The following is a 72089-nucleotide window of genomic DNA, read 5'->3' as shown; positions in this document are numbered from 1 at the left end:
TGTTGGGTCTGTAACCATGAGGAGATACTATATAATGTTGTTGGGTTTGTAACCATGAGGAGATACTATATAATGTTGTTAGGTCTGTAACCATGAGGAGATACTATATAATGTTGTTGTCTATGTAACCGCGAGGAGATACTATATAATGCTGTTGGGTCTGTAACCATGAGGAGATACTATATAATGTTGTTGGGTTTGTAACCATGAGGAGATACTATATAATGTTGTTAGGTCTGTAACCATGAGGAGATACTATGTAATGTTGTTGGGTCTGTAACCATGAGGAGGGGATACTATAAAATGTTGTTGGGTCTGTAACCATGAGGAGATACTATATAATGTTGTTGGGTCTGTAACCATGAGGAGATACCATATAATGTTGTTGGGTCTGTGACCGTGAGGAGATACTATATAATGTTGTTGTCTATGTAACCGCGAGGAGATACTATATAATGCTGTTGGGTCTGTAACCATGAGGAGGAGATACTATATAATGTTGTTGGGTCTGTAACCATGAGGAGATACTATATAATGTTGTTGGGTTTGTAACCATGAGGAGATACTATGTAATGTTGTTGGGTCTGTAACCATGAGGAGGGGATACTATATAATGTTGTTGGGTCTGTAACCATGAGGAGATACTATATAATGTTGTTGGGTCTGTAACCATGAGGAGATACCATATAATGTTGTTGGGTCTGTAACCGTGAGGAGATACTATATAATGCTGTTGTGTCTGTAACCGTGAGGAGATACTATATAATGCTGTTGGGTCTGTAACCATGAGGAGGGGATACTATATAATGTTGTTGGGTCTGTAACCATGAGGAGGAGATACTATATAATGTTGTTGTCTCTGTAACCGTGAGGAGATACTATATAATGTTGTTGGGTCTGTAACCATGAAGAGATACTATATAATGTTGTTGGGTCTGTAACCGTGAGGAGGGGATACTATATAATGTTGTTGGGTCTGTAACCATGAGGAGGGGATACTATATAATGTTGTTGGGTCAGTAACCGTGAGGAGGAGATACTATATATTGCTGTTGGGTCTGTAACCGTGAGGAGTAGATACTATATAATGTTGTTGGGTCTGTAACCGTGAGGAGGAGATACTATATAATGCTGTTGGGTCTGTAACCGTGAGGAGGGGATACTATATAATGCTGTTGGGTCTGTAACCGTGAGGAGGAGATACTATATAATGTTGTTGGGTCTGTAACCGTGAGGAGGAGATACTATATCATGTTGTTGGGTCTGTAACCATGAGGAGATACTATATAATGTTGTTGGGAATGTAACCATGAGGAGATACTATATAATGTTGTTGGGTCTGTAACCATGAGGAGATACTATATAATGCTGTTGGGTCTGTAACCGTGAGGAGGAGATACTATATAATGTTGTTGGGTCTGTAACCATGAGGAGATACTATATAATGTTGTTGGGTCTGTAACCATGAGGAGATACTATATCATGTTGTTGGGTCTGTAACCATGAGGAGATACTATATAATGTTGTTGGGTTTGTAACCATGAGGAGATACTATATAATGTTGTTAGGTCTGTAACCATGAGGAGATACTATATAATGTTGTTGTCTATGTAACCGCGAGGAGATACTATATAATGCTGTTGGGTCTGTAACCATGAGGAGATACTATATAATGTTGTTGGGTTTGTAACCATGAGGAGATACTATATAATGTTGTTAGGTCTGTAACCATGAGGAGATACTATGTAATGTTGTTGGGTCTGTAACCATGAGGAGGGGATACTATAAAATGTTGTTGGGTCTGTAACCATGAGGAGATACTATATAATGTTGTTGGGTCTGTAACCATGAGGAGATACCATATAATGTTGTTGGGTCTGTAACCGTGAGGAGATACTATATAATGTTGTTGTCTATGTAACCGCGAGGAGATACTATATAATGCTGTTGGGTCTGTAACCATGAGGAGGAGATACTATATAATGTTGTTGGGTCTGTAACCATGAGGAGATACAATATAATGTTGTTGGGTTTGTAACCATGAGGAGATACTATATAATGTTGTTAGGTCTGTAACCATGAGGAGATACTATGTAATGTTGTTGGGTCTGTAACCATGAGGAGGGGATACTATATAATGTTGTTGGGTCTGTAACCATGAGGAGATACTATATAATGTTGTTGGGTCTGTAACCATGAGGAGATACCATATAATGTTGTTGGGTCTGTAACCGTGAGGAGATACTATATAATGCTGTTGTGTCTGTAACCGTGAGGAGATACTATATAATGCTGTTGGGTCTGTAACCATGAGGAGGGGATACTATATAATGTTGTTGGGTCTGTAACCATGAGGAGGAGATACTATATAATGTTGTTGTCTCTGTAACCGTGAGGAGATACTATATAATGTTGTTGGGTCTGTAACCATGAGGAGATACTATATAATGTTGTTGGGTTTGTAACCGTGAGGAGGAGATACTATATAATGTTGTTGGGTCTGTAACCATGAGGAGATACTATATAATGTTGTTGGGTCTGTAACCATGAGGAGGGGATACTATATAATGTTGTTGGGTCTGTAACCATGAGGAGGAGATACTATATAATGTTGTTGTCTCTGTAACCGTGAGGAGATACTATATAATGTTGTTGGGTCTGTAACCATGAGGAGATACTATATCATGTTGTTGGGTCTGTAACCATGAGGAGATACTATATAATGTTGATGGGTCTGTAACCATGAGGAGATACTATATAATGTTGTTGGGTCTGTAACCATGAGGAGATACTATATAATGCTGTTGGGTCTGTAACCGTGAGGAGGAGATACTATATAATGTTGTTGGGTCTGTAACCATGAGGAGATACTATATAATGTTGTTGGGTCTGTAACCATGAGGAGATACTATATCATGTTGTTGGGTCTGTAACCATGAGGAGATACTATATAATGTTGTTGGGTTTGTAACCATGAGGAGATACTATATAATGTTGTTAGGTCTGTAACCATGAGGAGATACTATATCATGTTGTTGGGTCTGTAACCATGAGGAGATACTATATAATGTTGTTGGGTCTGTAACCATGAGGAGATACTATATAATGTTGTTGGGTCTGTAACCATGAGGAGATACTATATAATGTTGTTGGGTCTGTAACCATGAGGAGATACTATATAATGCTGTTGGGTCTGTAACCGTGAGGAGGAGATACTATATAATGTTGTTGGGTCTGTAACCATGAGGAGATACTATATCATGTTGTTGGGTCTGTAACCATGAGGAGATACTATATAATGTTGTTGGGTTTGTAACCGTGAGGAGGAGATACTATATAATGTTGTTGGGTCTGTAACCATGAGGAGATACTATATAATGTTGTTGGGTCTGTAACCATGAGGAGGGGATACTATATAATGTTGTTGGGTCTGTAACCATGAGGAGGAGATACTATATAATGTTGTTGTCTCTGTAACCGTGAGGAGATACTATATAATGTTGTTGGGTCTGTAACCATGAGGAGATACTATATCATGTTGTTGGGTCTGTAACCATGAGGAGATACTATATAATGTTGTTGGGTCTGTAACCATGAGGAGATACTATATAATGTTGTTGGGTCTGTAACCATGAGGAGATACTATATAATGCTGTTGGGTCTGTAACCGTGAGGAGGAGATACTATATAATGTTGTTGGGTCTGTAACCATGAGGAGATACTATATAATGTTGTTGGGTCTGTAACCATGAGGAGATACTATATAATGTTGTTGGGTCTGTAACCATGAGGAGATACTATATAATGTTGTTGGGTCTGTAACCATGAGGAGATACTATATCATGTTGTTGGGTCTGTAACCATGAGGAGATACTATATAATGTTGTTGGGTTTGTAACCATGAGGAGATACTATATAATGTTGTTAGGTCTGTAACCATGAGGAGATACTATATAATGTTGTTGTCTATGTAACCGCGAGGAGATACTATATAATGCTGTTGGGTCTGTAACCATGAGGAGATACTATATAATGTTGTTGGGTTTGTAACCATGAGGAGATACTATATAATGTTGTTAGGTCTGTAACCATGAGGAGATACTATGTAATGTTGTTGGGTCTGTAACCATGAGGAGGGGATACTATAAAATGTTGTTGGGTCTGTAACCATGAGGAGATACTATATAATGTTGTTGGGTCTGTAACCATGAGGAGATACCATATAATGTTGTTGGGTCTGTAACCGTGAGGAGATACTATATAATGTTGTTGTCTATGTAACCGCGAGGAGATACTATATAATGCTGTTGGGTCTGTAACCATGAGGAGATACTATGTAATGTTGTTGGGTCTGTAACCATGAGGAGGGGATACTATATAATGTTGTTGGGTCTGTAACCATGAGGAGATACTATATAATGTTGTTGGGTCTGTAACCATGAGGAGATACCATATAATGTTGTTGGGTCTGTAACCGTGAGGAGATACTATATAATGCTGTTGTGTCTGTAACCGTGAGGAGATACTATATAATGCTGTTGGGTCTGTAACCATGAGGAGGGGATACTATATAATGTTGTTGGGTCTGTAACCATGAGGAGGAGATACTATATAATGTTGTTGTCTCTGTAACCGTGAGGAGATACTATATAATGTTGTTGGGTCTGTAACCATGGGGAGATACTATATCATGTTGTTGGGTCTGTAACCATGAGGAGATACTATATAATGTTGTTGGGTCTGTAACCATGAGGAGATACTATATAATGTTGTTGGGTCTGTAACCATGAGGAGATACTATATAATGCTGTTGGGTCTGTAACCGTGAGGAGGAGATACTATATAATGTTGTTGGGTCTGTAACCATGAGGAGATACTATATAATGCTGTTGGGTCTGTAACCGTGAGGAGGAGATACTATATCATGTTGTTGGGTCTGTAACCATGAGGAGATACTATATAATGTTGTTGGGTTTGTAACCGTGAGGAGGAGATACTATATAATGTTGTTGGGTCTGTAACCATGAGGAGATACTATATAATGTTGTTGGGTCTGTAACCATGAGGAGATACTATGTAATGTTGTTGGGTCTGTAACCATGAGGAGGGGATACTATATAATGTTGTTGGGTCTGTAACCGTGAGGAGATACTATATAATGTTGTTGTCTCTGTAACCGTGAGGAGATACTATATAATGTTGTTGGGTCTGAAACCATGAGGAGGGGATACTATATCATGTTGTTGGGTCTGTAACCATGAGGAGATACTATGTAATGTTGTTGGGTCTGTAACCATGAGGAGGGGATACTATATAATGTTGTTGGGTCTGTAACCATGAGGAGGAGATACTATATAATGTTGTTGTCTCTGTAACCGTGAGGAGATACTATATAATGTTGTTGGGTCTGTAACCATGAGGAGATACTATATCATGTTGTTGGGTCTGTAACCATGAGGAGATACTATATAATGTTGTTGGGTCTGTAACCATGAGGAGATACTATATAATGTTGTTGGGTCTGTAACCATGAGGAGATACTATATAATGCTGTTGGGTCTGTAACCGTGAGGAGATACTATATAATGTTGTTGGGTCTGTAACCATGAGGAGATACTATATAATGTTGTTGGGTCTGTAACCATGAGGAGATACTATATAATACTGTTGGGTCTGTAACCATGAGGAGGAGATACTATATAATGTTGTTGGGTCTGTAACCATGAGGAGATACTATATCATGTTGTTGGGTCTGTAACCATGAGGAGATACTATATAATGTTGTTGGGTTTGTAACCGTGAGGAGGAGATACTATATAATGTTGTTGGGTCTGTAACCATGAGGAGATACTATATAATGTTGTTGGGTCTGTAACCATGAGGAGATACTATGTAATGTTGTTGGGTCTGTAACCATGAGGAGGGGATACTATATAATGTTGTTGGGTCTGTAACCGTGAGGAGATACTATATAATGTTGTTGTCTCTGTAACCGTGAGGAGATACTATATAATGTTGTTGGGTCTGTAACCATGAGGAGGGGATACTATATCATGTTGTTGGGTCTGTAACCATGAGGAGATACTATGTAATGTTGTTGGGTCTGTAACCATGAGGAGGGGATACTATATAATGTTGTTGGGTCTGTAACCATGAGGAGGAGATACTATATAATGTTGTTGTCTCTGTAACCGTGAGGAGATACTATATAATGTTGTTGGGTCTGTAACCATGAGGAGATACTATATCATGTTGTTGGGTCTGTAACCATGAGGAGATACTATATAATGTTGTTGGGTCTGTAACCATGAGGAGATACTATATAATGTTGTTGGGTCTGTAACCATGAGGAGATACTATATAATGTTGTTGGGTCTGTAACCATGAGGAGATACTATATCATGTTGTTGGGTCTGTAACCATGAGGAGATACTATATAATGTTGTTGGGTTTGTAACCATGAGGAGATACTATATAATGTTGTTAGGTCTGTAACCATGAGGAGATACTATATCATGTTGTTGGGTCTGTAACCATGAGGAGATACTATATAATGTTGTTGGGTCTGTAACCATGAGGAGATACTATATAATGTTGTTGGGTCTGTAACCATGAGGAGATACCATATAATGTTGTTGGGTCTGTAACCGTGAGGAGATACTATATAATGTTGTTGTCTATGTAACCGCGAGGAGATACTATATAATGCTGTTGGGTCTGTAACCATGAGGAGGAGATACTATATAATGTTGTTGGGTCTGTAACCATGAGGAGATACTATAAAATGTTGTTGGGTTTGTAACCATGAGGAGATACTATATAATGTTGTTAGGTCTGTAACCATGAGGAGATACTATATAATGTTGTTGGGTCTGTAACCATGAGGAGATACTATATAATGTTGTTGGGTCTGTAACCATGTGGAGATACTATATAATGTTGTTGGGTCTGTAACCATGATGAGATACCATATAATGTTGTTGGGTCTGTAACCGTGAGGAGATACTATATAATGTTGTTGTCTATGTAACCGCGAGGAGATACTATATAATGCTGTTGGGTCTGTAACCATGAGGAGGAGATACTATATAATGTTGTTGTCTCTGTAACCGCGAGGAGATACTATATAATGCTGTTGGGTCTGTAACCGTGAGGAGATACTATATAATGTTATTGTCTCTGTAACCGTGAGGAGATACTATATAATGCTGTTGTGTCTGTAACCGTGAGGAGATACTATATAATGCTGTTGGGTCTGTAACCATGAGGAGGAGATACTATATAATGTTGTTGTCTCTGTAACCGTGAGGAGATACTATATAATGTTGTTGGGTCTGTAACCGTGAGGAGGGGATACTATATAATGCTGTTGGGTCTGTAACCGTGAGGAGATACTATGTAATGTTGTTCGGTCTGTAACCGTGAGGAGATACTATGTAATGTTGTTCGGTCTGTAACCGTGAGGAGGGGATACTATATAATGTTGTTGGGTCTGTAACCGTGAGGAGGAGATACTATATAATGTTGTTGGGTCTGTAACCATGAAGAGATACTATATAATGTTGTTGGGTCTGTAACCGTGAGGAGGGGATACTATATAATGTTGTTGGGTCTGTAACCATGAGGAGGGGATACTATATAATGTTGTTGGGTCTGTAACCATGAGGAGGGGATACTATATAATGTTGTTGGGTCAGTAACCGTGAGGAGGAGATACTATATATTGCTGTTGGGTCTGTAACCGTGAGGAGTAGATACTATATAATGTTGTTGGGTCTGTAACCGTGAGGAGGAGATACTATATAATGCTGTTGGGTCTGTAACCGTGAGGAGGGGATACTATATAATGCTGTTGGGTCTGTAACCGTGAGGAGGAGATACTATATAATGTTGTTGGGTCTGTAACCGTGAGGAGGAGATACTATATCATGTTGTTGGGTCTGTAACCATGAGGAGATACTATATAATGTTGTTGGGTCTGTAACCATGAGGAGATACTATATAATGTTGTTGGGTCTGTAACCATGAGGAGATACTATATAATGTTGTTGGGTCTGTAACCATGAGGAGATACTATATAATGCTGTTGGGTCTGTAACCGTGAGGAGGAGATACTATATAATGTTGTTGGGTCTGTAACCATGAGGAGATACTATATAATGTTGTTGGGTCTGTAACCATGAGCGGATACTAAATCATGTTGTTGGGTCTGTAACCATGAGGAGATACTATATAATGTTGTTGGGTTTGTAACCATGAGGAGATACTATATAATGTTGTTAGGTCTGTAACCATGAGGAGATACTATATAATGTTGTTGTCTATGTAACCGCGAGGAGATACTATATAATGCTGTTGGGTCTGTAACCATGAGGAGGAGATACTATATAATGTTGTTGGGTCTGTAACCATGAGGAGATACTATATAATGTTGTTGGGTTTGTAACCATGAGGAGATACTATATAATGTTGTTAGGTCTGTAACCATGAGGAGATACTATGTAATGTTGTTGGGTCTGTAACCATGAGGAGATACTATATAATGTTGTTGGGTCTGTAACCGTGAGGAGATACTATATAATGTTGTTGTCTATGTAACCGCGAGGAGATACTATATAATGCTGTTGGGTCTGTAACCATGAGGAGGAGATACTATATAATGTTGTTGGGTCTGTAACCATGAGGAGATACTATATAATGTTGTTGGGTTTGTAACCATGAGGAGATACTATATAATGTTGTTAGGTCTGTAACCATGAGGAGATACTATGTAATGTTGTTGGGTCTGTAACCATGAGGAGGGGATACTATATAATGTTGTTGGGTCTGTAACCATGAGGAGATACTATATAATGTTGTTGGGTCTGTAACCATGAGGTGATACCATATAATGTTGTTGGGTCTGTAACCGTGAGGAGATACTATATAATGCTGTTGTGTATGTAACCGTGAGGAGATACTATATAATGCTGTTGGGTCTGTAACCATGAGGAGGGGATACTATATAATGTTGTTGGGTCTGTAACCATGAGGAGGAGATACTATATAATGTTGTTGTCTCTTTAACCGTGAGGAGATACTATATAATGTTGTTGGGTCTGTAACCGTGAGGAGATACTATATAATGTTGATGGGTCTGTAACCATGAGGAGTAGTTACTATATAATGTTGTTGTCTCTGTAACCGTGAGGAGGGGATACTATATAATGTTGTTGGGTCTGTAACCATGAAGAGGGGATACTATATAATGTTGTTGGGTCTGTAACCATGAGGAGGGGATACTATATAATGTTGTTGGGTCTGCAACCATGAGGAGGGGATACTATATAATGTTGTTTGGTCTGTAACCATGAGGAGGGGATACTATATAATGTTGTTGATTCTGCAACAATGAGGAGGGAATACTATATAATGTTGTTGTCTCTGTAACCGTGAGGAGATACTATATAATGCTGTTGGGTCTGTAACCTTTGAGGAGATACTATATAATGCTGTTGGGTCTGTAACCATGAGGAGGGGATACTATATAATGTTGTTGGGTCTGTAACCATGAGGAGGAGATACTATATAATGTTGTTGTCTCTGTAACCGTGAGGAGATACTATATAATGTTGTTGGGTCTGTAACCGTGAGGAGGGGATACTATATAATGTTGTTGGGTCTGTAACCATGAGGAGGGGATACTATATAATGTTGTTGGGTCTGCAACCATGAGGAGGGGATACTATATAATGTTGTTGGGTCTGTAACCATGAGGAGGGGATACTATATAATGTTGTTGATTCTGCAACAATTAGGAGGGAATACTATATAATGTTGTTGTCTCTGTAACCGTGAGGAGATACTTTATAATGTTGTTGGGTCTGTAACCATGAGGAGATACTATATAATGTTGTTGAGTCTGTAACCATGAGAAGGAGATACTATATAATGTTGTTGGGTCTGTAACCGTGAGGAGATACTTTATAATGTTGTTGTCTCTGTAACCGTGAGGAGATACTATATAATGTTGTTGGGTCTGTAACCGTGAGGAGGAGATACTATATAATGTTGTTGTCTCTGTAACCGCGAGGAGGGGATACTATATAATGTTGTTGGGTCTGTAACCATGAGGAGGTGATACTATATAATGTTGTTGGGTCTGTAACCATTAGGAGGGGATACTATATAATGTTGTTGGGTCTGTAACCATGAGGAGGGGATACTATATAATGTTGTTGGGTCTGTAACCATGAGGAGGGGATACTATATAATGTTGTTGGGTCTATAACCATGAGGAGGGGATACTATATAATGTTGTTGGGTCTGTAACCATGAGGAGGGGATACTATATAATGTTGTTGTCTCTGTAACCATGAGGAGATACTATATAATGTTGTTGGGTCTGTAACCATGAGGAGATACTATATAATGTTGTTGGGTCTGTAACCATGAGTAGGGGATACTATATAATGCTGTTGGGTCTGTAACCATGAGGAGGAGATACTATATAATGTTGTTGTCTCTGTAACCGTGAGGAGATACTATATAATGTTGTTGGGTCTGTAACCGTGAGGAGGGGATACTATATAATGTTGTTGGGTCTGTAACCATGAGGAGGGGATACTATATAATGTTGTTGGGTCTGTAACCATGAGGAGGGGATACTATATAATGTTGTTGGGTCTGCAACCATGAGGAGGGGATACTATATAATGTTGTTGGGTCTGTAACCATGAGGAGGGGATACTATATAATGTTGTTGTCTCTGTAACCGTGAGGAGATACTTTATAATGTTGTTGGGTCTGTAACCATGAGGAGATACTATATAATGTTGTTGAGTCTGTAACCATGAGAAGGAGATACTATATAATGTTGTTGGGTCTATAACCGTGAGGAGATACTTTATAATGTTGTTGTCTCTGTAACCGTGAGGAGATACTATATAATGTTGTTGTCTCTGTAACCGCGAGGAGGGGATACTATATAATGTTGTTGGGTCTGTAACCATGAGGAGGTGATACTATATAATGTTGTTGGGTCTGTAACCATTAGGAGGGGATACTATATAATGTTGTTGGGTCTGTAACCATGAGGAGGGGATACTATATAATGTTGTTGGGTCTGTAACCATGAGGAGGGGATACTATATAATGTTCTTGGGTCTATAACCATGAGGAGGGGATACTATATAATGTTGTTGGGTCTGTAACCATGAGGAGGGGATACTATATAATGTTGTTGTCTCTGTAACCATGAGGAGATACTATATAATGTTGTTGGGTCTGTAACCATGAGGAGATACTATATAATGTTGTTGGGTCTGTAACCATGAGGAGATACTATATAATGTTGTTGGGATAACCATGAGGAGGGGATACTATATAATGCTGTTGGGTCTGTAACCGTGAGGAGGAGATACTATATAATGTTGTTGGGTCTGTAACCATGAGGAGATACTATATAATGTTGTTGGGTCTGTAACAATGAGGAGATACTATATCATGTTGTTGGGTCTGTAACCATGAGGAGATACTATATAATGTTGTTGGGTCTGTAACCATGAGGAGATACCATATAATGTTGTTGGGTCTGTAACCGTGAGGAGATACTATATAATGTTGTTGTCTATGTAACCGCGAGGAGATACTATATAATGCTGTTGGGTCTGTAACCATGAGGAGGAGATACTATATAATGTTGTTGGGTCTGTAACCATGAGGAGATACTATATAATGTTGTTGGGTTTGTAACCATGAGGAGATACTATATAATGTTGTTAGGTCTGTAACCATGAGGAGATACTATATAATGTTGTTGGGTCTGTAACCATGAGGAGATACTATATAATGTTGTTGGGTCTGTAACCATGAGGAGATACTATATAATGTTGTTGGGTCTGTAACCATGAGGAGATACTATACATAATGTTGTTGGGTCTGTAACCGTGAGGATGCTGTTGGGTCTGTAACCATGAGGAGGAGATACTATATAATGCTGTTGGGTCTGTAACCATGAGGAGGGGATACTATATAATGTTGTTGGGTCTGTAACCATGAGGAGGGGATACTATATAATGTTGTTGATACTATATAATGTTGTTGGGTCTGTAACCATGAGGAGGGGAACTATATAATGTTGTTGATTCTGCAACAATTAGGAGGGAATACTATATAATGTTGTTGTCTCTGTAACCGTGAGGAGATACTTTATAATGTTGTTGGGTCTGTAACCATGAGGAGATACTATATAATGTTGTTGAGTCTGTAACCATGAGAAGGAGATACTATATAATGTTGTTGGGTCTGTAACCGTGAGGAGATACTTTATAATGTTGTTGTCTCTGTAACCGTGAGGAGATACTATATAATGTTGTTGGGTCTGTAACCGTGAAGAGGAGATACTATATAATGTTGTTGTCTCTGTAACCGCGAGGAGGGGATACTATATAATGTTGTTGGGTCTGTAACCATGAGGAGGTGATACTATATAATGTTGTTGGGTCTGTAACCATTAGGAGGGGATACTATATAATGTTGTTGGGTCTGTAACCATGAGGAGGGGATACTATATAATGTTGTTGGGTCTGTAACCATGAGGAGGGGATACTATATAATGTTGTTGGGTCTATAACCATGAGGAGGGGATACTATATAATGTTGTTGGGTCTGTAACCATGAGGAGGGGATACTATATAATGTTGTTGTCTCTGTAACCGCAAGGAGATACTATATAATGTTGTTGGGTCTGTAACCGTGAGGAAGAGATACTATATAATGTTGTTGTCTCTGTAACCGCAAGGAGATACTATATAATGTTGTTGGGTCTGTAACCGTGAGGAGGAGATTCTATATAATGTTGTTGGGTCTGTAACCATGAGGAGGAGATACTATATAATGTTGTTGGGTCTGTAACCGTGAGGAGGGGATACTATATAATGTTGTTGGGTCTGTATCCATGAGGAGGGGATACTATATAATGTTGTTGGGTCTGTAACCATGAGGAGGGGATACTATATAATGTTGTTGGGTCTGTAACCGTGAGGAGGAGATACTATATAATGCTGTTGGGTCTGTAACCGTGAGGAGTAGATACTATATAATGTTGTTGGGTCTGTAACCATGAGGAGATACTATATAATGTTGTTGGGTCTGTAACCATGAGGAGATACTATATAATGTTGTTGGGTCTGTAACCATGAGGAGATACTATATAATGCTGTTGGGTCTGTAACCTTGAGGAGGAGATACTATATAATGTTGTTGGGTCTGTAACCATGAGGAGATACTATATAATGTTGTTGGGTCTGTAACCATGAGGAGATACTATATCATGTTGTTGGGTCTGTAACCATGAGGAGATACTATATAATGTTGTTGGGTTTGTAACCATGAGGAGATACTATATAATGTTGTTAGGTCTGTAACCATGAGGAGATACTATATCATGTTGTTGGGTCTGTAACCATGAGGAGATACTATATAATGTTGTTGGGTCTTTAACCATGAGGAGATACTATATAATGTTGTTGGGTCTGTAACCATGAGGAGATACCATATAATGTTGTTGGGTCTGTAACCGTGAGGAGTTACTATATAATGTTGTTGTCTATGTAACCGCGAGGAGATACTATATAATGCTGTTGGGTCTGTAACCATGAGGAGGAGATACTATATAATGTTGTTGGGTCTGTAACCATGAGGAGATACTATATAATGTTGTTGGGTTTGTAACCATGAGGAGATACTATATAATGTTGTTAGGTCTGTAACCATGAGGAGATACTATATAATGTTGTTGGGTCTGTAACCATGAGGAGATACTATATAATGTTGTTGGGTCTGTAACCATGAGGAGATACTATATAATGTTGTTGGGTCTGTAACCATGAGGAGATACCATATAATGTTGTTGGGTCTGTAACCGTGAGGAGATACTATATAATGTTGTTGTGTCTGTAACCGTGAGGAGATACTATATAATGCTGTTGGGTCTGTAACCATGAGGAGGGGATACTATATAATGTTGTTGGGTCTGTAACCATGAGGAGGAGATACTATATAATGTTGTTGTCTCTGTAACCGTGAGGAGATACTATATAATGTTGTTGGGTCTGTAACCGTGAGGAGGGGATACTATATAATGCTGTTGGGTCTGTAACCGTGAGGAGATACTATATAATGCTGTTGGGTCTGTAACCGTGAGGAGATACTATATAATGCTGTTGGATCTGTAACCATGAGGAGGGGATACTATATAATGTTGTTGGGTCTGTAACCATGAGGAGGAGATACTATATCATGTTGTTGTCTCTGTAACCGTGAGGAGATACTATATAATGTTGTTGGGTCTGTAACCGTGAGGAGGGGATACTATATAATGTTGTTGGGTCTGTAACCATGAGGAGGGGATACTATATAATGTTGTTGGGTCTGTAACCATGAGGAGGGGATACTATAAAATGTTGTTGGGTCTGTAACCATGAGGAGATACTATATAATGTTGTTGGGTCTGTAACCATGAGGAGGGGATACTATATAATGTTGTTGGGTCTGTAACCATGAGGAGGGGATACTATATAATGTTGTTGGGTCTGCAACCATGAGGAGGGGATACTATATAATGTTGTTGGGTCTGTAACCATGAGGAGGGGATACTATATAATGTTGTTGATTCTGCAACAATTAGGAGGGAATACTATATAATGTTGTTGTCTCTGTAACCGTGAGGAGATACTTTATAATGTTGTTGGGTCTGTAACCATGAGGAGATACTATATAATGTTGTTGGGTCTGTAACCGTGAGGAGATACTTTATAATGTTGTTGTCTCTGTAACCGTGAGGAGATACTATATAATGTTGTTGGGTCTGTAACCGTGAGGAGGAGATACTATATAATGTTGTTGTCTCTGTAACCATTAGGAGGGGATACTATATAATGTTGTTGGGTCTGTAACCATGAGGAGGGGATACTATATAATGTTGTTGGGTCTGTAACCATGAGGAGGGGATACTATATAATGTTGTTGGGTCTGTAACCATGAGGAGGGGATACTATATAATGTTGTTGTCTCTGTAACCGCAAGGAGATACTATATAATGTTGTTGGTCTGTAACCGTGAGGAAGAGATACTATATAATGTTGTTGTCTCTGTAACCGCAAGGAGATACTATATAATGTTGTTGGGTCTGTAACCGTGAGGAGGAGATACTATATAATGTTGTTGGGTCTGTAACCATGAGGAGGAGATACTATATAATGTTGTTGGGTCTGTAACCGTGAGGAGGGGATACTATATAATGTTGTTGGGTCTGTATCCATGAGGAGGGGATACTATATAATGTTGTTGGGTCTGTAACCATGAGGAGGGGATACTATATAATGTTGTTGGGTCTGTAACCGTGAGGAGGAGATACTATATAATGCTGTTGGGTCTGTAACCGTGAGGAGTAGATACTATATAATGTTGTTGGGTCTGTAACCATGAGGAGATACTATATAATGTTGTTGGGTCTGTAACCATGAGGAGATACTATATAATGTTGTTGGGTCTGTAACCATGAGGAGATACTATATAATGCTGTTGGGTCTGTAACCGTGAGGAGGAGATACTATATAATGTTGTTGGGTCTGTAACCATGAGGAGATACTATATAATGTTGTTGGGTCTGTAACCATGAGGAGATACTATATCATGTTGTTGGGTCTGTAACCATGAGGAGATACTATATAATGTTGTTGGGTTTGTAACCATGAGGAGATACTATATAATGTTGTTAGGTCTGTAACCATGAGGAGATACTATATCATGTTGTTGGGTCTGTAACCATGAGGAGATACTATATAATGTTGTTGGGTCTTTAACCATGAGGAGATACTATATAATGTTGTTGGGTCTGTAACCATGAGGAGATACCATATAATGTTGTTGGGTCTGTAACCGTGAGGAGATACTATATAATGTTGTTGTCTATGTAACCGCGAGGAGATACTATATAATGCTGTTGGGTCTGTAACCATGAGGAGGAGATACTATATAATGTTGTTGGGTCTGTAACCATGAGGAGATACTATATAATGTTGTTGGGTTTGTAACCATGAGGAGATACTATATAATGTTGTTAGGTCTGTAACCATGAGGAGATACTATATAATGTTGTTGGGTCTGTAACCATGAGGAGATACTATATAATGTTGTTGGGTCTGTAACCATGAGGAGATACTATATAATGTTGTTGGGTCTGTAACCATGAGGAGATACCATATAATGTTGTTGGGTCTGTAACCGTGAGGAGATACTATATAATGCTGTTGTGTCTGTAACCGTGAGGAGATACTATATAATGCTGTTGGGTCTGTAACCATGAGGAGGGGATACTATATAATGTTGTTGGGTCTGTAACCATGAGGAGGAGATACTATATAATGTTGTTGTCTCTGTAACCGTGAGGAGATACTATATAATGTTGTTGGGTCTGTAACCGTGAGGAGGGGATACTATATAATGCTGTTGGGTCTGTAACCGTGAGGAGATACTATATAATGTTGTTGGGTCTGTAACCATGAGGAGATACTATATAATGTTGTTGGGTCTGTAACCTTGAGGAGGAGATACTATATAATGTTGTTGGGTCTGTAACCATGAGGAGGAGATACTATATAATGCTGTTGGGTCTGTAACCGTGAGGAGATACTATATAATGCTGTTGGGTCTGTAACCGTGAGGAGATACTATATAATGCTGTTGGATCTGTAACCATGAGGAGGGGATACTATATAATGTTGTTGGGTCTGTAACCATGAGGAGGAGATACTATATCATGTTGTTGTCTCTGTAACCGTGAGGAGATACTATATAATGTTGTTGGGTCTGTAACCGTGAGGAGGGGATACTATATAATGTTGTTGGGTCTGTAACCATGAGGAGGGGATACTATATAATGTTGTTGGGTCTGTAACCATGAGGAGGGGATACTATATAATGTTGTTGGGTCTGCAACCATGAGGAGGGGATACTATATAATGTTGTTGGGTCTGTAACCATGAGGAGGGGATACTATATAATGTTGTTGGGTCTGTAACCATGAGGAGGGGATACTATATAATGTTGTTGGGTCTGCAACCATGAGGAGGGGATACTATATAATGTTGTTGGGTCTGTAACCATGAGGAGGGGATACTATATAATGTTGTTGATTCTGCAACAATTAGGAGGGAATACTATATAATGTTGTTGTCTCTGTAACCGTGAGGAGATACTTTATAATGTTGTTGGGTCTGTAACCATGAGGAGATACTATATAATGTTGTTGAGTCTGTAACCATGAGAAGGAGATACTATATAATGTTGTTGGGTCTGTAACCGTGAGGAGATACTTTATAATGTTGTTGTCTCTGTAACCGTGAGGAGATACTATATAATGTTGTTGGGTCTGTAACCGTGAGGAGGAGATACTATATAATGTTGTTGTCTCTGTAACCACGAGGAGGGGATACTATATAATGTTGTTGGGTCTGTAACCATGAGGAGGTGATACTATATAATGTTGTTGGGTCTGTAACCATTAGGAGGGGATACTATATAATGTTGTTGGGTCTGTAACCATGAGGAGGGGATACTATATAATGTTGTTGGGTCTGTAACCATGAGGAGGGGATACTATATAATGTTGTTGGGTCTATAACCATTAGGAGGGGATACTATATAATGTTGTTGGGTCTGTAACCATGAGGAGGGGATACTATATAATGTTGTTGTCTCTGTAACCGCAAGGAGATACTATATAATGTTGTTGGGTCTGTAACCGTGAGGAAGAGATACTATATAATGTTGTTGTCTCTGTAACCGCAAGGAGATACTATATAATGTTGTTGGGTCTGTAACCGTGAGGAGGAGATACTATATAATGTTGTTGGGTCTGTAACCATGAGGAGGAGATACTATATAATGTTGTTGGGTCTGTAACCGTGAGGAGGGGATACTATATAATGTTGTTGGGTCTGTATCCATGAGGAGGGGATACTATATAATGTTGTTGGGTCTGTAACCATGAGGAGGGGATACTATATAATGTTGTTGGGTCTGTAACCGTGAGGAGGAGATACTATATAATGCTGTTGGGTCTGTAACCGTGAGGAGTAGATACTATATAATGTTGTTGGGTCTGTAACCATGAGGAGATACTATATAATGTTGTTGGGTCTGTAACCATGAGGAGATACTATATAATGTTGTTGGGTCTGTAACCATGAGGAGATACTATATAATGTTGTTGGGTCTGTAACCAGGAGGAGATACTATATAATGTTGTTGGGTCTGTAACCATGAGGAGATACTATATAATGTTGTTGGGTCTGTAACCATGATACTATATCATGTTGTTGGGTCTGTAACCATGAGGAGATACTATATAATGTTGTTGGGTTTGTAACCATGAGGAGATACTATATAATGTTGTTAGGTCTGTAACCATGAGGAGATACTATATCATGTTGTTGGGTCTGTAACCATGAGGAGATACTATATAATGTTGTTGGGTCTTTAACCATGAGGAGATACTATATAATGTTGTTGGGTCTGTAACCATGAGGAGATACCATATAATGTTGTTGGGTCTGTAACCGTGAGGAGATACTATATAATGTTGTTGTCTATGTAACCGCGAGGAGATACTATATAATGCTGTTGGGTCTGTAACCATGAGGAGGAGATACTATATAATGTTGTTGGGTCTGTAACCATGAGGAGATACTATATAATGTTGTTGGGTTTGTAACCATGAGGAGATACTATATAATGTTGTTAGGTCTGTAACCATGAGGAGATACTATATAATGTTGTTGGGTCTGTAACCATGAGGAGATACTATATAATGTTGTTGGGTCTGTAACCATGAGGAGATACTATATAATGTTGTTGGGTCTGTAACCATGAGGAGATACCATATAATGTTGTTGGGTCTGTAACCGTGAGGAGATACTATATAATGCTGTTGTGTCTGTAACCGTGAGGAGATACTATATAATGCTGTTGGGTCTGTAACCATGAGGAGGGGATACTATATAATGTTGTTGGGTCTGTAACCATGAGGAGGAGATACTATATAATGTTGTTGTCTCTGTAACCGTGAGGAGATACTATATAATGTTGTTGGGTCTGTAACCGTGAGGAGGGGATACTATATAATGCTGTTGGGTCTGTAACCGTGAGGAGATACTATATAATGTTGTTGGGTCTGTAACCATGAGGAGATACTATATAATGTTGTTGGGTCTGTAACCGTGAGGAGGACATACTATATAATGTTGTTGGGTCTGTAACCATGAGGAGGAGATACTATATAATGCTGTTGGGTCTGTAACCGTGAGGAGATACTATATAATGCTGTTGGGTCTGTAACCGTGAGGAGATACTATATAATGCTGTTGGATCTGTAACCATGAGGAGGGGATACTATATAATGTTGTTGGGTCTGTAACCATGAGGAGGAGATACTATATCATGTTGTTGTCTCTGTAACCGTGAGGAGATACTATATAATGTTGTTGGGTCTGTAACCGTGAGGAGGGGATACTATATAATGTTGTTGGGTCTGTAACCATGAGGAGGGGATACTATATAATGTTGTTGGGTCTGTAACCATGAGGAGGGGATACTATATAATGTTGTTGGGTCTGCAACCATGAGGAGGGGATACTATATAATGTTGTTGGGTCTGTAACCATGGAGGGGATACTATATAATGTTGTTGATTCTGCAGCAATGAGGAGGGAATACTATATAATGTTGTTGTCTCTGTAACCGTGAGGAGATACTTTATAATGTTGTTGGGTCTGTAACCATGAGGAGATACTATATAATGTTGTTGAGTCTGTAACCATGAGGAGGAGATACTATATAATGTTGTTGGGTCTGTAACCGTGAGGAGATACTTTATAATGTTGTTGTCTCTGTAACTGTGAGGAGATACTATATAATGTTGTTGGGTCTGTAACCATGAGGAGGGGATACTATATAATGTTGTTGGGTCTGTAACCATGAGGAGGGGATACTATATAATGTTGTTGGGTCTGCAACCATGAGGAGGGGATACTATATAATGTTGTTGGGTCTGTAACCATGAGGAGGGGATACTATATAATGTTGTTGATTCTGCAACAATTAGGAGGGAATACTATATAATGTTGTTGTCTCTGTAACCGTGAGGAGATACTTTATAATGTTGTTGGGTCTGTAACCATGAGGAGATACTATATAATGTTGTTGAGTCTGTAACCATGAGAAGGAGATACTATATAATGTTGTTGGGTCTGTAACCGTGAGGAGATACTTTATAATGTTGTTGTCTCTGTAACCGTGAGGAGATACTATATAATGTTGTTGGGTCTGTAACCGTGAAGAGGAGATACTATATAATGTTGTTGTCTCTGTAACCGCGAGGAGGGGATACTATATAATGTTGTTGGGTCTGTAACCATGAGGAGGTGATACTATATAATGTTGTTGGGTCTGTAACCATGAGGAGGGGATACTATATAATGTTGTTGGGTCTGTAACCATGAGGAGGGGATACTATATAATGTTGTTGGGTCTGTAACCATGAGGAGGGGATACTATATAATGTTCTTGGGTCTATAACCATGAGGAGGGGATACTATATAATGTTGTTGGGTCTGTAACCATGAGGAGGGGATACTATATAATGTTGTTGTCTCTGTAACCGCAAGGAGATACTATATAATGTTGTTGGGTCTGTAACCGTGAGGAAGAGATACTATATAATGTTGTTGTCTCTGTAACCGCAAGGAGATACTATATAATGTTGTTGGGTCTGTAACCGTGAGGAGGAGATACTATATAATGTTGTTGGGTCTGTAACCATGAGGAGGAGATACTATATAATGTTGTTGGGTCTGTAACCGTGAGGAGGGGATACTATATAATGTTGTTGGGTCTGTATCCATGAGGAGGGGATACTATATAATGTTGTTGGGTCTGTAACCATGAGGAGGGGATACTATATAATGTTGTTGGGTCTGTAACCGTGAGGAGGAGATACTATATAATGCTGTTGGGTCTGTAACCGTGAGGAGTAGATACTATATAATGTTGTTGGGTCTGTAACCATGAGGAGATACTATATAATGTTGTTGGGTCTGTAACCATGAGGAGATACTATATAATGTTGTTGGGTCTGTAACCATGAGGAGATACTATATAATGCTGTTGGGTCTGTAACCGTGAGGAGGAGATACTATATAATGTTGTTGGGTCTGTAACCATGAGGAGATACTATATAATGTTGTTGGGTCTGTAACCATGAGGAGATACTATATCATGTTGTTGGGTCTGTAACCATGAGGAGATACTATATAATGTTGTTGGGTTTGTAACCATGAGGAGATACTATATAATGTTGTTAGGTCTGTAACCATGAGGAGATACTATATCATGTTGTTGGGTCTGTAACCATGAGGAGATACTATATAATGTTGTTGGGTCTTTAACCATGAGGAGATACTATATAATGTTGTTGGGTCTGTAACCATGAGGAGATACCATATAATGTTGTTGGGTCTGTAACCGTGAGGAGATACTATATAATGTTGTTGTCTATGTAACCGCGAGGAGATACTATATAATGCTGTTGGGTCTGTAACCATGAGGAGGAGATACTATATAATGTTGTTGGGTCTGTAACCATGAGGAGATACTATATAATGTTGTTGGGTTTGTAACCATGAGGAGATACTATATAATGTTGTTAGGTCTGTAACCATGAGGAGATACTATATAATGTTGTTGGGTCTGTAACCATGAGGAGATACTATATAATGTTGTTGGGTCTGTAACCATGAGGAGATACTATATAATGTTGTTGGGTCTGTAACCATGAGGAGATACCATATAATGTTGTTGGGTCTGTAACCGTGAGGAGATACTATATAATGCTGTTGTGTCTGTAACCGTGAGGAGATACTATATAATGCTGTTGGGTCTGTAACCATGAGGAGGGGATACTATATAATGTTGTTGGGTCTGTAACCATGAGGAGGAGATACTATATAATGTTGTTGTCTCTGTAACCGTGAGGAGATACTATATAATGTTGTTGGGTCTGTAACCGTGAGGAGGGGATACTATATAATGCTGTTGGGTCTGTAACCGTGAGGAGATACTATATAATGTTGTTGGGTCTGTAACCATGAGGAGATACTATATAATGTTGTTGGGTCTGTAACCGTGAGGAGGACATACTATATAATGTTGTTGGGTCTGTAACCATGAGGAGGAGATACTATATAATGCTGTTGGGTCTGTAACCGTGAGGAGATACTATATAATGCTGTTGGGTCTGTAACCGTGAGGAGATACTATATAATGCTGTTGGATCTGTAACCATGAGGAGGGGATACTATATAATGTTGTTGGGTCTGTAACCATGAGGAGGAGATACTATATCATGTTGTTGTCTCTGTAACCGTGAGGAGATACTATATAATGTTGTTGGGTCTGTAACCGTGAGGAGGGGATACTATATAATGTTGTTGGGTCTGTAACCATGAGGAGGGGATACTATATAATGTTGTTGGGTCTGTAACCATGAGGAGGGGATACTATATAATGTTGTTGGGTCTGCAACCATGAGGAGGGGATACTATATAATGTTGTTGGGTCTGTAACCATGAGGAGGGGATACTATATAATGTTGTTGGGTCTGTAACCATGAGGAGGGGATACTATATAATGTTGTTGGGTCTGCAACCATGAGGAGGGGATACTATATAATGTTGTTGGGTCTGTAACCATGAGGAGGGGATACTATATAATGTTGTTGATTCTGCAACAATTAGGAGGGAATACTATATAATGTTGTTGTCTCTGTAACCGTGAGGAGATACTTTATAATGTTGTTGGGTCTGTAACCATGAGGAGATACTATATAATGTTGTTGAGTCTGTAACCATGAGAAGGAGATACTATATAATGTTGTTGGGTCTGTAACCGTGAGGAGATACTTTATAATGTTGTTGTCTCTGTAACCGTGAGGAGATACTATATAATGTTGTTGGGTCTGTAACCGTGAGGAGGAGATACTATATAATGTTGTTGTCTCTGTAACCATTAGGAGGGGATACTATATAATGTTGTTGGGTCTGTAACCATGAGGAGGGGATACTATATAATGTTGTTGGGTCTGTAACCATGAGGAGGGGATACTATATAATGTTGTTGGGTCTGTAACCATGAGGAGGGGATACTATATAATGTTGTTGTCTCTGTAACCGCAAGGAGATACTATATAATGTTGTTGGTCTGTAACCGTGAGGAAGAGATACTATATAATGTTGTTGTCTCTGTAACCGCAAGGAGATACTATATAATGTTGTTGGGTCTGTAACCGTGAGGAGGAGATACAATATAATGTTGTTGGGTCTGTAACCATGAGGAGGAGATACTATATAATGTTGTTGGGTCTGTAACCGTGAGGAGGGGATACTATATAATGTTGTTGGGTCTGTATCCATGAGGAGGGGATACTATATAATGTTGTTGGGTCTGTAACCATGAGGACGGGATACTATATAATGTTGTTGGGTCTGTAACCGTGAGGAGGAGATACTATATAATGCTGTTGGGTCTGTAACCGTGAGGAGTAGATACTATATAATGTTGTTGGGTCTGTAACCATGAGGAGATACTATATAATGTTGTTGGGTCTGTAACCATGAGGAGATACTATATAATGTTGTTGGGTCTGTAACCATGAGGAGATACTATATAATGCTGTTGGGTCTGTAACCGTGAGGAGGAGATACTATATAATGTTGTTGGGTCTGTAACCATGAGGAGATACTATATAATGTTGTTGGGTCTGTAACCATGAGGAGATACTATATCATGTTGTTGGGTCTGTAACCATGAGGAGATACTATATAATGTTGTTGGGTTTGTAACCATGAGGAGATACTATATAATGTTGTTAGGTCTGTAACCATGAGGAGATACTATATCATGTTGTTGGGTCTGTAACCATGAGGAGATACTATATAATGTTGTTGGGTCTTTAACCATGAGGAGATACTATATAATGTTGTTGGGTCTGTAACCATGAGGAGATACCATATAATGTTGTTGGGTCTGTAACCGTGAGGAGATACTATATAATGTTGTTGTCTATGTAACCGCGAGGAGATACTATATAATGCTGTTGGGTCTGTAACCATGAGGAGGAGATACTATATAATGTTGTTGGGTCTGTAACCATGAGGAGATACTATATAATGTTGTTGGGTTTGTAACCATGAGGAGATACTATATAATGTTGTTAGGTCTGTAACCATGAGGAGATACTATATAATGTTGTTGGGTCTGTAACCATGAGGAGATACTATATAATGTTGTTGGGTCTGTAACCATGAGGAGATACTATATAATGTTGTTGGGTCTGTAACCATGAGGACATACCATATAATGTTGTTGGGTCTGTAACCGTGAGGAGATACTATATAATGCTGTTGTGTCTGTAACCGTGAGGAGATACTATATAATGCTGTTGGGTCTGTAACCATGAGGAGGGGATACTATATAATGTTGTTGGGTCTGTAACCATGAGGAGGAGATACTATATAATGTTGTTGTCTCTGTAACCGTGAGGAGATACTATATAATGTTGTTGGGTCTGTAACCGTGAGGAGGGGATACTATATAATGCTGTTGGGTCTGTAACCGTGAGGAGATACTATATAATGTTGTTGGGTCTGTAACCATGAGGAGATACTATATAATGTTGTTGGGTCTGTAACCGTGAGGAGGACATACTATATAATGTTGTTGGGTCTGTAACCATGAGGAGGAGATACTATATAATGCTGTTGGGTCTGTAACCGTGAGGAGATACTATATAATGCTGTTGGGTCTGTAACCGTGAGGAGATACTATATAATGCTGTTGGATCTGTAACCATGAGGAGGGGATACTATATAATGTTGTTGGGTCTGTAACCATGAGGAGGAGATACTATATCATGTTGTTGTCTCTGTAACCGTGAGGAGATACTATATAATGTTGTTGGGTCTGTAACCGTGAGGAGGGGATACTATATAATGTTGTTGGGTCTGTAACCATGAGGAGGGGATACTATATAATGTTGTTGGGTCTGTAACCATGAGGAGGGGATACTATATAATGTTGTTGGGTCTGCAACCATGAGGAGGGGATACTATATAATGTTGTTGGGTCTGTAACCATGAGGAGGGGATACTATATAATGTTGTTGGGTCTGTAACCATGAGGAGGGGATACTATATAATGTTGTTGGGTCTGCAACCATGAGGAGGGGATACTATATAATGTTGTTGGGTCTGTAACCATGAGGAGGGGATACTATATAATGTTGTTGATTCTGCAACAATTAGGAGGGAATACTATATAATGTTGTTGTCTCTGTAACCGTGAGGAGATACTTTATAATGTTGTTGGGTCTGTAACCATGAGGAGATACTATATAATGTTGTTGAGTCTGTAACCATGAGAAGGAGATACTATATAATGTTGTTGGGTCTGTAACCGTGAGGAGATACTTTATAATGTTGTTGTCTCTGTAACCGTGAGGAGATACTATATAATGTTGTTGGGTCTGTAACCGTGAGGAGGAGATACTATATAATGTTGTTGTCTCTGTAACCACGAGGAGGGGATACTATATAATGTTGTTGGGTCTGTAACCATGAGGAGGTGATACTATATAATGTTGTTGGGTCTGTAACCATTAGGAGGGGATACTATATAATGTTGTTGGGTCTGTAACCATGAGGAGGGGATACTATATAATGTTGTTGGGTCTGTAACCATGAGGAGGGGATACTATATAATGTTGTTGGGTCTATAACCATTAGGAGGGGATACTATATAATGTTGTTGGGTCTGTAACCATGAGGAGGGGATACTATATAATGTTGTTGTCTCTGTAACCGCAAGGAGATACTATATAATGTTGTTGGGTCTGTAACCGTGAGGAAGAGATACTATATAATGTTGTTGTCTCTGTAACCGCAAGGAGATACTATATAATGTTGTTGGGTCTGTAACCGTGAGGAGGAGATACTATATAATGTTGTTGGGTCTGTAACCATGAGGAGGAGATACTATATAATGTTGTTGGGTCTGTAACCGTGAGGAGGGGATACTATATAATGTTGTTGGGTCTGTATCCATGAGGAGGGGATACTATATAATGTTGTTGGGTCTGTAACCATGAGGAGGGGATACTATATAATGTTGTTGGGTCTGTAACCGTGAGGAGGAGATACTATATAATGCTGTTGGGTCTGTAACCGTGAGGAGTAGATACTATATAATGTTGTTGGGTCTGTAACCATGAGGAGATACTATATAATGTTGTTGGGTCTGTAACCATGAGGAGATACTATATAATGTTGTTGGGTCTGTAACCATGAGGAGATACTATATAATGCTGTTGGGTCTGTAACCGTGAGGAGGAGATACTATATAATGTTGTTGGGTCTGTAACCATGAGGAGATACTATATAATGTTGTTGGGTCTGTAACCATGAGGAGATACTATATCATGTTGTTGGGTCTGTAACCATGAGGAGATACTATATAATGTTGTTGGGTTTGTAACCATGAGGAGATACTATATAATGTTGTTAGGTCTGTAACCATGAGGAGATACTATATCATGTTGTTGGGTCTGTAACCATGAGGAGATACTATATAATGTTGTTGGGTCTTTAACCATGAGGAGATACTATATAATGTTGTTGGGTCTGTAACCATGAGGAGATACCATATAATGTTGTTGGGTCTGTAACCGTGAGGAGATACTATATAATGTTGTTGTCTATGTAACCGCGAGGAGATACTATATAATGCTGTTGGGTCTGTAACCATGAGGAGGAGATACTATATAATGTTGTTGGGTCTGTAACCATGAGGAGATACTATATAATGTTGTTGGGTTTGTAACCATGAGGAGATACTATATAATGTTGTTAGGTCTGTAACCATGAGGAGATACTATATAATGTTGTTGGGTCTGTAACCATGAGGAGATACTATATAATGTTGTTGGGTCTGTAACCATGAGGAGATACTATATAATGTTGTTGGGTCTGTAACCATGAGGAGATACCATATAATGTTGTTGGGTCTGTAACCGTGAGGAGATACTATATAATGCTGTTGTGTCTGTAACCGTGAGGAGATACTATATAATGCTGTTGGGTCTGTAACCATGAGGAGGGGATACTATATAATGTTGTTGGGTCTGTAACCATGAGGAGGAGATACTATATAATGTTGTTGTCTCTGTAACCGTGAGGAGATACTATATAATGTTGTTGGGTCTGTAACCGTGAGGAGGGGATACTATATAATGCTGTTGGGTCTGTAACCATGAGGAGATACTATATAATGTTGTTGGGTCTGTAACCATGAGGAGATACTATATAATGTTGTTGGGTCTGTAACCGTGAGGAGGACATACTATATAATGTTGTTGGGTCTGTAACCATGAGGAGGAGATACTATATAATGCTGTTGGGTCTGTAACCGTGAGGAGATACTATATAATGCTGTTGGGTCTGTAACCGTGAGGAGATACTATATAATGCTGTTGGATCTGTAACCATGAGGAGGGGATACTATATAATGTTGTTGGGTCTGTAACCATGAGGAGGAGATACTATATCATGTTGTTGTCTCTGTAACCGTGAGGAGATACTATATAATGTTGTTGGGTCTGTAACCGTGAGGAGGGGATACTATATAATGTTGTTGGGTCTGTAACCATGAGGAGGGGATACTATATAATGTTGTTGGGTCTGTAACCATGAGGAGGGGATACTATATAATGTTGTTGGGTCTGCAACCATGAGGAGGGGATACTATATAATGTTGTTGGGTCTGTAACCATGAGGAGGGGATACTATATAATGTTGTTGATTCTGCAGCAATGAGGAGGGAATACTATATAATGTTGTTGTCTCTGTAACCGTGAGGAGATACTTTATAATGTTGTTGGGTCTGTAACCATGAGGAGATACTATATAATGTTGTTGAGTCTGTAACCATGAGGAGGAGATACTATATAATGTTGTTGGGTCTGTAACCGTGAGGAGATACTTTATAATGTTGTTGTCTCTGTAACTGTGAGGAGATACTATATAATGTTGTTGGGTCTGTAACTGTGAGGAGGAGATACTATATAATGCTGTTGTCTCTGTAACCGCGAGGAGGGGATACTATATAATGTTGTTGGGTCTGTAACCATGAGGAGGAGATACTATATAATGTTGTTGTCTCTGTAACCGTGAGGAGATACTATATAATGTTGTTGGGTCTGTAACCGTGAGGAGGGGATACTATATAATGCTGTTGGGTCTGTAACCGTGAGGAGATACTATATAATGTTGTTGGGTCTGTAACCATGAGGAGATACTATATAATGTTGTTGGGTCTGTAACCGTGAGGAGGACATACTATATAATGTTGTTGGGTCTGTAACCATGAGGAGGAGATACTATATAATGCTGTTGGGTCTGTAACCGTGAGGAGATACTATATAATGCTGTTGGGTCTGTAACCGTGAGGAGATACTATATAATGCTGTTGGATCTGTAACCATGAGGAGGGGATACTATATAATGTTGTTGGGTCTGTAACCATGAGGAGGAGATACTATATCATGTTGTTGTCTCTGTAACCGTGAGGAGATACTATATAATGTTGTTGGGTCTGTAACCGTGAGGAGGGGATACTATATAATGTTGTTGGGTCTGTAACCATGAGGAGGGGATACTATATAATGTTGTTGGGTCTGTAACCATGAGGAGGGGATACTATATAATGTTGTTGGGTCTGCAACCATGAGGAGGGGATACTATATAATGTTGTTGGGTCTGTAACCATGAGGAGGGGATACTATATAATGTTGTTGATTCTGCAGCAATGAGGAGGGAATACTATATAATGTTGTTGTCTCTGTAACCGTGAGGAGATACTTTATAATGTTGTTGGGTCTGTAACCATGAGGAGATACTATATAATGTTGTTGAGTCTGTAACCATGAGGAGGAGATACTATATAATGTTGTTGGGTCTGTAACCGTGAGGAGATACTTTATAATGTTGTTGTCTCTGTAACTGTGAGGAGATACTATATAATGTTGTTGGGTCTGTAACTGTGAGGAGGAGATACTATATAATGCTGTTGTCTCTGTAACCGCGAGGAGGGGATACTATATAATGTTGTTGGGTCTGTAACCATGAGGAGGGGATACTATATAATGTTGTTGGGTCTGTAACCATGAGGAGGGGATACTATATAATGTTGTTGGGTCTGTAACCATGAGGAGGGGATACTATATAATGTTGTTGGGTCTGTAACCATGAGGAGGGGATACTATATAATGTTGTTGTCTCTGTAACCGCAAGGAGATACTATATAATGTTGTTGGGTCTGTAACCGTGAGGAGGAGATACTATATAATGTTGTTGGGTCTGTAACCATGAGGAGGAGATACTATATAATGTTGTTGGGTCTGTAACCGTGAGGAGGGGATACTATATAATGTTGTTGGGTCTGTAACCGTGAGGAGATACCTTATAATGTTGTTGGGTCTGTAACCGTGAGGAGGAGATACTATATAATGCTGTTGGGTCATTAACCGTGAGGAGATACTATATAATGTTGTTGGGTCTGTAACCATGAGGAGGAGATACTATATAATGCTGTTGGGTCATTAACCGTGAGGAGGGGATACTATATAATGTTCTTGGGTCTGGAACCATGTTTACCAGAGACAATCTCTTCCCATTTGTTTATCAAAAAGATTCAGTAATAGTAATTTCTGTTCATATTGTGAGGATTGTTTTGTTTGTGCAATGCGCTGTCTGTGCCTCAGTATATTGTCTATAAAAGGGGATCCTCGTGAAAAAAGGGGATCCTTCCTTTTTAGACCCCATAATAAAATACTTCAAATGGTAAGCTAACACCTCTCTCCCATCTTGCTGAATTTATCTGAACTAACATCTATCTGAATTTCTGTCGCTGGCCATTTCAGAAGAGCTGAATGTATAGGCCTAGCTGTTCGCAGCTCATTTGCTTGCTCTTGTTATATTTAGAGCTAAGTGTTAATGATAAGAACAATCACTATGAATTTACTGAACATAAATGTAAAAATGTTTGTGTATTGTTCAAAAGACAAATCTCATGTCAGCATTAATTATTATTGAAGGAGAATGTGGTTCTTATTGAGTTACACAAATCCACAAGGAGTCATTTGAAACCATATTTATGTAAGCAACTCAGCCATATCAGCTTTTTTTTTTTTTTAAGCAGTAAATGAGGCTGGATGAACTGTTTCGCTGCCAGACAAGGCTCTGCTGATATCCAGGTGTAGCAGTGGTAAGGATTCACTCCATGGTGCTGAAAAGAAAGCTCTGCTGTTGGGACAGCTTTATATAGGTCCTAACAGTTTGTGGTCACCGATTGTCGGTGACCACAAACTGTTATAGTATAGTATAGTGCAATAAATGTATTGTTTAGTGTTGTGTTGTGTATTGGCTTCGCTAGCATGTATCTAAAAAAAAATTGGTTAAGTTTGCCCCACCAACATTTACATGCGAAAATCACTGCTGGTGACGAAAAATCCAAACACCAGAACTACTGCTGCTGTTGTCATTCACATACTATTCAGTCATTGACAGATTATCTTGGTTTGCACGCATAATCTTTCCACGAGAGATTAGGGTTAGTATTGATGTAGCAAAGTATTTTTTATTTACTTTTATTTAATCAGGGGAGACCAATTGAGACCAGGGTCTCAATTTCAATGGCGCCCTGAGGACATCAAATAAAATAAAAGATACAATAACAACTACATTACATTAGAACTTCACAAACATCACAGGCATCATAATTAAAGTCAATCAAAACAATTGCACACCTCGGTGAACTCATTTATCATCAGGGTTTTAATCTGCCCTAGTGGCACCAGGGAATCCAAATGTAATGAATTTTGTAAGTGATTCCAAAAATGTGGAGCGTTTCATCCTGAACAGAACCACTATTTATTCTGTTTTGTTCAGCTGTTCTGACCAGCTAAATAAAGTTCTGAACCAGTTCGAACCCCCAAAAAGTACTGTTTTATAATTGTTCCTTTCTTTTCCTTTTTAACCTGTGAAATTAAGTTTTTAAAATGTTAAGTATACTCACGTAAACTCGTACATCGCCTTGGTACGTACAATTGCCCTTATTTTAGCGCCCCAAAAACGTAATACTTCCAGATCAACTGTAATGTCAATACCATTGTAAAGCACAATTTCTCCCCTTCCCAACAAAATCAATTACATGACCTAAACGCTGCCCGTTTCTGCATAATTCAAGCAGGCAATGAGCCCCGTCGGGTCTTTTTAAAAATGGTGGGTGGGGAAGCGAAACTAATGCGTGACAGTGAGAAGGAGAGATGTTGTGTTGGAAAATTGCTTTTTTTCACACGATCTGTCCAACTTATCACATTATCTTCACTAAAATGTTAATAAAACACTATAAAGAGTTTATATAATGTGTCATTACATACCTATTTGAAGGTTTGTGTCGAATTTGAATCGGGTTTTTAGGGCGGTGCTAAAGTGATCTTAGAAGTAAACAGAGGCTTTGAGAATGATGATCGCATGTAATGATGCCGAAAAAAATGACTAGGTATCCCCCCCCTTACCCCGTCACTGTCCAGTTCTTCTTTTTAAAGGATGAGAGAAGTGCTACACCTGGTGGAGAGAGATTGTAAGACAGAAATAGTTTCTTTATGCGTGCTGTACGTTACGGCATGATACGTCACGATGTAACGGAGAGTCAGTTTTTCCAACTTTTCTCCAATACTATAGAGCCATTACCATGTAGATCAACGCTTGAATAGAAACCGAGTTCACACCCTCGATTTTGACGTCAACACAGTCTCTACAGTCCCATTAGTTTTCTTAGTAGCCTCGTTTGAATGTTGAGGTTGTGCACATTTGTACGGAATGGGGTGAGTTTACATTAGCCCATTAAATTACTTCACCAATCAGTGCGGATAGTGCAGGCAAGCAAGTTGTTTACATGCGTGATGGATAGACAAGTGTAGCCTATGTCGCAAGATGCGACAGACATTTTGCCGATGGGGAAAGAGTGAGAGAGGGTTGTGGAGGAGGCTTGAACCGCTGGGCATCTCGTTATGACATAGTTATCTGAATTAGGTCCACAGAATTGTACCTAGGAGGAGCAGCTTCTATGGAGGAACTTTGAATGTACTTTTGAACTAGCTACAGTGCCTTGCGAAAGTATTCGGCCCCCTTGAACTTTGCGACCTTTTGCCACATTTCAGGCTTCAAACATAAAGATATAAAACTGTATTTTTTTGTGAAGAATCAACAACAAGTGGGACACAATCATGAAGTGGAACGACATTTATTGGATATTTCAAACTTTTTTAACAAATCAAAAACTGAAAAATTGGGCGTGCAAAATTATTCAGCCCCCTTAAGTTAATACTTTGTAGCGCCACCTTTTGCTGCGATTACAGCTGTAAGTCGCTTGGGGTATGTCTCTATCAGTTTTGCACATCGAGAGACTGAAATTTTTTCCCATTCCTCCTTGCAAAACAGCTCGAGCTCAGTGTGTCATGTATTGTCATATTATGTCTTGTTCCTGTTCTTTCTCTTCACTTCGTCTCCCTCTGCTGGTCGTATTAGGTTACCTTCTCTTCCTCTCCTTCTCCCAGCTGTTCCTCATCTTCTCTAAACTACCTCGTTCACCCTTTTCCCACCTGTTCTTTTTTTCCCTCTGATTAGGTCTCTATTTCTCTCTCTGTTCCTGCTGCTGTCTTTGTCAGATTCTCGTTTGAGTTTCTCATGCCAGAACCAAACTATCGTCTTGTTTGCTTCACCCTTGTCCCGTCCTGTCGGAATCTGCCTGTTCATCTGATGCTACGTGTGATCAGGTACCTCTGTCCTCTACGACCCGCGCCTACCCAGAGAGACCAGCAGTCTGTCGCCGCTAACCCAGCTATTCTCCTCTGCTGCTAAGAAGGGGACTCTAACCCAGCTATTCTCCTCTGCTGCTAGAAGGGGGACTCTTCTGTAAATATCAGAAGGACTTTATGATTCATTTATCGCCCTCTCTGCGGGTTGTCTATTTTGCCATTATATACATCTGAAGAGGATCTATGTCTTCCCTGTGTTTTGACATTAAAGGACTCTGTTTTTGTTAAACCGCTTTTGGGTCCTCACTCACGTGCATAACAGAAGAATCTGACCAAGAATGGACCCAGCGACTTCGGATCCTCTCCACTCAGCCGTCGAGATCCAGGGAGCGATGCTAGGCAGACACGAGCAGGAATTGTCTGCTGCTCGACATGCCGTTGAGACCCTGGCCGCCCAAGTCTCCGACCTCACAGAACAGATTCACCATCTCCGCCTCGATCCACCGGCCACTTCCAGGGCTTTCGAATCTCCGGAGCCCAGAATCAATAACCCGCCGTGTTACTCTGGGGAGCCCACTGAATGCCGCTCGTTCCTCACCCAGTGTGATATTGTGTTTTCTCTCCAGCCCAACACTTACTCCAGGAGCACAGCTCGTATCGCCTACGTCATATCTCTCCTTACTGGACGGGCTCGTGAGTGGGGCACGGCAATCTGGGAGGCGAGAGCTGAGTGTACTAACCAGTATCAGGACTTTAAGGAGGAGATGATATGGGTTTTTGATCGTTCTGTTTTTGGGGAGGAAGCTTCCAGGGTCCTGTCTTCCCTATGTCAAGGTAATCGATCCATAACAGATTACTCTATTGAGTTTCGCACTCTTGCTGCCTCCAGTGACTGGAACGAGCCGGCTTTGCTCGCAAGTTTTCTGGAGGGTCTCCGCGCGGAGGTAAAGGATGAGATTCTCTCCCGGGAGGTTCCTTCCAGCGTGGATTCCTTGATTGAACTCGCTATTCGCATAGAGCGACGGGTTGATCTTCGTCACCGAGCTCGTGGAAAGGAGCTTGCGTTCTCCGTTGCCCCCCTCTCCGCATCACTACCATCTTCCTCCGCCGGCTCGGGTGCTGAGCCTATGCAGCTGGGGGGTATCCGCATCTCGACTAAGGAGAGGGAACGGAGAATCACCAACCGCCTCTGTCTCTATTGCGGTTCCGCTGGTCATTTTGTCACTTCATGTCCAGTAAAAGCCAGAGCTCATCAGTAAGGGGAGGGCTACTGGTGAGCGCTACTACTCTGGTCTCTCCTTCAAGATCCTGCACTACCTTGTCGGTCCATCTACGCTGGACCGGTTCGTCAGCTTCCTGCAGTGCCTTGATAGACTCTGGGGCGGAGGGCTGTTTTATGGACGAGACCTGGGCTCGGGAACATGACATTCCTCTCAGACAGTTAAGGGAGCCCATGGCCTTGTTCGCTTTGGATGGTAGTTCTCTCCCCAGGATTCAGCGTGAGACGCTACTTTTAACCCTCACTGTCTCTGGTAATCATAGCGAAACCCTTTCTTTTTTAATTTTTCGTTCACCTTTTACACCTGTTGTTTTGGGCCATCCCTGGCTAGTTTGTCATAATCCTTATATTAATTGGTCTAGTAATTCTATCCTCTCCTGGAACGTCTCTTGTCATGTGAAATGTTTAATGTCTGCTATCCCTCCTGTTTCCTCTGTCTCTTCTTCACAGGAGGAGCCTGGTGATTTGACGGGGGTGCCGGAGGAATATCACGATCTGTGCACGGTGTTCAGTCGGTCCAGGGCCTTCCGGGAACCACTCCCCCCCGGGGTAGTCTTTTGTTTTTGTTAAACCGCTTTTGGGTCCTCACTCACGTGCATAACACAGTGAGGTTGGATGGAGAGCATTTGTGAACAGCAGTTTTCAGTTCTTTCCACAGATTCTCGATTGGATTCAGGTCTGGACTTTGACTTGGCCATTCTAACACCTGGATATGTTAATTTTTGAACCATTCCATTGTAGATTTTGCTTTATGTTTTGGATCATTGTCTTGTTGGAAGACAAATCTCCGTCCCAGTCTCAGGTCTTTTGCAGACTCCATCAGGTTTTCTTCCAGAATGGTCCTGTATTTGGCTCCATCCATCTTCCCATCAATTTTAACCATCTTCCCTGTCCCTGCTGAAGAAAATCAGGCCCAAACCATGATGCTGCCACCACCATGTTTGACAGTGGTGATGGTGTGTTCAGCTGTGTTGCTTTAACGCCAAACATAACGTTTTGCATTGTTGCCAAAAAGTTCAATTTTGGTTTCATCTGACCAGAGCACCTTCTTCCACATGTTTGGTGTGTCTCCCAGGTGGCTTGTGGCAAACTTTAAACGACACTTTTTATGGATATCTTTAAGAAATGTCTTTCTTCTTGTCACTCTTCCATAAAGGCCAGATTTGTGCAATATACAACTGACTGTTGTCCTATGGACACCTCAGCTGTAGATCTCTGCAGTTCATCCAGAGTGATTATGGGCCTCTTGGCTGCATCTCTGATCAGTCTTCTCCTTGTATGAGTTGAAAGTTTAGAGGGACGGCCAGGTCTTGGTAGATTTGCAGCGGTCTGATACTCCTTCCATTTCAATATTATCGCTTGCACAGTGCTCCTTGGGATGTTTAAAGCTTGGGAAATCTTTTTGTATCCAAATCCGGCTTTAAACTTCTTCACAACAGTATCTCGGACCTGCCTGGTGTGTTCCTTGTTCTTCATGATGCTCTCTGCGCTTTTAACGGACCTCTGAGACTATCACATTGCAGGTGCATTTATACGGAGACTTGATTACACACAGGTGGATTGTATTTATCATCATTAGTCATTTAGGTCAACATTGGATCATTCAGAGATCCTCACTGAACTTCTGGAGAGAGTTTGCTGCACTGAAAGTAAAGGGGCTGAATAATTTTGCACGCCCAATTTTTCAGTTTTTGATTGAAATATCCAATAAATGTCGTTCCACTTCATGATTGTGTCCCACTTGTTGTTGATTCTTCACAAAAAAATACAGTTTTATATCTTTATGTTTGAAGCCTGAAATGTGGCAAAAGGTCGCAAAGTTCAAGGGGGCCGAATACTTTCGCAAGGCACTGTAGCTAACAGGCTTGTGTGTGCATAGCGGCACGAGAATCTAAAGCACGTCTTACTGTACCTATTTGTAGTTAATAAATCCAACGTGAAAACGTGATAACTAGCCTACAGTATCCTTAACTAGCATTGAAAAAGTTAACCCATTCCTTTCTAGCTAAAGAAAAATATATCCCCATCTTCTGAATCACACTTGTAACGTCAGTACAGTAGCCTATGCTTTGGATGTGGGAGGGCAGGTAGCCTACACAGTCACACACACTGGCAAAGTAGTTTGCTGGCAGACACTGGTTTCTGAGTGACTGAGTGAGGGCTTTGCATAGGCGCCTTGTTGCGTTTTTTTTGTGGAGCTAGAAAAAATTTCTGGAATGTAAAATAATGTTATTAACCGGTTCCCATGCTTATATTCCGGAACAGTATGGATCATTTTCGTTCTCGGTTCCATCTTAGTTCCTCGAAAAATGTTGTTATTTTCCAGGTTCTCGGTTCTGCTCCCTGAACCAGTTCCAGACACTGGTTTAAACTAAAAGCGAATTTACCTAGTTCTGTGTGGATCACAGAACTAAAATGAGAACTAACAGAACTCATTCTATTTCTATGGTATGGACCTGTGTGATGTAGTGCAGTAACCAGATACAATAGCTTGAATTGTACTCCACTACATACAGTATCTGGTTTGAAGTTGTTAAATATAAAGTAGCATCCTTTCCTGGTTGATACTAACTAGACTAGGGCCTGCATCCCAAATGGCACCTTATTCTCTATATAGTGCACTACTTTTGACCAGGGCCCATAGAACTCAAATGTAGTGCACTATGTAGGGAATATGGTGCCATTTGGGAAGTGGGAGTTTGAGTTCATCCACATGCAGCCCGTGCGCTTGAACAATTAACCCTTAGTCAGTTCGATCAGGCAAAGTGTTCAAATGAATACACATTTGATTACGTGTGTCATCCTCGTGAAATGGCTGCAATTTGCCACACATTAGATCGCATGGTCCCTGCTAAAACAGAGGAATTAAACACTGAACATTACAGTGTTCTATTCTAGACATATTGGAAGCCAGGAAAACAACTTGGGGAATACATTAATGATCCTACAGAAACCACACACACACACACACACACACACACACTCTCTCTCTGAAGCCCTAGTAAAGAATGGGTCTATACAATGTACCAGAACACAAGCTGTTACTCTGATTAGCTCTGTTAGAATGTCATAAAATGTTCATGAGGTCATATGGCATTATATTATACAGACATGCTATAAGAGCCAAAATTATATTTTGTGATGAGCTGAAATTAAACTAGAGTGTTCTCTACCACTAATTTCTGTGTCCCCTCTTCAGAAACGCACACAGCCATGCAAATTTACACACACACACATTTACAGGCACAAACACACACACACAATGTACAAGAGTTTATAGGGATGGATCCGGCAGTGAAACAATAGCAAGATGAATAACATTACACACTTGCTTGTCTGGTGTTAAAATAGAGCTACAGTACTACTGACTAAACCTCACATCTTCAGCAGGTGACATTTTCACACTAGGTCCACAAACACACACACACACACACACACACAGGATTGTATTTTTCATTTGTATCACTGGCTACATATACAGCCTGGGGGTTGAAACATCAACACCTTTATTTTCTGCATCATTAGTCCTCATGGTTTTTAATATCTATAGATGTGTGCAGAGTGTTTTTTCCCCCATCAGTTAAATATCATCAGCTTATTAGATGATGTCAGTTTTAATCAGCCGGCTGATGCATCTTTTTCTGTTGTATGGTCACATCAACAGCCTGTGATAGGTGCAGTGATGTGTTGTTTTACAGGGTCAGCCCCTGGAGCAAATTGGGGTCAAGTGCCTTGCTCAAGGGCACATCGGCAGATGTGTCACCTTCACGGCTCAGGTATACAAACTAGCGACCTTTCAGTTACTGGCGCAATGCTCCAACTGATAGGCTACCTGCCACCCATCACAGGACAAGGTACTGTATAAAGAAAGGCCTTGCTATGTCTCTACACACATACAGGTTTACATACACACACACGCATTTGCACATACACACCCGCACATACACGTTTACAGACACACTTTCTCTGGCTGTTGATGTAGGCATTAGGAGAAATAACAAAACCATTTATCTGAACACTGCAGAGAAAATGCAACACACACAGAGAGAGAGAGAGAGAGAGAGAGAGAGAGAGAGAGAGAGAGAGAGAGAGAGAGAGAGAGAGAGAGAGAGAGAGAGAGAGAAAAGCGTGCCTCTGGGCAAAGTAATCACCTGTATGCTGTAATCACAGGCACTCAGGTTAATTTATGTCTCTTGACTCAGACAATCACAACAACAACATCAACAACCCCAACCACCACAAGCACAACAACAGTAATGGATATGTACAGTAGTATCTTAATGAAGTGGGCTGCTGAGATGGACATGTTTATTGGGTATTATACTGAAGTAAAGCTAGACTACTGACGTCTTGTGTCTTCTGCTCTCGTCGCCACCTTGGGGGCTTTCTTTACATTCTAGAGGACGAAAAAAAGAGAAACACAAGGGATGCATTAAGAGACAGTTGGCTTAAGAACATCATGTTTAAAACGCGACACTCCACCTGCATGCTATATAGAGGGGCTGGGTTCATATACTGGAGTGTGGTTTGAAGATGAGGGTGGTGTGTGTGTGTGGGGGGGTATATGCGTGTGTGTGTGGATGCTTTTGAGGTATATAATGTCAGATTACATTTGAGTGCGGAGGGGCGGTCTGAGATGCACTCTGTGATAAATTATAGATGAACTTAATCTCAGCATGTCTCGTGGCCCTCTTGACGTTTCACCAGGAGGAAAATACATCAGCTAGCTCCGGTTCGTAGACAAGCCTGACAAGTTGTGCATTTAGTTAATATTTCTGTCATAATTTATGTAACTCAAATCTGGTTTGTGAGTTGCATCAAACTAGCAGTGGGATGTGATTATAAGGAGAGGAAGGGAGGGTCGACAGCAGGAGCTGGTTAGCACACTCCACAGTCCATCCCCAAACGGGACCCTATCCCCTGTATAGTGCACTACTTTGACCAGGGTCCATAGGGCTCTGGTCAAAAGTAGTGCACAACATAGAAATATTGTGCCATTTGAGATGCTGTTTCAACACACACAACAGGGACCTATCCCTTCTCTCAGAACCAACGACAACTACCCAAATAAGCAGATTTTCCTTTAAACCTTTGCCTTTTTTAGGTGGTCAAACACCAATGTGACAAAATGTTGTTTTGGTGTAACTGACTAAATCTTTCCCCAGTGACATTTCATGCTTTGGAATGATTCTCAAGAAGATGCAGATCAAGCAGGGGTTGTTGGTAACTCAACATTCTTAGATGCAGATAAAAACAATACAGGATATGTCTTAGTAGTTCAACTGATGCCACAACCAACCCTCAGTAGAGAGAGAGAGAGAGAGAGAGAGAGAGAGAGAGAGAGAGGGAGAGAGAGAGAAATCACACTTGATTTACACACACAGAGAAATTCCAATGAGTGTGAAAGGCATCATCGTCATCATCATCTTGCATATGCATGTGATATACTGTACAGCAGAGAGCAAGAGCAGAGCCACAGAACCAAGTGACATACATAGAGCAATGCTAACACCACAGCAATGCTAAAACCACAGCAATGCTAACACCACAGAAATGCTAACACCTGTAAGAATAGTGTGTGTGTGTGTGTGTGTGTGTGTGTGTGTGTGTGTGTGTGTGTGTGTGTGTGTGTGTGTGTGTGTGTGTGTGTGTGTGTGTGTGTGTGTGTGTGTGTGCAGATTACGACATGCCATGATGACTGAACACACATTTTTGCCTTGAATCACCACTCTGCTTTATGACTGGTAGCAGCAGGCTGCCTGGGTCACTGTACATCACTGGCTCATTGCTCACAATGCAGCCAATAACTTGTTGTATTCGTATTTATTAGGGATCCCCGTTAACTCCTGCCACTCTTTTGAAGGCGAGGGGGCCTTTAAAACTAGCTAGCTAAATACAGTACCGCGGACCAGCAGAGAGGAACCAGCGGAGTTAAAGTGTCATTGGGTGTACGGTATAAAAGATGATATGATCTGCTGTGTTTTTGTGTCCACTGAGAAAGAGACTAGCTACCCGGACATTGAGAATATTGTGAATGAGAGGGTGGTGTGTGTCTGGCCACTGTTGTTGTGATCAGAATATTACAGTAAAGGTAGAGTAGGACATATTTTTCATCAAGTTGCCTGTGTGTGGTTTGTGTGTGTGACAAGTGTCACACCCTGATGTTCCACCTGTCTTGTGCTTGTCTCCACCCCCCACCAGGTGTCTCCCATTTGTTCCCATTATCCCTGTGTATTTATACCGGTGGTATAAATGTTTGTCTTTCGCCAGTTCGTCTTGTCAAGCCTACCAGCGTATTTTTCCGTACTCCTATTTTTCTAGTCCCTGTTTTCCAGTCCTCTCGATTCCGACCTTTTCTGCCTGCCCTGACCCCGAGCCCACCTGCCATACCATTCTGGCCTGCCCTGACCTCGAGCCTAACTGCCGTCCTGTACCCATCTGACTCTGACCTGGTTTACAAACTTCTGCCTGTCCTCGACCTGCCTCTTGCCTGCCCCGTTTCTATTAATAAATATCAAAGTCTCTAACCATCTGCCTCCTGTGTCTGCATTTGGGTCTCGTCCTGTGTTGTTATAGACATAGGTCCTTGATCACTGATCACTTCACTAAAGTGGCTATTAATTGCATTACAAGACATACAGTGTGACAGGGCCATTATCATCTTGCTCAATGCTCTTATTGAGAAATCTCCCCAGACAAGTAGAGCATCACAACATTACTCTGTAGGATCACACATTGGAATACTCCACGGTTACATCCCAAAAGGCACCCTGTTCTCACCCTAAGGGCCCTGGTAAAAAAAGGCACCTTGTTCTCACCCTATGGGCCCTGGTAAAAAAGGCACCCTGTTTTCACCCTAAGGGCCCTGGTAAAAAAAAGGCACCCTGTTCTCACCCTATGGGCCCTGGTCAAAAAAGGCACCCTGTTCTCACCCTATGGGCCCTGGTAAAAAAAAAGGCACCCTGTTCTCACCCTATGGGCCCTGGTAAAAAAAAGGCACCCTGTTCTCACCCTAAGGGCCCTGGTAAAAAGAAAGGGACCCTGTTTTCACCCTAAGGGCCCTGGTAAAAAGAAAGGCACCCTGTTCTCACCCTATGGGCCCTGGTAAAAAAAAAGGCACCCTGTTCTCACCCTATGGGCCATGGTAAAAAGAAAGGCACCCTGTTCTCACCCTATGGGCCCTGGTAAAAAAAAAGGCACCCTGTTCTCACCCTAAGGGCCCTGGTAAAAAGAAAGGCACCCTATAAGGGCCCTGGTAAAAAGAAAGGCACCCTGTTCTCACCCTATGGGCCCTGGTAAAAAAAAGGCACCTTGTTCTCACCCTATGGGCCCTGGTAAAAAGGCACCCTGTTCTCACCCTATGGGCCGAGGTAAAAAGTAGTGCACTACGCAGGCTATGAGAGTAAGAAGCACTACATTGTTATTTCTCATTGCAACATCAGCAACATCAGCCAGTCAGTAGAAGCAAAGGCTTTAGACAGACAGACAGACAGACAGACAGACAGACAGAGAGACAGACAGACAGACAGACAGACAGACAGACAGACAGACAGACAGACAGACAGACAGACAGACAGACAGACAGACAGTTAGCTCTACATGTACATTTAAGGGCCAGCCGTGCTGTTCTGGGCCAGTTTTAATTTTCCCAAGTTCTTTGTGGCACCTGACCAGCAGTAGTCCAGGTGCAACAAAACTAGGACCTGTAGGACCTACCTTGTTGATATTGTTGTTAAGAAGGCAGACCTCTACCCATCTTAGCTACTGTTGCATCAATATGTTTTGACCATAACAGTTTACAATCCAGGGTTACTCCATGCAGTTTAGAATCCTCAACTTGCTCAATTTCCATATTATTCATTACAATATTTAGTTGAGGTTTAGGGTTTAGTGAATGATTTGTCCCAAATACAATGCTTTTATTTATTGTTTATATTTAGAACTAACTTATTTCTTGCCACCCATTCTGAAACTAACTGCAGCTCTTTCTTAAGTGTTGCAGTGATTTCACTCACTGTAGTAGCTGACAAGTATAGTATTGAATCATTCGCATACATAGACTCACAGGCTTAACTCAGAGCCAAGTGTCAGGTCATGAGTTAAGATTGAAAAAAGTAAGGGGCCTAGACAGCTGCCCTGGGGAATGCCGGATTATGTTAGAGAGGCTACCATTAAATAACACCCTCTGTGTTCTGTTAGACAGGTAACTCTCAAACCACAGTATAGTGTAAAGTGTAAAGCCATAACATATACGTTTTTCCAGCAGCATACTATGATCGATAATGTCAAAAGATGCACTGAAGTCTAACAAAACAGCTTCCACAATCTTTTTATTATAAATTTCTCTCAGCCAATCATCAATAGTTTAAGTGCTGTTCATGTTGAATGCTCTTTCCTATAAGGGTGCTGAAAGTCTGTTGTTAATTTATTTACTGTAAAATAGCATTGTATCTGGTAACAGACTGATTGGTCGGCTTTTTGAGCCAGTAAAGGGTGCTTTACTTTTCTTGGGGAGGGGTATGACTTTTGCTTCCCTCCAGGCCTGAGGGCACACACTTTTTTGTAAGCTTAGCAGGTTTCAAAGCTATCTATAAAAGTTATGCCAACAGAGTGGCAGGAGTCTTTGAGCAAGATATAAAGTGCTAAGAGCCTGCTGAACATTTTGCAGCCACAAGAGCCTTTTAGGGTGTTGATCAGAACAATAAAATCCTGATTTACACTTTTTGATGTCATTTGATATCACATGCACAACAGTAGCAGCAGCAGCTGCGATATCCTTCACCATAGCCCCCGGGTAGCACAGAGTCTTTGCTCCAGGAACCAAGGTGTGCCTCACCAACAACCAATGATGATGGCTGGAGGAAGGTGAGTGGCCGTGGACGTCCGGCCTTTTCTGAGCCTCCTTGAGGACAGCCTGATCCAGGCTATATCACATCAGGCTGTGATTGGGAGTCCCATAGGGCGGCGCACAACTGGCCCAGTGTCGTCCGGGTTTGGCCGGGGTTGGTCGTCATTGTGACTAAATCATTTAACTGACTTGCCTAGTTAAATAAAGGTGAAATAAAAAATACAATAAAAAAAGGACCAACGGGAGATGGGGGACAGAGAACCCACATCCTCAATAGAAGCCCTCTGAGCTGGAGAATGATGTGCGAGGGAGCTCATGAAGTACGGGCCTGTGGTAGAGACCCCCTGAGCTGGGGGTGAGTAATGAGTGCTGTAGTAGACTTCAGTGAGTAAGTGCTTCATGAACACTAGAGTTAATTCTCTGATCCAGTTGGAGGGACCCAGAGGAATAGAGCCTGAGCCTGCAGGCTGGATGGACACACACACACACACACACACACAAACACACACACACACACACTCACACCAGAAGGCTCCAGGGCTGTAGCTTGCAGCCTGCCGGTGACAGTGCCTGAGGTTGATTAAAGTTAACCTTGAGCTTCAGAGAGAGCCTGGAGAGCGGCTAAACTGAGCCGACGGGATAGGAACCAGAAAACACAGCGAGATGGACGAGAGATAATTGCGGTGGAAAAGACTAATGGAAATCAATGAGGAACGGATCGATGGCTATTTGATTTTGTATTGCTAATTTCTGAAGAGAGCGACAATTGATCCGGCATCCCCTCTCTGTATTGGCATATCTCACGTTATTACTTAAGAAGAAATGCACTGTTGACTGATGGATAAAGCAGCCGATACCATTAAATCTAAATAAATGATTGTGATGAGGAGAAAATGGGGCTTTACGTTAACCTTGCTCTCCCTGTTGTAAATTCTCTTCATGGATTGTAAGGCTGTGTGAGGGTAGAGTAGGTAAACAGCTTACAGTTGAATGTCCGTTTGAGCGGGATATATAACAAACAGTAAGCCATTTCCATCACTATTGACAATGCTGAAGATACTTCCTCTCAGCTTACAATGCACTTCCCCTGAAAATCTATTTCACAAAGATATTGTTACTGAATTAAAAGTTTTTCTCTGACACAGATGTGTTTCTTGCTCTGAACAAATGATCCATCCCAAATGGCACCCTTTTCCCTTTATAGAGCACTACTTTGAAGTGCACTACAGGTGCACAACTTTGGTTTTAGAAGTGGGGGGGCATATATTATCATTTTTATTTTGTATATACCCACACCATTGCCTCGTATCACATTCCAATGATACAGTGCCTTGCAAAAATATTCATCCCCCTTGGCGTTTTTCCTTTTTTGTTGCATTACAACCTGTAATTTAAATAGATTTTTATTTGGATTTTATGTAATGGACATACACAAAATAGTCCAAATTGGTGAAGTGAAATGAAAAAAAATACTTGTTTAAGAAGAAAATACAAAAATTTAAAACAGAAAAGTGGTGCGTGCATATGTATTCACCCCCTTTGCTATGAAGCCCCTAAATAAGATCTGGTGCAACCAATTACCTTCAGAAGTCACATAGTTTATCAAATAAAGTCCACCTGTGTGCAATCTAAGTGTCACATCATCTGTCACACTATCTCAGTATATATACACCTGTTCTGAAGGCCCCAGAGTCTGCAACACCACTAAGCAAGGGGCACCACCAAGCAAGCGGCACCATGAAGTCCAAGGAGCTCTCCAAACAGGTCAGGGACAAAGTTGAGGAGAAGTACAGATCAGGGTTGGGTTATAAAGCACCATTAAATCCATTATTTTAAAAATTTAAAGAACATGGCACCACAACAAACCTGCCAAGAGATGGCCGCCAACCAAAACTCACGGACCAGGCAAGGAGGGCATTAATCAGAGAGACAACAAAGAGACCAAAGATAACCCTGAAGGAGCTGCATACACTCCATGGAGCTGGGCATTACAGAAGAGTGGCCAGAAAAAAATACATTGCTTATTAAAATGTTTGCCAAAAGGCATTTGGGAGACTCCCCAAACATATTGAAGAAGGTACTCTGGTCAGATGAGACTAAAATGTTGCTTTTTGGCCATAAAGGAAAACGCTATGTCTGGCGCAAACCCAACACCTCTCATCACCCGGAGAACACCATCCCCACAGTGAAGCATGGTGGTGGCTGCATCATGCTGTGGGTATGTTTTTAATCGGCAGGGACTGGGAAACTGGTCAGAATTGAAGGAATGGTGGATGGCGCTAAATACAGGGAAATTATTGAGGGAAACCTGTTTCAGTCTTCCAGAGATTTGAGACTGGGACGGGGTTTACCTTCCAGCAGGACAATGACCCTAAGCATACTGATAAAGCAACATTCGAGTGGTTTAAAGGGAAACATTCAATTGTCTTGGAATGGCCTAGTCAAAGCCCAGACCTCAATCCAATTAAGAATCTGTGGTATGACTTAAAGATTGCTGTACACCAGCGGAACCCATCCATCCAAATTGCAAGAGCTGGAGCAAAAATCCCAGTGGCTAGATGGGGTAGCAGGGTAGCCTAGTGGTTAGAGCTTTGGACTAGTAACCAGTTCAAACCCCCGAGCTGACAAGGTACAAATCTGTCATTCTGCCCCTGAAGAGGCAGTTAACCCACTGTTCCTAGGCCATCATTGAAAATAATATTTTTTTCTTAACTGACTTGCCTAGTTAAACAAAGGTAAAATAAATAAATAAAATGTGCCAAGCTTATAGAGACATACCCTAAGAGACTTGCAGCTGTAATTGCTGCAAAAGTTGGCTCTACAAAGTATTGACTTTCGGGGGTAAATAGTTATGCTCAAGTATTCTGTTTTTTTGTATTATTTCTTGATTGCTTCAAAGTGGTAGGCATGTTGTGTAAATCATATGATACAAACACCCTAAAAATCTATTTTAATTCTAATTCTAGGTTGTAAGGCAACAAAATAGGAAAAAAACCAAAGTGAAACTGGTGTGGACAAAAATGCAATTTCTGAATGTCCCCCCCCAGTGTAAGTTGTACCCCTGGTGCACTATATAGGGAATATTGTTGTGTCATTTGAGTTGCGGACACCACTGTGTTTTGAGTCCCTATCGCTCACCTTGCCATTACTCAATGAAGTATTCACGTACCTGTGGCTCAGTCTTGCCATGTGTCTGTAGGGGCTCTGTGTCTCTGGTAGGTGTGGTGGGGCTGGTCCCTACGGGGGAGTGGGTGAGGGTTCCGGTGACTCGACCCGTTTCTGGGGGCCCGGCCTGGGGTGCTGGCTGCTCAGGAAAGGCACTGGTCAGTCTGGCCGAGATCTACAGTACAAGAAAGTACATCACCAGTCAAGATACATCGCTCTAATAAAGATAGATGACGTTGTTGTTTGGGATATTGTATTGTCTTAGTTTCTGTCCTGTGATGTTTGAAAATAAAAAAGTCAAATTAAATCTTAAAAGTATGAAAGTATAGAAATAGTTTAAACAAATAGGATACCAATGGAACTGGACACAAATGCCTTCACATAAAGATTCAACAGCGGAGGACACAGAGCCCAGGGAGTCACTCCTTACATAAAGATGCTGAGTAAAAAATAAATGTTCTTGTTTCTTCCCACTGATAAAACAGCTACGGTTGGCATTCTGTCTATGGCCTCTATGTGGAACTAACAAATCCATCTAGTTCATTGCAACAGCCAGGGTCTGTGAAGCAAACACGTGTCCCAAATGGCATCCTATTCCCAACATTGACCAGAGCCGTATGGGCCATGGTCAAAAGTAGTGCACTATATAGGGAATAGGGTGCTTTTTGGGATGTAGCCACTGACTGCACCACATGGCTGTCCCTTGGGGAGGGGACAGGGACGATGGGGACAATGGGAGTGAGTGTGTGTGGTGCAACCTGGTCTGAGAGCATTTCATATTATTCTGTACGTAAATCCGAGACACTCATTTAGTATCATGTGTTACAAATTACAATTCGTATGATATGCTACGAATTTCCAAAATGTACAATTTGTTACGAAGTGGCCAATAGTACCATATGTTACGAGTTTGCAAAATGTATGATATGTTACAAATTCAAATATGTTGTGGCTAACATTATCTAGGTCTATGAGACCAGGCTGTGTGGTGTGGTGTGTGTGTGTTTGTGTGCGTGTGTGTGCACACAATAAGACTGACCTTCTTGGAGCTGGCTGACTTCGGTACTATAGAGCAGAACGTTTCACCTCCACCACTGTCTTGCTGAGGAGACAACGCCATGATGACATCACACTGCTCCTCCACCACCTTGGCCTCCACCTGCCAGGGTCCAACCTCTGATGTTACTATCTCACATGTTCAGAAGAACACACACTTTACAGTAGGCAAATGTCTCTCTAAAGTCTAGTCTATTTGCTTGGAATTTAAAAGTAGCCCCTATAATTTTACCCAGCTGTTTATTTCTCTTTCCTATATTGACTGTGTTTAAATGTTCATATCTCTGGGGGTCCATCCATGGACACGTTCCAAATGTCACCCGTATCTCTATGTGCCCTGGTCAGAAGTAGTGCAATAAATAGGTAATAGGGTGCCGTTTGGGATGCACAACATGTTACCTGGTCGATTGGCAGGTCCACTGTTAGTTGTCCATCCTCTTGTATCTCTGCCACCCCGACCGTCTCCCTCCTCCTTGATTTGGCTTTGAACACACTGTCCTCTGAGGAGAGACCAACCAGACCATTAATCACCATTAGTCCTTCTAATGACACTCAGTCAGTCAGCCACCTAGGGCCCAAAGGGCACCCTAGTCCCTAATTAGTGCACTTCTTTTGACCAGAACCCTGTGGGAACTTTATAGGGAGTAGGGTACCATTTGGGTCACAGCCAAGTCCGTCTGTCTGTGGTACCATCCTCTGTTGCTCTCTCTTATTTCTCCTTTAACTGTGACCTAATCAATGAGCCTGTCAGTCAGGGTTAACATCCTGTCCACTTCCTTACACTGTCAGGCTCTGTTCTCAAACCTAAACGGTTGTCTTGAGCACTCCTTCCTGTCTCTACCCCACAGAAGCTCTGACGAAGGCCATAGGCAAATATGTAAGGTCTTTGTTTTCTTTATGATGCTTGTACAATCCCAAAAACTTTTAGCTAGCTAAATTGTTAGGCTATCGCTCTTGAATGCCATACATGTCTATGACAATGTCTTTTGTGCTAACCAGAAAGCAGTACTTCGGCCACCAGCTACGGTAGCACCATTCTTAGATAGGTGCAATGATAGCTTAATCATGTTCATATTGTCATGTTCATGTTCCTGTTAATACACATGTAGCCTATGTGATAAAATAAATACCAGAAGGAACATTTGTGTCCCAAATGGAAATCTATTTCCCAAGTACAGTAGGCGTAGTCCCTATAGGGAATAGGGGGCAATTTGGTTCTCCGCCCATCACGAATAAGAATAGTCTTTCAGTCGGCAATGCAGACAACGAATAGACAACAGTATAGCCATTATTAAAATGCAGAAAGCCATCCACAACAATCTCTTGTCTGATGGAGTTGTGATGAAAAGAATGATTGATTGGCATCCTGCCTCCACTCTATAGAACACACAGAAAAGAGAAGGAGAACAGAAGAGAGCCATATCAGGCAAGGTTGACAAGACTCTAGCAGTGAATTCATTTATGATCCTATTTGAGGCTGAGATGAGGTAAAATATTCACCTTGCAGCGTTGCCACCTTTCTCTCTGGCGCCCGGGACACCTTTGCTATGATTTAACAGAGGGGCTCTCGAGTGTATTCACACCGGGGCCCCCACACCTATATACACATTTGTACGCATGAAAACACACACTAAAAAGAGATGGAGGTGCATTAAGCGGGAGAGAGACATGTGTCTGGTGAGTGATGGCATGCGTGTGTTACATACCCCCTGATGAGAGGAGGAGGAGAGGGGTTGAGGTGGTGGAGACTGGCTGCTGCTTCATGGCAGCTCTCTCTCTCTCAGACTTGGGGTAGAACACAGAGTCTGCCTGTTGTCTGTGATCTGCAAACTACACATGGAACAAAGCTACTGGGGGGTAGTGGTGTAAAGTAAATACGTAAAAACACTGAAGTACTACTTAAGTATTTTTGGGGGGGGTATCTGTCCTTTACTTTACTATTCATATTTTTTACTCTACTACATTCCTAAAGAAAATCATGTACTTTTTACTCCATACATTTTACCTAACACCCAAAAGTACTCGTTCCATTTTGAATGCTTAACAGGACAGGAAAATGGTTCAACTGACAGACTTATCAAGAAAACATCCCAGGTCATCCCTACTGTCTCTAATCTGGTGGACTCACTAAACATAAATGTTTTGTTTGTGAATGATGTCTGAGTGTTGGACTGTACCGATGGCTATCCTTAAATAAATAAAAAACAAGAAAATTGTGCTGTCTGGTTTGCTTAATATAAGGAATTTCAAAGGATTTATAGCATTGACTTTTACTTTATACTTAAGTATACTTAAAACCAGATACTTTTAGACTTTTAGTCAAGTAGTATTTTACTGGGTGTCTTTCAAATTTACTTGAGTCATTTTCTATTAAAAGGTATCTTTACTTTTACTCAAGTATGACAGTTGGGTACTTTTACCACCACTGCTGGGGGGCTCTGTAGTGAACATTCCTATACAGAGATATATCTACTGATTCTGATGCATCTCTATGTTCTAATTGTTCTAATGCAGTAACCTGTGTGCTTCCTCTTACCTATATAGTGCACTACTTTTGACCAGAGCCCTATGTCCCTCTGGGCACTGGCCAAAAGTAGTGCACTGCATAGGGAATGGGATGCCATTTGGGATGCACACTTGTCTCAGACTGTCTCACTACATGTCCCTCATTGGAATTCAAACCTGTTATCTTATACATGATAAAAACATTGTATAGCATGTCGTTTGAATTCACTTATTTATGGTTTGGTCCCACTTTGAAATAAGTGTCCTTAACATATTATTATATTATGTATTGAAGTTACATAAGGAAAGGGGATACCTAGTCAGTTGTACAACTGAATGTATTCAACTGAAATGTGTCTTCCACATTTAACCCTCTGAATCAGAGAGGTGAGGAGGGCTGCCTTAATCGACATCCACGTCTTCGCTGCCCGAGGACCAGTGGGTTAACAGCCTTGCTCAGGGGCAGAATGACAGATTAAGCAAGCAGGCGCAGTGTAATTATTGCAGTGTAATTGCAAAGGTTACCATTTTGATCACTTGGGGAATTTAATCTACATAGAATGTGACCTGGTTTTCATGGCTCGTGGGATTCATTGACTTGACACTGACAGTGGCAATAAGAGAATCTTGCACACATACTAAAGACTGACTAAAAAGACTGACTGACTGACTGGGTACAGTAACTGATCATGGAGAACCATGATTAATATTCAACTACACTGTATGCCATGCACAGAGTTAAATAAACATGATGAATTTAATGAATTACACCCACTGTTGTTATGAAATCATTCAGACTGCCAAGCCAACGTGTGTTTTTTAATGTCTGGCTCTTTGTTTCTACCAGTGCTCTGTTGTTGAGGTGGTGGTGCTGATTAGCTTAGCTGCTCCCCAGTGACTGGCCCATTGAATGAGTCTGGTTCCAATACATCTCATGCACAGCCAATCAGTGCACTGCAAACTAATCATTTATTGATAGATTTGGAGCAGCCATTAATGTCTAATAGCGTTCGTCTCATTTAGCAGTCCTGATCAAACAGGAAAAATGCAAATGTGCTCAGAGGGGAAAAAAATAGTTCCTGGGAATATCTGTCTTTTTATGGCAGCCCCACGGCCAGTTATTAATGGAAGAAATGAGAGGAGGGGGGGATGGGTAAAGGGAGAGGAGGGGGAGGATGGGTAAAGGGAGAGGAGGGGGAGGAAGCGTAAAGGGAGAGGAGGGGAGGAAGGGTAATGGGAGAGGAGGGGGAGGATGGGTAAAGGGAGAGGAGGGGGAGGAAGGGTAAAGGGAGAGGAGGGGGAGGAGGAAGGGTAAAGGGAGAGGAGGGGGAGGAAGGGTAAAGGGAGAGGAGGGGGAGGAGGAAGGGTAAAGGGAGAGGAGGGGAGGAAGGGTAAAGTGAGAGGAGGGGGAGGAATGGTAAAGGGAGAGGAGGGGAGGAAGGGTAAAGGGAGAGGAGGGGGAGGAAGGGTAAAGGGAGAGGAGGGGAGGAGTGGGAGGAAGGGTAAAGGGAGAGGAGGGGGAGGAATGGTAAAGGGAGAGGCGGGAGGAAGGGTAAAGGGAGAGGAGGGGGAGGAAGGGTAAAGGGAGAGGAGGGGGAGGAAGGGTAAAGGGAGAGGAGGGGGAGGAAGGGTAAATGGAGAGGAGGGGGAGGAAGGGTAAAGGGAGAGAAGGGGAGGAAGGGTAAAGAGAGAGGAGGGGAGGAAGGGTAAAGGGAGAGGGGGAGGAAGGGTAAAGGGAGAGGAGGAGAGGAAGGGTAAAGGGAGAGGGGGGAGGAAGGGTAAAGGGAGAGGGGGAGGAAGGGTAAAGGGAGAGGAGGGGGAGGAAGGGTAAAGGGAGAGGAGGGGGATGTTGTTGGGTGGGAGGGTAACCAATCTGCATGTCACATGCGTTATCAACACAAGGCGTCTGTGGGTGAAATATTCCCTGTTCTTTGGGGAACGGGAAGAGGAAAAGAAGAATAGAAAGTGTATGTTTTATTTATTTTCTTCCATCATGGTGCTTTTAGTTGACTCCTCGCAGGGGGATCTAGGGGTGAAGAGAACTGATCTTCTTTGTGTGTCTTTCTGAAGCCTTGCACTGCAGGCATTGGTGTTTGTTAGTGCGCTAATGTGGTGTCTGGGGAACCGGAGGATGTTTATTAGCTAGACTCCATGTATGTGTCCCAAATGGCACCCTACTCCCTACATAGTGGACTACTTTTGACCAGCTAGGGCCCATAAGGCTCTGGTCAAATGTAGTGCACTATATAGGGAATAAGGTGCCATTTGGGACGGAGACACAGGCAGCCCAGGGAGCTAGGCTTTGAATTCTGTCTGTTTCTACGCCCCTCAGTGAGTAGCAAGAGCAGGCATCGGTTATTCAGACCGCAGGCAGATATTGACGAGGCTCGGGCTACACTAGGAGCAAAGTTCAAACAGTTCTCTATTTCTCAATGCCAATGACTGACCCTCCGAAGATATTTATATTCATCTCAGTTTATTACACCTGTTTGCTTTAGGTTTGAGGGGTTGCGATTCTGTTCAATATATACAGGTCTTTGTTTCCAACAAGCCTCCCTGTGGCAATAACATGCCATTTTGGACCTTCATAAATCCCTTTTTGCACTCTGAAGGGTTTATGAATTCATCCAGATCCCCATGACATTGTGGATTTAACATTGGATGGAAACAGGGCAGAAATATAGGCTACACTGTATATACAATACTATACTACACACAGCAAGTCAAAGTGGACATCACACAAGATACATCAGAAATGAGAAATGAACATTGGCTAGAAATGAACATCGAGTGAAAATACCAGCCAACTGCTATAGCTACGGTAACGACTGACAATCAGTGCATTCAATCAAAGTAGGTTAAACAAGCACATATCACGATCACTGGTAAGATGCTGTAAGTAGAAGAGTTCAGTAGTCATGTCTTGCAGAAAAACTCTAGCGAACAGAATATTTCTGTCTGGGGCCTCCCGAGTGGCACATCGGTCTAAGGCACTGCATCGCAGTGCTAGAGGTGTCACTACAGACCCGGGTTCGATCCCGGGCTGTATCACAACTGGCCGTGATTAGGCGTCCAAAAGGGCTGAGAACAATTGGCCCAGCGTCGTCCGAATTAGGGGAGGGTTTGGCAGGGGGGCTTTACTTGCAACGAAAAAGGAAAACAAGCATATTTCAATGATCAAATTCATGTAAGTGCGTCCCTTTTTGGGTTATGTTTGGTGCCTATTAAATAGAACACATCTGATACATATCTTGACAACAGTCAAGAAATACAAACGTCTGATGAATGATAAGCTACAGTAAGAATAATTCTTGCATTTATCTGCCCCAGCCAGCGTTGCACGATCAAACACTCAGCATTAGAGTGATGGACTGGGCTAATGACCTCGCCATAGGCTCCCTTCTCAAACAGCTTTATATGAAGGGCCGCCACACAGCAGGGGCAGCATGGACATTACATATAAAGCAAGAGTAGGCAACTAGATTCAGCCGCGGGACAATTTTTGTTGGAGCAAATAGTCAGGGGGCCGGAACACAATTATAATTGTACACTGCAAATGTACCACAACTAAGCCCAAAAATACATTGCATGTGAAAATAATGATTTATACCTTGATTACATTGAGACACAATCACATATCTCTTTTTTTTATTTGTGGGAATACTTGGGAACATATTTCCTACATTGAACTAATTTTAAGCTGAATTCCTGGTGATTGTACTGTATTTTTTTTACCAAATACTATTTTTTATTTTATTTTTTAAACCTTGGGGGGAGCAAAAAAAATATACTTGCAGGCCGGTTTTGACCAGCGGGCCAACTGTTGCCTACCTCTGATCTAAAGCTATGGGGCCAGACAGCACTTCAATCATCATGTACTGTACAGAACAGACACCAGAAGCCGAGAAGCATTAGACAAGATGTAGATGTAGTTAAAAAAGTGCCAGTGAGAGAAACAATCGTGAAAGAAAGAATGAAAGAATGAAAGAATGAAAGAATGAAAGAATGAAAGAATGAAAGAATGAAAGAATGAAAGAATGAATATGAGTTGTTGACTCCCTGAAGGGCTGATGAGCCAATAGCCGATCCTCTGTCGCCCCCGTGTGGTATGTACTGAGAAGACAACATCAGTTGAAGCAATGCAGAATTTTCAAACCAAAGATTGATTAATTTTGTTCAGGACTTGGCAAAACTCCAAAAGTAATGTGATGAAACGCTAATGAGCCCATCTGGATTATATTCAATTTATTGAAAAGAAGAGTATTGCCATCTCAAGTCCTGGTTAATCAGATATTGAAATAGTTTCAGTCAGTGTGTGAACTCTGGACAACAGTAGAGCACTATAGACGGAATAGGATGCCATTTGGAACCAGCCTAATCTGTGTAACGTAGTAGAAATAACCAATTAGTGGTATAAAAGTGTCTCCTTGCATGATGTGTCCAATCAAAAACGTTAAGTGGCTTTAATGTCAAACCACAACAAATATTGATGAGGTTTTCATTCAGAATGGTTCAGGCAGCTTTAGATGCCCTTCAACAGATTGACCTAGCGTGAAAACACAACCAACCGACATCCTTAATTCCTCTTGAGCCAAACAATCTCTATTGTGATTAATTACAACATATGATACTCACTCATGCAAGGACACGACACACACACACACACACACACACACACACACACACACACACACACACACACACACACACACACACACACACACACACACACACAGTGTACTGTGTGTAGTCACTACTCCTGGACACCCCGGTGTGAATAAAGATAAGTGTCTCAGATATAAGGGTTTAAATGACTGAGGGGAGTGAGCTAGTGTGCCGACTCAGCTCTTTGGTTTTCAGAAAAGGTCAACGTGAAATATCTCTTTATTACCATGGAAACTGACAGCTTAGCGCCCAACAATAACTCATCTGATCTGAAGGACAGAGAGAGAGAGAGAGAGAGAGAGAGAGAGAGAGAGATGCTTTTCCTCCTTAGTGATGTTGCTCTCCTCTTCCAATGACTTGATCATGCTTCATTAACTCATTTGCAATGTGAAGTCATTTAAGCCGCAAATCATTTCAGAGAATTGTTTTAGAAGGACGTATCAGGAGGAGTCATATATGCTGTAATTACCTGATTCAATCCCAATTATACACACATTTAATAGTGCTGTTTTCTAAAAGGACACCCTATTAACAGAACTTAGTGTATTGATGGTCTGTATTAACGGTCTGTATAGGCAGTCTGTGTTGACGGTCTGTAATAACAGTACTCTATTGACAGTACTCTATTGACGGTACTCTATTGACAGTACTCTATTGACGGTACTCTATTGACGGTACTCTATTGACAGTACTCTATTGGCGGTCTGTAATAACAGTACTCTATTGACGGTACTCTATTGACGGTACTCTATTGAAGGTACTCTATTGACGGTACTCTATTGACAGTACTCTATTGATGGTCTGTAATAACAGTACTCTATTGACGGTCTGTAATAACAGTACTCTATTGACGGTACTCTATTGATGGTACTCTATTGATGGTACTCTATTGACGGTACTCTATTGACAGTACTCTATTGGCGGTCTGTAATAACAGTACTCTATTGACGGTACTCTATTGACGGTACTCTATTGACGGTACTTTATTGACGGTACTCTATTGACGGTCTGTAATAACAGTACTCTATTGACGGTACTCTATTGACGGTACTCTATTGACGGTCTGTAATAACAGTACTCAATTGACGGTACTCTATTGACGGTACTCTATTGACGGTACTCTATTGACGGTACTCTATTGACGGTACTCTATTGACGGTCTGTAATAACAGTACTCTATTGACGGTACTCTATTGACGGTACTCTATTGACGGTCTGTAATAACAGTACTCTATTGACGGTCTGTAATAACAGTACTCTATTGACGGTACTCTATTGACGGTACTCTATTGACGGTCTGTAATAACAGTACTCTATTGACAGTACTCTATTGACGGTCTGTAATAACAGTACTCTATTGACAGTACTCTATTGACGGTCTGTAATAACAGTACTCTATTGACGGTACTCTATTGACAGTACTCTATTGACGGTCTGTAATAACAGTACTCTATTGACAGTACTCTATTGACGGTCTGTAATAACGGTACTCTATTGACAGTACTCTATTGACAGTACTCTATTGACAGTACTCTATTGGCGGTACTCTATTGGCGGTACTCTATTGGCGGTACTCTATTGGCGGTACTCTATTGGCGCTACTCTATTGACGGTACTCTATTGGCGGTACTCTATTGGCGGTACTCTATTCAAGCTACTCTATTGGCGGTACTCTATTTGCGGTACTCTATTGGTGGTACTCTATTCGCGGTACTCTATTGGCGGTACTCTATTCGCGGTACTCTATTGACGGTACTCTATTGGTGGTACTCTATTCGCGGTACTCTATTGACGGTACTCTATTGACGGTACTCTATTGGTGGTACTCTATTGGTGGTACTCTATTGGCGGTACTCTATTGGTGGTACTCTATTGGTGGTACTCTATTCGCGGTACGGTACTATTGGTGGTACTCTACGGTACTATTGGCGGTAGTCTATTGGTAGCGGTACTCTATTGGCGGTACTCTATTGGCGGTACTCTATTGGTGGTAGTCTATTGGCGGTACTCTATTGGCGGTACTCTATTGGCGGTACTCTATTGACGGTACTCTATTGACGGTACTCTATTGACAGTACTCTATTGACAGTACTCTATTGACGGTACTCTATTGATAGTCTGTAATAACAGTACTCTATTGACAGTACTCTATTGACGGTACTCTATTGATGGCACTCTATTGACAGTACTCTATTGACAGTACTCTATTGACGGTCTGTAATAACAGTACTCTATTGGTGGTACTCTACTGACGGTCTGTATTAACAGTACTCTATTGACAGTACTTTATTGACGGTCTGTAATAACAGTACTCTATTGGCGGTACTCTATTGACGGTCTGTAATAACAGTACTCTATTGGTGGTACTCTATTGACGGTCTGTAATAACAGTACTCTATTGACAGTACTTTATTGACGGTCTGTAATAACATTACTCTATTGGCGGTACTCTATTGACAGTCTGTAATAACAGTACTCTATTGGTGGTACTCTATTGGTGGTACTCTATTGGCGGTACTCTATTGACGGTACTCTATTGGCGGTACTCTATTGGCGGTACTCTATTGGCGGTACTCTATTAGCGGTACTCTATTGGCGGTACTCTATTGGCTGTACTCTACTGGTGGTAGTCTATTGGCGGTACTCTATTGGCGGTAGTCTATTGGCGGTACTCTATTGACGGTACTCCATTGACAGTACTCTATTGACGGTACTCTATTGACAGTACTCTATTGACGGTACTCTATTGATGGTCTGTAATAACAGTACTCTATTGACAGTACTCTATTGACGGTACTCTATTGATGGTACTCTATTGACGGTCTGTAATAACAGTACTCTATTGACGGTACTCTATTGATGGTCTGTAATAACAGTACTCTATTGGCGGTACTCTATTTACACTCTGTAATAACAGTACTCTATTGGCGGTACTCTATTGGCGGAACTCTATTGACAGTACTCTATTGACAGTACTCTATTGACGGTCTGTAATAACAGTACTCTATTAACAGTACTCTATTGACAGTACTTTATTGATGACGGTCTGTAATAACAGTACTCTATTGGTGGTACTCTATTGACGGTCTGTAATAACAGTACTCTATTGACAGTACTTTATTGACGGTCTGTAATAACATTACTCTATTGGCGGTACTCTATTGACGGTCTGTAATAACAGTACTCTATTGGTGGTACTCTATTGGTGGTACTCTATTGGCGGTACTCTATTGACGGTACTCTATTGGCGGTACTCTATTGGCGGTACTCTATTGGCGGTACTCTATTAGCGGTACTCTATTGGCGGTACTCTATTGGCTGTACTCTACTGGTGGTAGTCTATTGGCGGTACTCTATTGGCGGTAGTCTATTGGCGGTACTCTATTGACGGTACTCCATTGACAGTACTCTATTGACGGTACTCTATTGACAGTACTCTATTGACGGTACTCTATTGATGGTCTGTAATAACAGTACTCTATTGACAGTACTCTATTGACGGTACTCTATTGATGGTACTCTATTGACGGTCTGTAATAACAGTACTCTATTGACGGTACTCTATTGATGGTCTGTAATAACAGTACTCTATTGGCGGTACTCTATTTACAGTCTGTAATAACAGTACTCTATTGGCGGTACTCTATTGGCGGAACTCTATTGACAGTACTCTATTGACAGTACTCTATTGACGGTCTGTAATAACAGTACTCTATTGACAGTACTCTATTGACAGTACTCTATTGACAGTCTGTAATAACAGTACTCTATTGGCGGTCTGTAATAACAGTACTCTATTGGTGGTACTCTATTGACGGTCTGTAATAACAGTACTCTATTGACAGTACTTTATTGACGGTCTGTAATAACAGTACTCTATTGGCGGTACTCTATTGGCGGTCTGTAATAACAGTACTCTATTGGTGGTACTCTATTGACGGTCTGTAATAACAGTACTCTATTGAAAGTACTTTATTGACGGTCTGTAATAACAGTACTCTATTGGCGGTACTCTATTGACGGTCTGTAATAACAGCACTCTATTGGTGGTACTCTATTGGCGGTACTCTATTGGCGGTACTCTATTGGCGGTACTCTATTAGCGGTACTCTATTGGCGGTACTCTATTGGCGGCGGTACTCTATTGGCTGTACTCTACTGGTGGTAGTCTATTGACGGTACTCGGTACTCTATTGGCGGTAGTCTATTGACAGTACTCTATTGACGGTACTCTATTGACGGTACTCCATTGACAGTACTCTATTGACGGTACTCTATTGGCGGACAGTACTCTATTGACGGTACTCTATGGTCTGTAATGGTCTGTAATAACAGTACTCTATTGACAGTACTCTATTGACGGTACTCTATTGATGGTACTCTATTGACAGTACTCTATTGACAGTACTCTATTGACAGTCTGTAATGACAGCACTCTATTGGCGGTACTCTATTGGGGGTACTCTATTGGCGGTACTCTATTGGCAGTACTCTATTGACGGTACTCTATTGACGGTCTGTAATAACAGTAGTCTATTGACGGTACTCTATTGATGGTCTGTAATAACAGTACTCTATTGGCGGTACTCTATTAACAGTCTGTAATAACAGTACTCTATTGGCGGTACTCTATTGACGGTACTCTATTGACGGTCTGTAATAACAGTACTCTATTGACAGTACTCTATTGACAGTACTCTATTGACGGTCTGTAATAACAGTACTCTATTGACAGTACTCTATTGACGGTCTGTAATAACAGTACTCTATTGGAGGTCTGTAATAACAGTACTCTATTGGTGGTACTCTATTGACGGTCTGTAATAACAGTACTCTATTGACAGTACTTTATTGACGGTCTGTAATAACAGTACTCTATTGACGGTACTCTATTGATGGTCTGTAATAACAGTACTCTATTGGCGGTACTCTATTAACAGTCTGTAATAACAGTACTCTATTGACAGTACTCTATTGACGGTCTGTAATAACAGTACTCTATTGGCGGTCTGTAATAACAGTACTCTATTGGTGGTACTCTATTGACGGTCTGTAATAACAGTACTCTATTGACGGTCTGTATTGGCGGTCTGTATTAACAGTACTCTATTGACGGTCTGTATTGACGGTCTGTATTGGCGTTCTGTATTTTGGGGCGGCAGGAAGCCTAGTGGTTAGAGCGTTGGGCCAGTAACTGAATGGTTGCTAGATTGAATCCCCGAGCTGACAATATAAAAATCTGTGGTTCTGCCCCTGAACAAGGCAGTTAACCCACTGTTCCCTGTCATTGTAAATAAGAATTTGTTCTTAACTTACTTGCCTAGTTAAATAAAGGTTAAATAAAATGTTTAAAAAATAGGCCATATTCAGAGAGGACATAGTCAAACTACTAGTGGTTGGTGAAAAGGGGAACATGCATATGATGATGTGATCACTTTATTATAGACAGGATTACATCAACCAACTTATAGTCATGTAGTATCCTATCCAATTCTGATGAGCATCTTTTCACTCAGACTATTACTATAACATTCTGAAGCTGTAGATGAACATTTCAAGCTACCTCTCTAGTTTTATAAATTACTTTATCAATAATTCAACACAAACTACTGTTATTGCCTAAGCAATGCTTAGTTTTTTAAAATGACAAATAAAACATTCTTAACGTTATCACTTACAGAGGACTTACCAGTTCTCTTGTGTGTTGTTTTCCCTTCCTCATCACTGGTGGTAGAAAGTCACTGTGGACACTGGGGGAAAAATACATATTTCAGATGGATTCAATATTTACCCTTTTTGTGTTGTGACACACAGCAAAACATTGTCTGTAAACAAAATGGCAACCTTTATTTAGTCCTCTTCTTTTGACCAAGCACCATAGGGTATGTATTACTTACCCTAGGCCGATGTCTTGGATGAGTCCTTTCCTGGGTACCCAGTGTGAGTATGGTAGGAGCCTGTACCTCTCCACTCCTGTCGCTACGTAGTAGTGGTTGTTCTCTAGCTCCACTGAGCCGGATAATGGTGTCCCATCTAATGTGTACAATCTGACGAGAGAACACACAGAAAATACATGGTTGGTAAGTAGACTACAGTATATAGTTTAACCATCGGCGGCGGCGGTGTTACTACAGTTTAATAATGGTAATTGATGGGAAATGATGTAAATATATCACTAGCCACTTTAAACAATGCTACCTTATATAATGTTACTTACTGTTACGGATACCATTATCCTGTGTGTGTGTGTATCCTGTGTGTGTTTCTTTTCTCTCTGTCTCCCCTCACAGGTGAAAATCATCACTCCCCAATCAGTCAACAATCCAATCAACAATCAACCCATCAATCAGAAGACACACCTCCTCCTGTTTCCTACCCTATCACAGTTCCTTCCCCATGGTTTAAAAACCCCATCATTTGTTTGCTCTGGAGCTCAATCTCTTTGTAATCCCATGTTGGTAGATCTCTGTTCTTTGTAGATTTCAAGAGCTCAATCTCTTTGTAAATGCCATGTTGGTAGATCGCTGTTCTTCATAGATTTCAGTAGATCAATCTCTTTGTAAATGCCATGTTTGTAGATCTCTGTTCTTCGCTCGCTCTCTGTGTATTAATTAACCTTAACCTTTTGTTTGAGCACCTCCATAGCACTTTGTCATCACCTGTGAGTATTGTTTTTGCTTATGGTGTTTGCTGGTGGGAAAAGGGGGAAACCAAGACAAGTCGCCCATGGGCATACACTACCCGTAGGTAAACTTTGTTAAACCCACTAGTTAGAACTGGGCGGACCACCCACTGTATTTTTGGTTGGTTAGTTAGCTGTTGTTAAACTAGGCTAGTCTAGCTTAGGGGTGTTTTTGCATTTGTTTCTTTCCTTGGGTCCAGCTCAGCCTCTTTTCCTTCTTCCCCCATTACCGTGTGTTTATCAAATAAACCTTGAGTTTGACGGTAGATTTCAGTTGTCCTGGTTATTACGTTCACACTTTTACTTTGTCACAATTATAATTTGCATGAGTTATGTTACGCGTCTCATTACCATCCCCCCTAGACTGTCGGGCCAAAAGGGATTCGTAACACTTACCCTACAATATTCATCTCATATGCATACGTATATACTGTACTCTATATCATCGACTGTATCCTTATGTAATACATGTATCACTAGCCACTTTAACTATGCCACTTTGTTTACATACTCATCTCATATGTATATACTGTACTCGATACCATCTACTGTATCTTGCCTATGCTGCTCTGTACCATCACTCATTCATATATCCTTATGTACATATTCTTTATCCCCTTACACTGTGTACAAGACAGTAGTTTTGGAATTGTTAGTTAGATTACTTGTTGGTTATTACTGCATTGTCGGAACTAGAAGCACAAGCATTTCGCTACACTCGCATTAACATCTGCTAAACATGTGTATGTGACAAATAAATACGATTTGATTTACAGTTAGTGTCATGCATCCAAATGGCACCCTATTCCCTATATAGTGTAATACTTTTGACCAGGACCTCTGGTCAAAAGTAGTGCACTCTATGGGGAATAGGTTGCCATTTGGGACATACAAAAAAAAAGCCAAACAAAACGCCTGTGGATAATCATTGCGAGATACAGTCTACTGGGTAGACCTACCTATGCACAGCACCAGTGGATAATCATTGAGAGATACAGTCTACTGGGTAGACCTACCTATGCACAGCACCAGTGGATAATCATTGAGAGATACAGTCTACTGGGTAGACCTACCTATGCACAGCACCAGTGGATAATCATTGAGAGATACAGTCTACTGGGTAGACCTACCTATGCACAGCACCAGTGCGAAGGTGCACTTTCTCCGTCACCATGGCCAGTACTCTCTCCCAGCTCCTTAGAGTATACTTTGGTATAAGTATCCGAGCTGGAGGAACCAAGACATCTCCATTGGTAAAAACACTACAACAAAACAATACAACAACACAACATTCAGTGGCTCCATCCATCAACAAGGTTGTCTACATGTACAGTAATCTTCATTTCCACCATAGCTACCCAACTGTTGAGGGCTTGAGGCTGTAGCATACTATCTGTCCATTTTGGCCTCCATTACCATGCCATTATTAACATGAAGAACAATATCATCCTACAAGGACATTCGCTTTTCTTCTCAAAGTTAAATGATGTGCAAGTGTTGCTGATTGTACCACGACTAGATGAACACCATGAGTTAAATACAAATGGCTTTGCAATTCCAATCCAATCTCAATTGAATCAGTTCAATGAGGCATGTGTGCAGTCTTCTATTAGCTTGACTCAGGGGTGGAATCTGTTAGTAATGGAGTGCTGTGTGTGTTCCACGTCCCAAACAACGCCCTATTCCCTATATAGTGCAGTGTCTTTGACCAGAGACCCATGGGCCCTGGTCAAAGGTAGTGAACTAGCTATATAGGGAATAGGGTGACGTTTGGGACACTACCCATGGAGAGTCCCATTAGTAAAGGGACGACTGGGGAAATCGGTACTGACTTGATAGTGCATGACTCATGGAGAAACTTCCTCCACCGTGCAGGCACGATTATTCTGCTATGGACCACTGGTTTTATCTGAAAGGAGGGATAAAAAAAAGAGAACCACAACCCCATTCATTCTGACTTCTGTCCCTCGCTCCACCTCACAGTATTTCATAGTATTCAAAATTATTTCAATGATCTGATGTACACATGTGAAATTCATAACTGCAAGGTTAGCTACACACTGTCACTGGAAACCAGCTGTATATTTTAGCTTCTTGTAGCAATGTTGCACAGCATAATTTCATTGCTGGAATGTATACTATGCTCTTTTCCAGTATGCCTGGTAGTGGCAGCAATGGACATATCCAAAGAATACATAGCCCATGATCACGATTCTCAGTTCCATTACACATTGGACAAAGTCATCTTCTGTAGGGAGGAGTTTGGTTAAGATCCCCGATGCTCGGTCGGAACATTAACATGCATCGCTTGCGGTATGGATTTGGAAGCATAAGGACCTCATCTTTCATATCAGAAAAACAGGTTCAATTGATATACACCTTGATAGGGTTAGGATTAACGTTCCCACATGGCCATATCTCCATTTTACAGCACTTGTTAATGGAAAACAGACGGAAGACAAGAGGTGACCACCTATGTCAATTAGCTATCTAGCATGCTCTGGACACCTGTGTGTAATCGTAACTCGGTAAGAGTAAAGGCAGTGTAGTTTAATCGGCTGGGGGCACCTATTGTAACGGATCTGTGCAAAACTGATACGGAAACAGTGTATTTTTTATTTGAAGCATTCTTTCTCTCTGATGAAAGATGAGGGGCCATATGTTTTCAAAAACCGTATCGCTAGCGATGATTATTGACATTTCTAAATGTTAAAACACAGCGTCGGGTTTGTAATTCAAATGATGCAGTCGTGGGACACTAAAATTTGTATGATACGTTACGTTTGGCATGGTTACATAAGACAGATTACTTAAAACAAAGAGAAAAGGAGGGTGGTTTGTCAGGGTGGATGGATAGGTGTCTAACAACCCAAAGGTTGTGTGTTCAAATCAGCTTTTTTTCAACTGCTTTTTAGCTACTTTGCAATTACAATTACTTGCAAGAGGGATTTCTTATAAGCTTCCGGGTTAGAGTCCCACTCCTTGAAAGCGGCAGCTCTAGCCTTTAACTCGAATGCGAATGTTGCCTGTAATCCATGGCTTCTAGTTGGGGTATGTACGGTCACCGTAGGGATGACGTCATCGATGCACTTATTGATGAAGCCAATGACTGATGTGGTGTACTCCTCAATGCCATCGGAGGAATCCCGGAACATATTCCAGTCTGTGCTAGCAAAACAGTCCTGTAGCTTAGCATCTGCTTCATCTGACCACTTTTTTTCTTGTCACTGGTGCTTCCTGCTTTTATTTTTGCTTGTAAGCGGGAATCAGGAGGATAGAATTATGGTCAGATTTGCCAAATGGAGGGCGGGGAGATCTTTGTATGCGTCTCTGTTTGTGGAGTGAAGGTGGTCCAGAGTGTTTTTCCCCCTGGTTGCACATTTACGTGAATGACATACTACTTTCCCGGGAACAGACCCAGATCCCCATCATTTGCATGAAGGGAAGGCAGAGAAAAAGGGGAAGACAGATTTAAGTTTCCCTGCAATAAAGAACCTGGCCACCTCTAGATGTGCATTTTCCTGTTTTCTTATGGCGGAATACAGCTCATTGAGTGCGGTCTTAGTGTCAGCTTCAGTCTGTGGTGGTATGTAGAAACTCTCTTGGTAGATAGTGTGGTCTACAGCTTATCATAAGATACTCTACCTCAGGGAAGCAAAACCGCATGACTTCCTTAGTTATCGTGCACCAGCTGTTATTTACAAAAATGCATAGTCCGCCGCCCCTTGTCTTACCAGATGCCGCTGTTATATCCTGCCAGTACAGCGTATAACCAGCCAGCTGTATGTTGATAATGTTGTCATTCAGCCACGACTCCGTGAAGCATAAGATATAGTTTTGAATGTCCCATGGTTGTTTAATCTTCTGTGTAGTTAATCGATTTTATTTCCAAAGATTGCACATTTGCTAGCAGAATGGAAGGCAGTGGGGGTTTTATTAGATCGCCTACAAATTCTCAGAAGGCAGCCCGTCCTCCGACCCCTTTTTCTCTGCCTTCTCTTCCTGCAAATTATGGGGATCTGGGTCTGTTCCCTGGAAAGTAGTATGTCATTCACGTCGGGCTCGATGGACTCATTAAAGGGAAAAAAGGATTCTGCCAGTTAGTGGTGAGTAATCGCAGTTCTGATGTCCAGAAATCTTTTTGGTCATAAGAGACGGTAGCAGCAACATTATGTAGAAAATAAGTAAAAAAATAAGTTACAAACAACGCAAAGAAACAAACAAACACAATCGTTTAGGGACATATAAAACATCAGCCTTCTTCTCTGGCACCATTTTAAACGAATGTTGTTGTCACTTAGATTTACTCCAATTAGGGGAAGAAGAAAATAATAAAGGAAGACATAGACAGTGCCTTCAGAAAGTATTCAGACCCATTGACTTTTTTAAAATTATGTTACAGTCTTATTCTAAAACTGATTAAATTGCTTTTTTCCCCTCATTATTCTACACACAATACCCCATAATGACAAAGCAAAAACAGGTTTTTAGAAATGTTAGCTAATTTATTTAAAATAAAACACCAAATACCTTAATTACATAAGTATTCCAGACCGTTGGCTATGAGGCGCAAAATTGAGCTCAGGTGCATGCTGTTTCCATTGATAATCCTTGAGATGTTTCTACAACTTGATTGTAGTCCACCTGTGGTAAATTAAATTGATTGGACATGATTTGGAAAGGCACACACCTGTCTATATAAGGTTTCACAGTTGACAGGGCATGTCAGAGCAAAAAACAAGCCATGAGGGTCAAAGGAATTGTCGTGGAGCTCCGTATTGAGGCACAGATCTGGGGAAAAGTACCAAAAAATTTCTGCAGCATTGAAGGTCCCCAAGGACACAGTGGCCTCCATCATTCTTAACAGGAAGAAGTTTGGAAACACCAAGACTTCCTAGAGCTGAACGCCCGGCTAAACTGAGCAATCGGGGGAGGGCATTGGTCAGGGTGGTGACCAAGAACCCAATGGTCACTCTGACAGAGCTCCAGAGTTCCACTCCACCAATCAGGCCTTTATGGTAGAGTGGCCAGACGGAAGCCACTCCTCAGTAAAAGGCAAAAGGCACCTAAAATTCTCAGACCATGAGAAACAAGATTCTCTGGTCTGATGAAACCAAGATTGAACTCTTTGGCCTGAATGCCATGCGTCATGTCATCCTTACGGTGAAGCATGGTGGTGGTAGCATCATGCAGTGGGGATGTTTTTCAGCAGTGAGGACTGGGAGACTAGTCAGGATCGAGGAAACGGTGAATGGAGCAAAGTACAGAGAGATTCTTGATGAAAACCAGCTCCAAAGTGCTCAGGAACTCAGACTGGGGCAAAGGTTCAGGACAGGACAATGACCCTAAGCACACAGCTGAGACAATGCAGGAGTGGCTTCGGGACAAGTCTTTGAAGGACCTTGAGTGACCCAACCAACCACTTAAACCCGATCGAACATCCCTGGAGAGACCTAAAAATAGCTGTGCAGCAACGCTCCCCATCCAACCTGACAGAGCTTGAGAGGATCTGCAGAGAAGAATGGGAGAAACTCCCCAAATACAGGTGTGTCAAGCTAGTAGCATCATAGCCAAGAAGACTTGATGCTGTAAATCACTGCCAAAGGTGCTTCAACAAATTACTGAGTAAAGGGTCTGAATACTTATTTAAATGTATATTTACGTTTTTTATTTTCAATAAATTAGCAAACTTTTTTTTATTTTTATGTTTTTGCTTTGTCATTATGGGGTATTGTCTGTAGATTGATGACGAGAAAAAATATATTTCATCAACTTTAGAATAAGGCTGTAACGTAACAAAATGTGGAAAAAGTCGGGGTCTGAATACTTTCCGTAGGCACTGTGAGGGATTGGAAATGATACAGACAGTCACATTGATAGAAGCCACAATCGATTTGCAATATTAAAGATGTTCCACCCCCTAAATTTATTTTAAAAATATATTATAATAATAGTAGCCTACTTGTTAATAAAATGTCTGACCTTTACATATTAGTTAGCCTACAGGTACACTTTGAAATTATATGAAATAGATTCTTTGAAGTTAAATGTTTAAACTTGTTTTAATAATAACTTAACTATTATTCGAGACTAACTAATGTCGATTAATCACAGATCACAATCCTGCAATATAGAAGGGAATCTGTCTCTGCGTTGTATTTTCAAATGAACATGACTTTTCTGTTCAGTCATAAGCTCTCCAGTTAGTTTTATTTGATTGTCACAATTTCTGGCCTATGGCTGCCAATGCAGCAGTGGTTCCCAACTCCAGTCCTTGAGTACTTCCAACAGCACACATTTTTGTTGTAGCCCTGTACAAACATATCTGTTTCAACACGAAGGGCCTGATGATTAGTTGACAAGTTGAATCAGGTGTGTATGTCCGGGGCTACAATAAACTGTACTGTTGGGGGTACTCGAAGACCGGAGTTGGAAACCACTGCCCTGCAGTATGATGGCATTAGCCTTACGGAACATTTGCAATGCATCCCTTGACATTGTGCATCTGAAGCAGAGAATAGCTTAACTCACACATTGTCTACATATTTTTCAGCTATATGTTCTCAATTTAAAAATGATACCGGTGGACAATGTACAGTATATGAGGCTCACCATTATACTGTATTTTGTATATGCCTTGTGCTGACATGAAATCGTTTTGTCAAATCCAACCCTTGTAATCTAGGTGGTAAAATGTCTGGAAGTAGGAGATGATGGGGTCCTTATCTTAAAACATACACACTACTACCACCAAGTGCAATGCCAGATGCTTTTCTCCCAGAAGGTTTGAGTGGCACTTGGAGGTGCTACTGTGATAATGAAGATGGTTTGCCTAAGACTAACACAACAGGTACATTGTCTATTCTAAATGTGTTTAAATTGTAAAATAAAGAAAATAGTTGGGCTATAAGAAATACTTTTTTATTCAATGGGGCAAAGCAGAGATGAAAATAATTTTAATTTCACACAAACAACAATATAGCCTATTATTAAAGTACAGTATGTTTACAATATCATGAAAAATAGTATTTTACATGTTCCAAATTATATTTTATATTTTCATACGGTTTAAGGGAGCACTTTAGTCATGAAGACAAGGCGAAGGTGCTCTCTACTCAAATGGCACAACAGAATCATTCATATGACAACCATCTTGCATAACTGAGTGATGTCTCTTTTCATATCTGGAAAAGGACAAAGTAGAAACTGATGCTGCTGCAGCATTGCTGATCTTCACAGTGGGAATCCAGTCAACACTGGTGTCTTGATAAAGGTGGGAATCCAGTCAACATGGGTGTCTTGATAAAGGTGGGAATCCAGTCAACACTGGTGTCTTGATAAAGGTGGGAATCCAGTCAACATGGGTGTCTTGATAAAGGTGGGAATCCAGTCAACATGGGTGTCTTGATGGGTGTCTTAAAGGTGGGAATCCTTGATAAAGGTGGGAATCCAGTCAACATGGGTGTCTTGTCAACATGGGTGTCTTGATAAAGGTGGGAATCCAGTCAACATGGGTGTCTTGATAAAGGTGGGAATCCAGTCAACATGGGTGTCTTGATAAAGGTGGGAATCCAGTCAACATGGGTGTCTTGATAAAGGTGGGAATCCAGTCAACATCATATCATATCATCATAATCATATTTGTGACTCACCACCTGAATTCGGTCTTATGTAGCAAAATGTCTTTTTTTTTTGTTGCATTGGATAAAAGTAGACTCAGAGCTACAAAATGGTACACTACACTTTTGAGGAACACTGAGAAAGAAATTCTGCTTTGAAAGTTGATAAACTTTTGAGAAAATGGCCTTTGAATGTTATGCTATCTAGTAAAGAGCTCTTCTTTGTCAACACCCATTCAGCATCATTCACACCCTTTTAAGCTTTAGCCCCATCCATCTCGCACACTTAATACTTTGGCCAATGATTTGTTTACCTCTAGATAACATGGAAACAGCCTAACCAGCTCTGCTGGCAACAATTTCATTGCACTTTTTTGCCGACTTTTATTTTGCCAATGTTTACTGACACCGGCCATATTCAACGGGTGTTGTACACTTTAGCTTAAGACATGTAGCTAGTAAACAATGAACCTAGCTAGATAAACAACGTGTAAGATCACACAAGTCACGTAACGTTAGCTAACGAGCCAGCCAGCTAATGTTAGCTAGTTAAACAACAATGAACATAGTGCCAAATCATGTCGTGACTACCCTGCATGAATCTGCTGGGAGCTAACCAACCAGGTTAAATGTTAACTAGCAAAGCAAACGGTTCTGGGATACGAATAATAACGTCATACTCTTAACGTTGGCTAGGAAGCCAGCCAGCTAACGTTAGCTAGCTAGCTAACAGTATATTTTAGTTTGAAATTAAACCACTTTCTGTCAAAATTATAAAATGTGTAATATCTGAAAACGTAGCTAGCTAACGCTAGACTCCCTCATCATCATGCATGATGGACGCGTCTCCCTGTCATGGATGTCATGCTACGGTTGCCCTTGGTTTGAAGATGTAATCAGGAGACAGGTGTTTACTTCATCTCTTTAGCTATCATACTCTAATTCCACTAATTTCAAAACTCGATCCTCCAGAAAGTGGAGAGCAACACTTATGCAGCTCCACTACACTAAAAACATTTTTTAAAGCCGTGTTAGACAGGATTACCAACACAGACTGACCATACAAATTTGTTATTAAGGCATATGAAAGTTCACATTTTCCAGAAGGCATTTCTGCCAAAAAAACACTTTTTTATTTTTATTTTTTATTTAAAAGGTTAAAATGGCTCTCCTGTGAAGTGGTGACTTGCGACATATGCCTAGATTCCTGAAACGGGTCACATTTTTTCCCATTGTGTTTCCTGCCTTATTAGGATAGCCAAATACTCCACAGATAATCACTGTGGGGAAAATCAACTAGTTTTAGGCACTGTTATCATACAGTTTGGAGTAGCCACTTGGCTGTTGTTGTCCTGCAGAATTAATGTGGTGGTCTTCCAACATGGCCGCCACTAGGCATCATACATCAACTGCAAGCCTTCTGTTGTACTTTTGGTAAATTCATAACATGTTATACTAATTATAATTTGTAACATATCATACAAAAGGAATGATGACATCCACAAATTAATACATACCATACTAACCGTAACATATGATACTAAATGGGGTGTCCCGCATTTATGTACAGAATAATACAAAATAATCTGAGACCAGGTTGCAATGGCACCAATAGAGTACCATAGTTTGAGTCGTAATACTGATAAAACCTAGTGGTCAAACAGAGAAATGGTTCCAATAATTTTTCCCCCATTCATTTTTCCCATAGGGGATTTTTAGGGCTGTGTAGGCTTACCCTGGCATTTTGATAACTGTGTAAAAAAAAAAAAAAAAAGTAATGCTAATTAGCATTTCAATGATTTTGATGCTAATTAGCATTTTGGAATCGGACAGTAAATAGAGCTGAATGTATTGATAAAGCTCAACCTTGTCCGAGAGAGATTTACATGGTTATCAAAATGTCACGCCAGGGTAAGACTAAATTAAACACAGCCCTTATGTTAAGGGTTTCTAAAATTCCTTATGGGGAAAATGAATGGTGGAAAAACTACTGAAACCATTTCCCTGTATGACCGCAAGGTTTTCTGGGTATTATGACACCTCCAATGTGGGGCTCTATAGTTTTTGAGAGTTAGAGAATATGTAGCACCTGAATGACACTTTACTTACCACATCACTCTTCTTTCTTTGGGGCTTCTTCAAAGTGATGTGAAAGTAACTAAAGGGCACCAAAACGATGTGAGTCAAGTGACATCTTTACTTTCACACAATATTGGTCTAAATCTATAGGCAATTTTTCTTCATTTGACTATAACAAACGTGATCATTTATTAACATTAGGCTATTGCATGGAGAAAGGAAAATATGTTTAACCGTGTGGAATATATGGCATTAAAAATCCTTACTTAATTTTTTTGAAGCGCTCTGTCCCACCAGCAACATATATCTCTCCATGCTGCAAAGTCTCCAAACTCTGAATCCGGTGTCCCTCCCTAGGTGTGTAAACATTCCGCACAGCTCCGAATGGTGCCTCCACTCCTCCAGTAACGGTGTTCAGAAAGCTATCAAAAGATGACACTTGGCGTGGATTGATCACAAACCTCCTTCCGGGGAAAAACGCATCACCGTTCCTGTAGACCACCACGGTTTTGATAGGTGAGGGGTGAGAGCGAGATGTCGCTCTACCTGGGATTGCAGACATGGTTCTATATTTTCAGCAGGTTACAAACTAGCAGACAGGCTGCACAGATGGTGGAACTCCTTTCAGCCTGTCACAGAGGTCAAGTGTCAGAAGAAGTTGAATTAGCCAGTGGTTAGGTAATACCCTGGGGTATCTAGAATCAAGGCTACAGTGTTCAACCGACTGTGCAGCAGCATCTTATCAGGTATTCATGGAGTTTATCTAGGGACAGATAGGTTTGCAGAAAGCTCTTTTGTTTGTGACACACAGAAGGTGATTGATACAGTGTATTGTCATGGAAACTAATCAGGTAACGGAGGCTAAGTGTTTATGATGTCATAATCAACCAAGGGGCATGGCATTTTTTTATTTGGAATTTGCTCATCTGTTATCTGAATGTTACTAGTGCATACATAGACATTAAATCCTACCAGCGACAATTATAATCTATGGTCTTCAAATTAAGCCTAGGGCCTATTACTTGATCCTCTCAATTCAATATAACACATGACATATCAAATTCCACTCTTTTTCATCAACTAGGCCTAGTAGATTAATCTTTCTTTTCCAAGCATCACGTTCTGTGTCTTGGCTGCTTAGTAGAGAAGGTGGAGGTTGGATGACCTCAGAGTCTCATTCATCTAATAACTTCATCTGGGGTAATGACCAGACTCGTGTGACT

The 72089-nt window shown here is 41.0% G+C and overlaps 1 protein-coding gene across 1 annotated transcript; it reads right to left on the bottom strand.

Moving 5' to 3' along the window:
- Nucleotides 1-38586: 38586 nt before the first annotated feature.
- Nucleotides 38587-71428, bottom strand: LOC139415000 (doublecortin domain-containing protein 2C-like). Its single transcript, XM_071162696.1, has 11 exons — nucleotides 71133-71428; nucleotides 70897-70945; nucleotides 63001-63077; nucleotides 62299-62430; nucleotides 60384-60533; nucleotides 60176-60236; nucleotides 49023-49146; nucleotides 47716-47816; nucleotides 47300-47419; nucleotides 46265-46435; nucleotides 38587-38643 (listed from the first exon to the last, which is right to left on the bottom strand). The coding sequence occupies exons 1-11, from the start codon at nucleotides 71426-71428 to the stop codon at nucleotides 38587-38589; spliced, it is 1338 nt and encodes a 445-aa protein (XP_071018797.1).
- Nucleotides 71429-72089: the final 661 nt, after the last annotated feature.

Source organism: Oncorhynchus clarkii, chromosome 8 (genome assembly GCF_045791955.1).
Source record: "Oncorhynchus clarkii lewisi isolate Uvic-CL-2024 chromosome 8, UVic_Ocla_1.0, whole genome shotgun sequence".
Taxonomy (NCBI): domain Eukaryota; kingdom Metazoa; phylum Chordata; class Actinopteri; order Salmoniformes; family Salmonidae; genus Oncorhynchus; species Oncorhynchus clarkii.
The sequence above is the reverse complement of the archived record's forward strand: the minus strand, read 5'-3'. Positions and strand labels throughout refer to the sequence as shown.

What these genes read in the sequence shown, in the direction of transcription:
- LOC139415000 (XM_071162696.1), bottom strand. Translation starts at nt 71,428, where the DNA reads ATGTCTGCAATCCCAGGTAGAGCGACATCTCGCTCTCACCCCTCACCT. An exon ending in CGCACTGGTGCTGTGCATAG is followed by an intron (nt 60,534 to 62,298) that starts GTAGGTCTACCC and finishes TTCTCTCGTCAG; the next exon opens with ATTGTACACATTAGATGGGA. An exon ending in AACAACACACAAGAGAACTG is followed by an intron (nt 49,147 to 60,175) that starts GTAAGTCCTCTG and finishes TTCCATGTGTAG; the next exon opens with TTTGCAGATCACAGACAACA.